We start from the raw sequence: 72,089 nt of genomic DNA on the forward strand, positions 1-72,089 counted from the left end.
CTAGCTACAGCTGCTCTTCACTTGCTAGAGAAAGGCAGTTGTATTCTCAGTGGGCTCTGCACTGGCCACACAAACAACCAGCCTCATCATTTTTGCTGTCTTTCGTTTATGATATGAATAGCTAAGAAAGAAACAGGTCCATGTCTCGCATCAACAGAAAAGAATGTGAAGACGGTAGGGAAAAACATTTTGCTTTTTATTTTAAACTATTCTACAGAGCTACCCATATGCAGGACGGTTGGTGTGTTTTTTCTCAAAGTAATTAAAAAAAAAAAAAAAGAGATGGTCACACAGAGAGTTGCAGTTAACGGCTCGATGTCCAAATGGAGACCAGTGACGAGTGTTCCTCAGGGGTCAGTAATGGGGCCGGTGCTGTTTAATGTCTTTGTCAGTACATGGACAGTGGGATCGGGTGCACCCTCAGCAAGTTTGCTGATGGCACCAAGCTGTGTGGTGTTATGGATACACTGGAGGGAAGGGATGCCATCCAGAGGGACCTTGATGGGCTGGAGAGGTGGGCCTGTGGACCTCATGAAGTTCAACAAGGCCAAGTGCAAGGTCCTGCACATTGATCAGGGCAATCGCAAGCACAAGTACAGGCTGGGTGGAGAATGGATTGAGAGCAGCCCTGAGCAAAAGGACTTGGGAGTGCTGGTGGATGAGAAGCTCAACATGAGCTGACAATGTGCACTGGCAGCCCAGAAAGCCAACCGTGTCCTGGGCTGCATCAAAAGAAGTGTGGCCAGCAGGTCAAGAGACGTGATTCTGCCCCTCTACTCTGCTCTCATAAGACCCCACCTGGAATACTGCCTTCAGCTCTGGAGTTCCCAACACAAGAAGGACATGGAGCTGCTGGAGCGAGTCCAGAGGAGGGCCATGAAGATGATCTGAGGGCTGAAGCACCTCTGCTATGAAGACAGGCTGAGAGAGTTAAGACTGTCCAGCCTGGAGGAGGCTCTGGGTAGACCTTCTGGCAGCGTTCCAGTACCTAAAGGGGGTCTTACAAGAAAGCTGGAGAGGGATTTTTTACAAGGGTCTGAAGTGACAGGACAAGGGGCAATGGCTTTAAACTGAAAGAGGGCAGATTTAGATTAGATATAAGGAAGAACTTCTTCACTCTGAGGATGGTGAGGCACTGGAACAGGTTTCCCAGAGGAGTCGTGGATGTCCCATCCTGGGAAGTGTTCAAGGCCAGGCTGGATCAGGCTTTGAGCAACCCAATTCAGGGGAAGGTGTCCCTGCCCATGGCAGAGGGTTTGGAACTTCATGATCTTTAAGTTCCCTTCCAACCCAAATCATTCCATGATTCTATGAAACTAAAGCAACGTGTATTGGTGGCTCAGGACCAGTGAGCATTAAACCAGGTAACAGTTCCATAACAGAGACAAGTGAATCTCCTAGGTAGTCAGACTTGTTTGAAGAAAATGACAGCATCCACAGCTGACAACGACATAAATTGTCACCGAGGTGATGGGCAAAGCTGGGTTCAAGTATATACATCCATCCTATAGAGATTTCAGCTCTAACGCCTGGGAGGTGATGCACTGTTTACAACTAAGCTATTACAATTGCTCCTGGCAGAGGCTCTGATACACGTATGTGCTTACATATTCTTTTTCTGAATTTGTGTTTCTTAAAAAAGAATTATTTTTTTTTTTTTAATTTAAAAAAGGAAGTTAGAACTCTAAAGAGGAACATGGCTATGTCTAGGTTTCTTAGCAAAGTACTGCCCTCTCTGCTCACAGCTGCCAGCCTGAGAATTTCCCAGCAGGGTGGAAGTGGGGAATCAGCAAAGCCAAAGCAGAGCTCCGCTACCACGACAGCCCCTGAGCACAGCTCCTTCTTCTGCAGCTGCACTCATCAAGTTGCAAGAGAGGATCTCTCCCTGATGGCTGAAGCAGCCTGGCAGAGTGAAGGCTCTTGCCCTCTGTCTGAAACAGCCTGGTTTGACCAGAAATAGCCTGCCAGATGACCGAGGTCTGCCTGGCACAGCGCCTATTGCAGCCGAGCTGGGTGTCGGGGAAACAAGCAGCTGCTTCCCAAGCTGCGGCATCACTGCATTCCATCATCATGCACCCACCGTTTTAGAAAATTTCAGGCCTTCTGGGGAACCAGTGAAATGGAAATGGGTATAATATGTGTGTAAGCTTAACTTGTGGGTTCAGATTAGAGTAGGCCATGACAGATCCATGGTGATCGACCATCACCACCCCGTTGGCTCTTCAGCAGCACACAGAAGCACTGGGCTTCTGAGGGCAGATGCCATACTAGGAGCCAAGGATTGCCGAGGATACATCTCAGAATCCCAGAAACTAGCACAATAGAGAAGACTAAATGAACCTAAGTCCTACAACCAGGAGCAAATGGACAACTTGTCTCACTGATAGTTATACTGCAGCATTCCTAGCAGTGTATAAGACCTGGGATGGACAGTACAGATTGACTAAGAGATGCTACGAAGTAAGCAGTTGTTTGTTCTTCTAGCTGATCTGTGCCACTCATGCTTACTTCTGCATCTGGTCTAATCTTAGTCCTAGAGCTGCTCTTCAACAGTATTTTGTGCAATCATGTGTAAATGAGATCAATCCTCAAGCTACTTTCATTTCTTTTAAGGACTAAGCTCAGGTCCATATTTGTCTGCATTAGTTAGCTCAGTGCTCAAAACCAAGACCTCTGTTGCCTTACTCATAAACACCTTTCAGTGTCTCCTGATAACTAGATTTACCATTAACCTTTAATTGCGATTACAATAGTCAAAACCTTGGGCAAGTTCACCCTGTTCCTTTTTGCTTTTGACCAAGACACTGGGAACATTGCAGCTCTATTTTTAAGGCAATATTCATGCCAGCAGGCTTTAACGTCTGAGTTACACCCTAGGCAACTCGGCTCAGCCAGGCTGGGCGATGGTTATATACAGAAGGATTTTAGTGATCTGATCTGATTAATCCTCACAACTGGACAGGCAGCCACCTTTGTAAGTCAACATTCAAAATGTCCATGCCATAGGAGATTTAATCCTACTAGATCTCCTGCCACCTGCAATCAGAAGAAAATGCAAACTGAGCTTCAAAGTCTTGGCACCCCACTTAAGCACAACTCTCCCTTCTAATGGGAACAAAACATCATCTGGATTCTTGCTCTTCCCTTTCCCTGGTAGAGAGGTGAGCTCCCATGCAGTGTGGTGGATCATAACCTGCTCTCCAGAGGCACAGCATGGCTCATCACTTTTGTCTTTCAAACAAGCCCATGGGTCTGCCTGCTTCAAAATTACCTTCCCTTGTTTTGAGAAACTCCATCTAACCGCAGAGAGCTTGTCTCTGTCCCATCCTCCCACCTTGTCCTGCCTCTCTAACCAGCCTCTTCCTCCTCACCCCCTGCTAGCAAAGCAGTTCCCCTGGTGGCTTCGCATGTCTCAAACCAACTTCCTATGTGCCTCTCTCTTACAGATTCCATTTAATTTATACATACTTGAACATGTACTTGTATATGAAATATGACCTTTTGATTCCTCCAATTACTTTTTATTGCCTCGAGAACTTCCTCATCAATGAACTTTCATGCACCATACATAGAAGTTGCTCTGCAAGATGAAGTTGTACAGTGTATTAGCTGGAGCAAATCACTGTGATGAGTCACACACTATAAATTGCACATATTTATTCTGATCTATTGCCTGTGTTCTTGCGGGAAGTTCTGACACTCGGTACCATCCCGCACCAATGCTCAATCCACTCAGTCTTCATTTTTACTCAGTGAATGCTCCTCTCTCTGTGATGCCATGCAAAGGTTTCGCAGCTAAAACCTCAGTCTGCAAACAGTTTCATGTCTAAATTGTGGTTACCAGTACGTATAAAGCATTGCCACAAAAATAACCAAGCAGCAAGATGAAATGAGGAAACGATCATGTAAAGCAAGCATTTCACCATACAGAGTCTCCTTACAAACAGACATGAAACTATGGATTTCACCAGTTGCAATGAAAGAACATTTTGTTCTGGGACTGCATTTGGGATATGCAAGCTCTGGCAGGAATTATTTAGCTTGAAACGAGTGAAGATAAATTAACAGAGTTTCCATTGAATACGCCAGGACAATTACTTTCAGCCCATTTAAAAATATTCACAGAATGTACTTCAACATAACATCACAAGGACTGACTTGGAAAAAATGGTGCAAGCAGGAGGAAGGCCTGGAGCTCAGGACATGCTAAGTAGATGCACTGCTGAGTTTGGCCTTGCAGGTAGTAACAGGCTACTGCAGCAGAAGTTGTAGCGGGTCCTTACTAATATTTTAATAAAAGGAAAAACATAAAAGTTTTATGACCATTCCTGTTCTGTTTTCTTCTCTTCCCAAACCGATATTTTCTGAGTGGTAAGAGGGCTGGGGGTGGGGGACACAACCCCAAGACTAAGCACTGCTACTGCTGGCGCAGATTTCTGCGCTCAGGATGCTGAGTCAGGGCGTGGGGGAAGCTGCTGCACCAAGCCACCAGCATTTCTGATGTCTCAAGAAAAAGGTTCCTTTATCACGAGTTACAGGAAAGACTACAAACTAGATTAAGTTCTCATTACCAAAAAATCAAAATCAGGTCAAACAATGCATTTGGTGTGAGGCTGAAGGGAGTGTATATTTTTGATCAAGAATAAAAGATGATCTGACAAAATTTAGAGATAAAGAAAAAGCAAATTTTTTTTTGTGACAAAACAGCACGAATGCACTAACATTTAAGAATCTGGTATTTTAAAATCTTTTAAGCCTGTGCAGTTAAATAACAGAAAATCTTACGGAAATAAACCCAGTGCAGTCCTGTTTAAGCAAGTTTAAACCAATGTATTTATTTTGATGTGGCATTAATTCAAGTGCTGAACACGGCCAGGTAAATGCATGACGAAACATCTCTCCTTTTCTGGCCATACACACTATGTTAGAGGCACAATGCTGGGCACAGCACAACAGTGATCTCAGCACATGTGCAATTTAAAAAATAAACATCAGAAAACGTGGAAGAACGCTGTCACTGGCACTGGGATCCTGCTGTGTTTCTGCACTGAGCACAGTACTTTATAAGTCTTTAAAGAAAGCACAAAAACGCAAATGTGTAGATTATAAACAAGGCAGTTTATTGATTTTACATATGTTTTCAAGGCACTTTCATGCTGCAGTTTAGAACTCTACTTGGTAAGAAAGGGCATCCTTCACAAACCCCATCTTCACTAAACAAAACACATAACTTCAAGGGTAAGTGAAACAACCAAAGAATTCAAACCAGATCCTGACCATAAACTATGTATGTTCCTGGAATCACAAAAAGAATCCATAAGTACAAAACATTTTTCTTGGGGATTTTCTAGACTGAGTGTTATTTAGGAAACCAAGGATGAGATTAACCCCAGTAAGTTTTTACCATCTCAAAGCTGGACTTCTAGATAAACCAGTGACTTCAGCTCATCCAGAGTTGACTCCTCTCCCCTATATCACGTATTTATGTCAGGACAAGATGAACTGACCTCTGCCAGAAACTATTCTCTATCGTCCACATGGAAAGCTTACGTTAATGTACTCAGTTTGTTTTTTGTTTTGTTTTTTTTTTTTTACTGGGGATTTAGGGTAGGATATTAAAGCAAAATCCATATGTAATTATCAGTTACAACATCACCTCTGCATTTCATATGAAACACAGTAATCACTGGTACAATATACTTACATCCATGTAAAGTTCTCAACAAAACATGCCATAATATGGCAGGCAGTTTGGCACAGTTGTCTCACAGTAGCATCAACAGAACGCGAAAATGGAACACTAGCACACTTCACTGATGAATTAGACATTTAGGCAGTTTTTATTTAAAACAAAAAACAAACAAACAAACAAACAAAAAAACCCTCAATGCTTTAAAAATTGAGCACAAATACAATGCCACAATGTCTGATCTACTTGAAATGAGTATTTGTTGTCAGCCAAAAGGATTCTGGAAACAGAGAACAAGAGTTCAGCCCGTTATGCTGAAGCCAAAAAAGGCAGCACACGTTCTTCCATCTTTTCTGTATTTTTCATGTACGATCTCTTGCTCAGAGCATGCAAATGCTGAAACTCAAGAACGAACATTCAATTGTGGAGTTCTAATTGCATTGCTGTATTTCTGACTCGGTTGCTGTGATGTCACAGTCTCATCTTTTACCATCAACAGCACTGCAGCAGCCCTATCTTCCATCTCGAGTACACAGCAAGCATCACAACTTTGGGCACCTCTCTCTACAATACATTTAGCAAAATCTCATTAAGCACACATTCCCCTTCCATATTTCTGTTCAGCCTGTCACGAGTCCATAATGCGGATTTTGTCACCAGACACCAACAGCTTTCAGCATTGCAGCATTTTGGTACTGAATCGGAGACGTCTCACTTGGTCTCCTGATAGGCAATGGAGTACGACACCTCTTTTGCTGCTGACAGGAAGATGTCAGCGGTAGGGAAACGCTAGACAAGCTTCTTTAAATGTCAGGAAAGTGTTGGATTGTAACTCCTTACTCCTCCTTGAAGTAAGGCCTTGGAGGAGGTGCAAAGGGATCAAGTTCCTGCTGCTGGCTAGAAGGCATCAGACGCAGGCTGCGGCAATGCTCTGCCAACAGCTGGGCGCTGGAGGAAGCTGCTGTCTGCTTGGTGTCAGCAAAAGAGGTTTCGGGAAACGGCAAGAGACATACAGCTGCACTCCACAAAGGATGCTGGGGTGTTGCTGTGATGGCTGAGAGTTTCTAAAAACGGTCCCAAAGATTTTCTTTAGAAAAGCAGCAAAGGTCTACAACACAGATCTGCAGCGGTCCACCTGGGACGCCTGAACACCCCAGCCTTTTACACTGGCTGCACTGCTTGGATTCAAAACTGCTCATGCTGGCATCAGCGGAAAACGGTGATGACAGAGAAATAAAAACTGTGCATCAGGGTTCAAACACATTTTAGTTGAGCATATAAAGGGTTCATATCTCTAGTGCTCCACTAACTTGACCAGCTGAAGAAGTGGCTTGCTTACTTTCTACTGACAAGTAGTACTCTCCTTGAAACGGGTTCTCAAAAACGCACTGCTCCAAATGCGCCACAATCATGGCTGACCATGGCAGTGATCTCCCCTTAGGCAGGGATGCTCTCAGGGGTGCTCCTTGAGCCAGCCAGGTCTTTTACCAGTGACAGGTCGCTGGATGAACCCAGTGTGAATCCTCCCTGGACGGCAACTGGGCTGCACGCCCGGCAAATCTCCCCTTGAGCAGGTTAAGAGGTATTAGCTGTTTAGCTTAAATAAGCAAGTTTTAAACAGAATAAATCACTCAGAGTTGTAACACTGTGCGACTCAGTGTGCTGTTTGCTCGGCTGTACTTCCCAAGCACGAGCAGGTAGATTTGCTGAAGCTGTAGGGCACGAGCTGAAATTTCCACTCAGATTTACTGAACATGTCCTGCTTAGTCAAAACAGGGCTTCCAGACCCAGCCTAAATCAGAAGATACAGAGGCTTCAAGGCTACAACCATCAACAGCAGCTGCAATCAGACAAGGTAACAACCTGCCTGAAGACAGAGAAGGAATCTGATGAGGAACAAGACCACCCCAGGCCCAAATACTAGACTGAACCGTCGCATGAGGAGTAGGTGCACAGTCTCTAAGGGTGTAATAACCCAGGGATTGTTCGGGTCGGTCCCCTCTCCAGAGACAGCTAGCTCGAGCTGACCCTGCTGCTAAACCACTCTGTTAAACTATTTTTATAAAATCTGATGCCTGAGAGTCTGCTTTGGGAGACCTGGGGTTCGAACTTTGGAGCAAACTAACACTGGACGCCCAAACGGAAGGTAAGTGAATTGGGATAATGCATGATGAAACTCTGAAACCCTAGATAAGTGAACAGGGAATCAGGTGTGCATGCAATCCTTTAGCTATAAACACACAGAATCCCTCAGCCATAAACCACTGACCAAGTCCGGGACTAGGAGTGGATCCAGTCACACCCAGACTCCTCTCTGAGAAGGAGCTTAGAAAGCAAAGGGGGTCCTTTCTGAACCTCATGACTCAATGGGATGGTCTCCCTTACCTTTCTGCATCTCCAGTCCCTGTGCAAATAATTCCAAATTGATTCTAACCCCTTTTCCCTCTGTGTGTTTCCTCCATGTGTTAAGTAATGCAGTGAACCTTGCCATCAAATTCTGTTAAATCACACTTTTATCTAAACACTGCTCCACAACAGGCTCTCCTCATGAGTGAAAACTTCCCATAACTGAAATATAAAAATGACAGAAACACAGCTAATCAACAACAACAACAAAAATAATCCAAACCAAAGTAGTGTGAAAAGAATAGCACCAAGGATGTTGAGGCCCATACACCCGTTCTGTAAAGTGAAAACTGCAGTACCTAGGCTCGAACAAATATGTTATTCTAGTGTTAACTGAGTGCAGTGTTGAGACTGCATCCTGACACTAAGCACAGTGTCTGTTTGTACAGAGAAGCTAACTAGAAGCTGTAACAGTACAAAAATACAAAAATAGATAACAAGTTCAGTGGTTAGTAACAGACTGGTTATGATCATGGCACCGTTCCCTTGAAGACAGTTCGTTCTCTGAAGTCAACAAGAATTTTGCTGCTGTCGTCAGTGAAAGAAAGACTGGACATTAGCAGGAGACTGAACATCACTATAGAGCCTGGATTTCAAAAAATATCCCCTTTAGTGAGAAATTATTGCACATTTTACCACCAGAGCAAAATTAGAGTAGGTAGTTGTTACACAGCGTGTAAGGCACATCTATTAGTGTTCTGGCAGAGGAAGCATAAATCGTGAGACTTCAGAAGGGGTTATGTACTTCCTCGCAGGATTGTTTCTGTCAGTTGCTCCACAATACACGGTAGTATGCAGCAGAGGATTTGATTGTCTTGTCATCTTCTCGAACACCCAGACTCCAAAAGGAGTTGTGCTTGCTTCACTGAAGGCAGAATTCAGCCCTTTGTCAGGAGCAGGAAATTTTGACATGCACTTCCAGACATAACCTAAGCCTAAAGATAATTCAGCAGACAGGCTGACTGACAGATACACAGTTTTTGCTAGGTGGATTAGAGGTCATGGATGCATTTTACCAGTCTGCAGACACTACAGGCTAGAGTTCAGTGTCAAATGAGGAAAAAGAAAAACTAAAGAACAACAACACCTCGCAGTAAGAGTATTTTACCAGAATCCTTGTATACTGTCACTGCTGTATTTATTGTTGCTGAGTTGAATTCTAGATTTACAGTTCAGTGATCCAGATGAACACCTGTCAAAATAATCACAGCTTTGTTTCTTTAGTTCTGCCCTCTGAACAGTCTTCAGGTCAAAATGACATTGTTGAGATTAGCACCTTGGCAATTACTTAAAGAAACCGTTGAAAGTTCCTCAGATAGAAGTAGTGGTTCAGAAAATAATGCAAGACCTTTATAGCAAACTTAGTTCTTGAAAAAAAAGTAATTGTTATTAAAAAAACATAATCAATATAATCAATAATAATTTTCCTGTCACGGAAACTAAAAGATATTGCATACACAGGGTGCACTCAAAAACTACCAGGCCAAATTCTGCACTTTATTAAGTGGGAATTTTCCTGAAGTACCAACCGGAAATCCCATTTTATGGCCACTGTAATCAGTAAGATTTTTATTGTTATTATTTCACAGGTATTTGTGTTTCATCTAACAAGCAGTGCATTGTTTGATGTATAATAAATTAGTGTATTAAAGAACAAATTGTAAGTTCACAATGCATACTCTTTTCCATTCCACATCAATTAGCATGACCAAAACTGGCCATAACTACACCCAGTATTGATTGCGTTTCAAAGTTGGGTTTGTTCTTCGACAATACTGGATCATTTCAGGATCAAGGTTTAACCAGCTGTTTTGCAGAGACCGTTCTACAGTCGGAGAAAGCACTGCAGGAAGTAGCTGTTCATGTCTGACTGCCATGAATGCTGAGGCTGTACTTCTCTCAACCCCCTTCAGGAGAGGAGTCACTGTAACACTGGGTACAGTCAAGCTCCGTTCCAGAGGTCGATCTGGACTACTGAGGACTGCATCTGTTTGACTTTTGACGAGCGGTTTTGTCTTCTCTTTCTTCTGACACATCAGCAAAACACACACAGAAATAACAGCAACAATGAGCAGCACAGATGCCAGGACCAGGGGGATAATGACGTACCAAGGGTTGCTGCTTTCACCTGCTTGCTCTCTGGGACTCCTGGCATTAACCTCAGTTGTGGTCTTAGTCCCCAAAGATCCACTTGTTCCCACTGCCAGATTTAGCAATGGACCTTCCTCATGTAGATTTCCCCAGCGATTCTGCCCTGGCCACATGGTTGGTCCAGTCTTCTGTGGTGCTACTGTAGGCTCTTCATTCTGAGAGGATGCTGATGCCTCATGCTTTGAGGCAGTGTGAATCTTTGAAGTGGTAGTGCTGGTTATCAAAGGCACTTTGGCTGTAAAACCCTGCGCAAGCAGAGGGCTATATGGCACGATGGAATACTGAAAACAGCCGACAGCAGGCTGCACAGCATCTGCCCTGAGTATAAACGTGAACGAGTCATTTAGGAGATCAATGCCCGTCATATTTGTATCTATGTCTAGAAGCACAACACCACTATCAATGTCAGCCTGGGTGAACGTCTGAATATCTTCAAACACTGCATCATTCATGAACCTTTTCTTTACAATCCTTCCATGAGACGGCGGCACTATCACTTCAAATCTAGGATTACTATTTGTCAAATTAGCTAGCTCAGAAGCATCCAGGTCACTACTTCTGAACTTAAAAGCTCCTTGATTTGAAATCTGCATGTCAGGTACAACTTGTACTAAAGGCTTCACTGTGATGTTCAGCACTTGTCCTGTTAGATTGCTTTCTGCAGTGAAAAGCATGAACTCCAGTACTTCTTTGGACGCAGTGAGATTTGTCTGGTGGTAAGACAGCCTTCCTGAACACAAATCTGCCTGCTCAAATTTAGTAACCTGCTCATTTCCCATCATCAGGTGCCCGTATTTGAGCGGCTGAGTTATTTCATACATTATGTTAGTGCTTTTTCCATTTGTGACAGCTGAAAGCTGCACATTAGTAATAGTGACAGATGTCTGGCCCTGTGGAAGTGCAACATTGGTAAGGTTGACCAGGACAAGAGCAACTGGTATGACTTCAAGACTGAATAGTTTGTATAAAGGGCGATGTTTACCATCAGTCACACTGAAATAAAACACTCCAGAAGATGGACTTCCATCCTGAACAAACCAAACTTCACGACTGTCGACATCAGCTTGTGTGAAATCCTTTATAGAGACACTGAGATTGCTTTTCATTGCTAAATAACCATTATTGGGGTTACTAACAACAGTGTATTTGAGCTCAGCTGGGGCGTTATCTAGGTCTTCAACTTTCAGATTCTCTGACCCCAGCACTGACATATCTCCCTGCAGGACTTCCAAGTGCAGCCTTTTAGTTTTCAGTTCTGGAGCTTGATCATTCACTGGAACAACAGTGATATTAAACATCTCCTCTAAAACTTCGCTATTGGGCTTTGTTGCAGACTTGCTCTTTAGGTTTAACCAAACAGCAAAAGTGAAATTGTCATTAAGCGATTCAGAATTATCATGTACATAGACAATTCCAAATTTGTTCAGTATGTATTGGGAGAAGTTAGGTTTTTCTTTGGTAACGTTTCTTTCTCCAACAACAATTATGCCATGTTGGGGTAAAGATACAACCTGATACCAGACTTCATACAAGGAACGCTGTACATCAGGTAGCTTAATCAACAGATTTGATGCATCTAAATTTGTTTTGTTGATTAATGCTCTTCCTCCTTCCTGGACTATGACACCTAGCAGAAAGTAAAAGAGAATCTTAGAAACTATTTCATAGTTGCAACCTTTCAGAAACTAGATATCAAACACTGATGATGCTCAGAAAAGTTTCTCCCTCATGGTACCCTTGATTTCCATGTGTCATGGCTAAAAATACATATTAACACTATTTTTGAAGTACAGTCACATATAAGAGACATGATTTTCTATTGATGCATTCTTTAAGATTAAAGAAATACCTATAGCTAAAGCTTCTCACAGTGTTTTCACATACTGTTACAGTGAAATGGAGAATACCCACTACAGCAGTAGGTAGAATCAAACATAGGTAGTAAACATCATTTTTAAGGACACAATGATGCAATTTTTCAAGCTACTATCTACACTACACTATCTACACTGCACTCTGTGACAAAAGCATTCTGGTCGTCTGTTACCAAAGAGAAAGCAGCCTTTCTTTTCCACATTTGTTCATTGGAACCCTGACAGATCCAAATCAGTTTAGAGCCCAAACAGTATAGCATCTTTACCCGTATTTGCCAGAAGATGACTGTTCCGGTCATGCCTGGTAATTTCATATGAAATGACAATATGGAACACCTGGAGGTCCAGAGCTGATGGTGGAGAGAAGACAGTAAACGTAAAGGAATCTTCTGTACTCCAGCCAGCTGACTCGGCATGTAAGTGCTCATACATGATCACGCCTTCATCCACCTGTTTAGGGTAAAGAAAAGCCATAGGTATAAGAGGAGAATAATTCTAAACACAAAAGTGTAAAGAGACAAAACCAAAAAAGTCTTCAGAACATTGTTCAAGAAAAGCCTTTGCACCTTAGTCCATACACAGTGTATATGTCACCTAAATTGGGATTACTTTACATTTCTCTTTTTCTGAAGATGGACTCTATGTTGCCAGATAAGCATACTTGAAGACAGATGAAACATTACTGGGCATGAATGCTTAGTACAGGCCTTAGGTAAGGAACAGAGATAACAAAACATTGAGAAACTTACCTCATACTAGCAATGGTACTGGCACACAGGAGCTCAGCTGGACTGTATCGTTAGTGAATCAGAGTATCTTATGTCTAGGGTTTTTTCTTTATAAGGATACCAGCATGGCTGGACTCATTGTCATGAAAAAGCATACGAAAGACTGGAGGCTTGAAAAGGACTTTGGTAAGGTGTTTCATGGTGAATAGCAAAAGATAATTGCTAAGAGACTACGGAAACCAGACAGAGGTACAATGACCACTGAAATATACTCTCATTTATAACCGAAGAGCTGATGGGATTACTTAGTGGAAAATTTCTACAACATGGCACGAAGGGGATTCCTACAAGACAGGAAAGAACCTGGCTCGTCCTACACCTGCTTTCACTGACGTTGCAGATCATCATATTCAAGAGAATCCTGTCAGTCCCACCACGAGGATTCAAGTTTCAAAGCAGAATACTGCAGTAAATCTTCAGACACACACAGACTTATACAAGATACAACCACTTATCTCTTTAGGCCCCAAAGCAAAAGGCAGTATTTTCAGACTAGGATTCTTATCAGTTGGAACTATGGTCAAACTTTAAGATCAATACCGTAATACATTGAAACTACAATAGGATACCTAATAACCACAAGAATAGAACACTTATAAATCTCATCCCGTAGATTCAGCATCTGGTCTGCTTGATAATTCATGACTGACCTGGAGAGAAGACAGCTATACCTACTAAATCCTTGGCAGCTTCCCAGGCAACTACTGACCTGGCTTGCATGTGTTAGTTTACAATTACCAAAGAGATCCCTGTCTGAAACGGTGCCGGTTCTAAGTTTACTATTTGTGACATACTCTACACAGCTTGCAAACACTCTGAAGGAACTCATTAGCACACATTCCCACCACATATGCTTGAAAGGTGTGAAAAAAGAAAATAAAAATCCCCTGCTGCTATCATGGATGAAGCACTTTAGCAGTACAGGGTCTGAGCTGTGACTACACAGCATGCTAATCCTGAAACTATTGCAACAGCCCCGACTGCGGTCATTAGGGAAACAGTGCTTTCAGGGTTGGTTTTCTCAGCAGCCTCAAAACCATCCCATCTTATCGTCTAAAAAAGTTCAGACTGATGTGTCTGAACACAGACAGGATTCTGATCCTATATGAACATCTCCAGGTTTATGCTTTCCCTATACTGATCTAATTCTTAACGGCTATTATAGGACAAAACGGACAAAATTGGTAATAAAAGGATGTGTTGGTTCAGGATAACTTGCCAAAGAATGCCTCTAGGACTTTAAGTTGGAGAAAACAATTTTTTTTAACAAGAACAGGCACAATACGCATCCATTAAATTCACTGGTGTTTAGTATCAATCTTAGTAGGTTGTCTTTTTTTTAATTGCACGCCCATGCTAATATCTGGGCTGAGAAGAGAATGGAAATGGTGAGGATTTCTATGTTGACCTCTGTAATGACTATAAATAAAATGAAGACATTGTGGCTTGCTGCAAGATGAAAAAACTTCTAAGATACCACAGAAAGTACTGGCAGAGAAAAAAATTCAAACATCATGTTGAAAACTACTGCATTATTCAAGTGTGCTTAACGTGCACATAATTTTCTTATATTAGCTGAACAACAACTGTCCGTGAAAAAATTTCTTGGAATGCAACAGTAATTTCATTTTTTTTTTTCTTTGGCAACAAAGCAATAAACCACAGGGCATAAGGAAGATTTCAGTGACATAGCGAAAGTGCTAACTACTTTCATAAGCTAGCTGCATAGTACTTTCCAGAAGTGGAAATTTCAAGTTCCACAACACAGAGTAAGTCAATGAAACCCAAAGAACTAAATTAATGCAAAATATTTTCAATTCAAATCAGATTTACAAGCCTCTTACGACCAAACAAATTGAATGTTGTATTCTCCATTATATGGAGAATATACAATATTTTTTTATACAATATTACATTACAAATATGTTTGTAATGTAATACCAATGTCATTTTCTCACTGATATTGAACTTCATGTGGCTGCAACATGCTAGACAGTGAAAGTTCATTTAGGATCCCTTTTCTCTCCCTTACACCTCATTCTCTACCAGAATATGCAGCAAGCTGATTAGCATACTTCAATTCTATCTGCAATAAGTCACTTGGCTCTACTTGTTTGAAGTGAAAATGGCCAATACAAACACCTCTGACAGAGAGGAAAAGAATACATGTTACTGGAGCTCAAATCCTTGCACAATATACAAAGTTCAAAGGAAAGTTAGCCACGCATTACTAAGAACTAAAGCTATAGAGAATAAGCGGCATGTTCTCACATGGCACTGTCTGATAAATATATGTGAAGATCATATCCATAGGCAAAATGAATAAAACTTCAAAACTGTAGCTGAAAGATTTTCTGTCTGACATTCTTATATAAACATGCTTAAACTGCTTCATGCAATGCTTATAAAAATCACAAATTTTAGGAACAGAAGGGAACAGTGTCATTATACAGTTCATCTCCCTCATAATGTAAGACAAAACTCAGCAAATATTGCAACAAGACCGATAACATAACGGGATTAGAACACAGTTTCAAGAGAAACATTCTGTGTTCATCTTGATTTATAAAGGTCAAGTGGAGATTCATTCCACCACAATCCTTGGTCAGGTTGTTTGGAAATTTGATGATAACTAATAAAACTGTCGACCTTTTTCCCAGGTTTTATTGGTCAAGTTTCCATTTCTGGCCAATAGAATTTCTCATTCCTTCCTACACGAAATCAAAGAGTCAATTCTAAAATCTGTAAATGTAGATTAAGACCAAATCTCTTAATTTTTCCTCCAGCAAAGTCAGGAGATTGAGCTCTTTTTATGTCTCCCACTTACATTTTCCGAGAATAGCTTATTGCACACAGAGCACATAGTTATATTCAGAATCTGCACACAGACATAAGTCATCTCTTTTCATTTGCAAAAGAATGTTTTCGATCAAGTTACATGAGCTGCCACATTTTAGTCATTCAAGTATGAGACCCTGCATCACAGTTAAGATTCTTTAAACACTTAATATCGCAGCCAATCAAGTCAATAAATGTCCTCTTGGGGATACTCATGAGGACTGTGTACAGCTGAAACAAATTTCATACTTGGACTTTTCATAGAGCAAAAGGCTATTACTTCTGCCAAAACTAAAGACTTCCAACCTCGGACTGCTGGTTAATGGCATCAGAACAGTTCTTCTTGACAAATACTGTTACAAGCAAAACAGTGGAAATTGCCAAGACTCTGCTAGTATCCAAGCAGAGGGGAACAAAGGCTCCCCTTGGGTTCATTACTAGATGCCAGATATCTAATGACACAGCAAATCTGGGTGATTGCACTGACAGGACACATATGCCTGGTTACTTAACAGATATAAAAGGATCAGACAAAGAACAAGCAACTGAGATGCTCTTTGAAGTAACAACCTACCCCTGAACAGCTATTATAAAGTAAATCCTTACCATAGACTGCGTAAAACTGAGGACTTCCTGAGTGGTATTACCAGAGTTTACTCTTATCAGCCTTCCAAGTTTTGGGGAAGTTACAATCATAAAAGTTATAGTTCTGTTTCCCGCGTTGGTCACATCATTGGTCACTGCTTTCAGATCACATCGTGAAATAGGTTTCCTGGAACCTAAAAAAACGTCAATTATAAGTAATACAGATTTTCAATAGCAGTATTTCCCAAAGGGTAAGTTTTGTATGCACAACTGACCCTCTCACCTAGGTGTTCTACTTGACATTTTAATAACCTTTTATAAGATGGGCAGGTTTACATTTTTTCTAGTTACCTTCTAGTTACAGCTCTTCAACAGCTTTTTCAATCAAAAAGCCCATCAGTGGGATTTACCTGTGTTTTACAGAAATTAAAAAAGTGCAGTTCTCTTCAGCACATGTAATTGCTAAATACTAGCTTCCGCTAAAACAATCCAAAGTAAGGAGTAGTGCATGTATATGAAGCCCTGTTTCTATATAACATGTCTAGAACTGAATTCAAACTCCAGCTGAAGTCACAATTGTTAATGTTTTTGGTAATCCCAGCTGCCCACAGAAGGCAGGGTGATTTGGCAGGGAGAAATCTTAACACAGCAAATTTTCTAGTGAACACACAAACTAAAATCAATTATTAACAGAAGCTCAAACAACACTTTATCGATATAAAAAAATGATTTTCATTAAATTAAATTAAAAAATAAACACTGAATTAAACAAATTAGGAAGAACATTACACAACAGAAACAATGGCCTGAACTGAAATAACGTATTATTAAGATGGACAGAGACTGAAGGGTAAGAAAATCCTTTTGATACATAGCACCGCACTAAGCAGTACCTTCTGGCTTAAATATTATAAAGATTATAAAGAGCTTTCTGGCATTTAGTCAAACCAAGATAATTTTGACATAGCTGTGACAAAACCAAACCTAGTAATTTCCTAAAAGAAAAAAGAAGTTTTATTTGTCGTCTTTTTCATGCATGGTTTCATGGTATACACTCAGCAAACTAAATTTCATGCTTAATGATACTTTTAGAGTATCATGGGGGAATCTATCATTTAGATTTCCATAATCCTATTCCTCCTGTCCTCACTTCTGTCTCCATTGTTACATGTGCTTTTTTTCTTGAGCAACAAGCTTTTATAGGTAGCAATACATAATTTCAGATACTAGCAGTATATATGCTTGAAATCTGAACTATCAATCCATCTTCAATAAAGGATAACATTTGTACAGGAATAACACAAAAATAACATGTTCCTGCTATAATATTCAGATGAAAAATATGGTAAGAAAACTGAAGAATGGGAATATTTTGCAAGCTATTAGTAACATCAGGATTCTGCCTGTTTATATGTTGTTGTACCCTAGTTCAAACCACATCTACTTTGAACAAGAGTTGTTACAATGAAATGAGACCTCTGCCTACATACTGTTTTAGCCTTTTTACCTTCCCATGGCTCTCTATCTCCATACTGCCTTGAAAAGCCAAGTAGCCCCTCAGGTCTAGAAAAATTCTCCCATACTATATCTAATGCAAGAAGTCTCTGTCCTCTTCCTCTCTCTTCTTTTCCCTTTTTCACGTGACAGGCAGAGGGAAGCACAACCTTGTGTTGCGCATACAGCAGATGTGGTCAGGAATGCATAATTAAGAGCAACAGTTAATCTAATCTACCACACGTATCTGCAAACACAGTTGTTTCTCCTCCTACTTACATACATCAGGCCTCATTGCCTTAACAGAGTAAGACAGAGTAACTCTCAAACATGGTCACACTGTAGTGATGGAAGTTATCACTCCAGTTTTTCATAACCATACCAGGTTATCCCACCACCACCACCACAGTGCAGGAATAGGGGGATAGAGGATGCATGCCACAAAGCCCTCGTTCGTTCCTAACAGGCCTGATCTCACTCACTGCACAGCAGAGGCTGAAACACAGCCTAGAGCCACAGTCAATATTAAGTCTCTCACACTTTCCTGTAAAATGAGATCCTCCCCCAAACATAACCTTCTCCTTCACCCACTTATGTCCTGAAACTTGAGAACCTTAGCTCTGCTCTGGTCTGATACCTCAACAGGGAAAGGAAGGTCAACAGATCAGGTGAAGGAAAGAGAAGCGAGAACACTGTTCCCAAACATGGAAGCAGAGAGATTACAAAACCACCCCACCCAAGCACAGGGGAAAGGAACAGATAGGAGAGAAGGACACACAAGGATGGGTGATGCAGAGTAGGGCCAAGCTAATCCATACAAGTAGAATGCAGTAGCACAAGGCCATTATTGGTACCTAATAATTTTGGTATCCATTTTTACCACCTACATTTAAGATTTGGAAAATGCTTTGGCAGGAGCATGCTGCCTATCACTGCTGAACAGTTATGAATCATCTCATCTACTGACTGCTTAGACAGCTCTGCTTCTGGATACAGACAGCTCTGCTTCTGGATACCTACAAGTCAGGATGCCTTTCCTTCTGAAAGAGCAACTCAGCTTATTCCTCCTTTGAGCAATTGCTTCCCTGATGAGAGCAAATCCTCACATTGTAGATATCTAGCATATGCAAGAAAAAACTCATATCTAGCAGTCAATTTACTGAGCATACTGAATAAAATAAATTTCTGTTGAACGGAAAAAAATCCATAAATTGTATAAACAAATCGTATATCCAATACAAAAGAAGACAGCAGTACATGCTCTTATAAAACTGCAGAACAATATGCTTGAGAGAATAGTTTATACCCAGTCACGAAGACACAGCAAATTCTTCATGATATATTCAATTCTTACTTCCCTAGAGAGAAGATCCTTCAAGCTGTCTCTAAATTAACTTTTCCTGCAGTGCTATAAAATATAACAGGACATTGGCTATTGCTTTTATGTGTATTAACACCATCATTGTTGTAATAGTCACTTCACAATGAGCTGCCTGGTTTTGGCTTAAACCACGACATAAGTACAGCTGAAACCCATACAGCTCCAGAACATCTTTTAAAAGCATCATAAAGAGAACAGGTGAAAAAGCTGTAGCATTTTTAAACACCAAAAAGGAAATTTTCTAACTCACACTAAGCGATCTATAGGCGTAGATGAATACAGCTTTGTAGTGCTGAAAGAAATACTGTATTTTGCAAACTGGAGAACCGATAGACAGTCTAGAGGCTTTGCCTTCTATGGAAGTATCAAGCACAATTTTCTTACCGTTATCTTTGGCTTAAGATAGAATTCCTGTAAATCCCGGTGCCTGAGGCAACCTTACACACCAAAACACAGATTAATAAGCTTTCTAAGTGGATTTATGTGAATCCCATTTATATTGACTGAATTAGAAGATCATGCTGCTACAATCTCATTTTTTGTTGCCTAAGTGGCTTTTGTTGCAAGCCTTTGTTTATACAGCTTATATTCAGGAAGTTTAAGAAACTAAAGTGTTCCTCTTCTGCATCAAATTAACAAAACAAGGTACAGCTTTATGGCTATCACCCAGCTGGCTTGTAATTATCTAATTAAGGTTTAGGCCCTGCCTACAAAAGGTGGGCCATTTTCTCCTGGCTGTGGAAGATGCAATGATATCCTTGGAGTTGCAGCCTAGGCTGGTGAGCAATATCTGGTGGCCCTGATGTGATACCCTCATGAGAGACCCTGAAGACCATGACCCTGACTCCCTTGCCGGAGCCCGAGCCAAGAGCCGGAGCGAGAAGTCCTTTGATAAAGAAGGTAAAGCCGCTATCCCAAAAGAGGGAAGTGAGCTGGAGTTGGAATGAATGAATTGGGTCTCTGCTTACCGTAAAGCCTTCCTGAAAACAAACAAAAAAACCCTGTAAAACAAAAAGGGGGAATTATGGCTATCACCCAGCTGGCTTGTAATTATCTAATTAAGGTTTAGGCCCTGCCTACAAAAGGTGGGCCATTTCCTCCTGGCTGTGGAAGATGCAATGACATCCTTGGAGCCGCAGCCTGGGCTGGTGAGCAACACAGCTTAATACCTACAGACCTCTACCAATACTCAGTCTCTCTCTGGCTGTACAGAGCATGTTCAGAGCAAAAAGAAAGTTGCACATACAGAAGTGTGATGCAAGACATTGCTGAGAGAAGACTTAATTTCTCCTTTAGTCCTGAAATTAATGTTAGATTACTAACTCAATGAGGGATTACTCTCACCAATGCAAAGCAGTAAATGTCTCTGGTGAGACTCTCTTAACACATCAGCTCCTGCAGGAGTAGGATTTCATTTGAAAAATACTTAGCTGCCGATCCAACTAGCTCCAAATGCACAAACACGAATCAAAGTGTTTAGTCCCTGATTCATTAGTGAGTCTGTGCTGCTCTCCATAACTCATCTCAAACAATAAGAAAGCAAGCTAGCAATCTGGTGAGCATACATGTGCTATTCAGAATCCAACAGACACAAGCTTCACTCCACTTTTACCATGCAAATTCGCAACCAGCTAAGACACCTCTGAGTATATGAACGTAACATAGAGCTTTTAAGCAAATCTAAATGGAGAATGTTCAGAGTTTAGGTAAGCAGTATTAATTGTTACGCTGTGCTTATATATTTCACTACCAGTTTCTGTGACTTCAGGCACATGCACATATCTAAAATTTTTTAAAGACTATAAAACAATAAAGCCATATGTTGTTTGAGAAAACATAACCATTCTTTTAAAAGTCAGACAGATACATATTCCCAGATACAGTTTCCTATAGTTTAGCCAGCTAGCTATCTGACAAACAACCATATATTATGAAATTTTTTCAAGTAGATGAAATCATTATAATCTTTAAAAGCAGACCTGGAAAGACTCCGAGACCTTTGTTCACTTCAAGGCTAACGACTAGTGTCCGAGCTGTGATGCTAAAAATCTGTCGAGGTGCAAAGTTCAAACCATCTGTTACCTGAAAGTTGAAGCCTCCAGACATTGCTCCTGTAGAAAACAAAAATATAAATTTATTCTTATATTATGCTATTTGTCATCCAAGACATACAAACATACACTGGACGCCTTTTGCACTTGGCTCCAGTGAAATATACCCAAAGCCATTCTGAAGCAATTTTGGATCTTTGTATCTTAATTAGAATTAAATAAATTAAAAATGCAGAGAACACCTTCCCAACGAAGAATTACTGGCTGTTGCTTACACTGAAGGCCAGATATCCTTTAGATGTAAATTAGCAGTGCCCCTTCCTTTCTTTCTTCATTGACCCTAATGGAGCTGAAACCAAGTTAAACTTGGAGGGACAATGACTCCCAGATTTCCTACTCCTTTTATATCTTAGGAGGGACTACAGCACTTAAGCAGTCACATTTTGGCAAAGAAAGCATTTGAGGAGAAAAACAACTAGAATGTTCTTTGATTTATTTACATGTAAAGGACTGAATCAACTCTCAGGTCGTTACCTTTGTCTTTTTGCTCTGCTTCAGCTTTGCTGAAGATCATATGTTGTCACGGCTTAAACTATTTCAGAGGTTATGTGTACTCATAATAAAAGCACATTTTTTTCTTTAATCTTAGGACCTGTATGTACTTTGGCACAAGTGATAGCAAAATACCTCCAGGAGTCTGAGTGGATTCTTGTAAAAATGCATCTCTCAGAACTGACTCACTGAGGTGTATTGAGCTTCCAAAATCTTGCTTTAAGTAGGGGCTCCACGAGTTGTTTAATTAGGTAGAAAGACAGAATGAAAAATTGAAACACTAACCGTTGCAAACTGTTGCTCTTCTACTTACTTTGCCCAATTTAGCGCTGAGATCTTGCTACATGAATATATAACCTGAAAGTGAAAGGCTGCCATGTACTTTCACTTCAAGATCAGCACTCCTTGCCTAACTATAAATTAACATATCAGAAGAATCATGTGTGGGTTCTGAGATTACAGTTAACAACTACCCTAGGCAATGCTCTTATATCCAGCCAGCACTGAAGCAGCTCTGGAAGATAGATCATACTGTTTTTATTTTAAAAGCTTTTACTCTCTGATGTTTCCTCTTGATAAAAATGCACAAGTAGTTGCACATTTTATAAAGGCACTGAGAAGTCTACCTCAGGTTGAGAAAAAAAGGCTTCCTTAACCCCACTTGTTTTTTTGGCTAATGCAGGTCAACTGCCTGATGGGCACAGACATCTTGACATTGGCAGAGTCAGGAACAGAACTAAAGCCTGAAGGGCTGCTTGTGTGGAGTATGTATTACTTTACCACAATTAGTTTTTAAAGGCGTATCTGACCAGAGGTGATAAAAAGAACACCAGAAAGAGGATTGTAAAACCTGCATTGAAAAGACACAGAAGTTTCAGAACCAATAAGAGTTCAATTCAGTACTGCCCTAAGGAAACACTGGCAGGGTTTAAGGACAGACCCCATACTGCGAAAGCGGGATAGGAGCACCCTGGAGAGAAGTGAGGATGGTAAAGGGAAGGAATTCTCATACTGAAAGGGAAGTACAGAAATGGAAAAGTATGTTCTGGTTCTGTGTTTACACTGGTGACAGAACAATTCAGGATTACAGAGGAAACAAACACAAAATTTAAGGGGAAAACAAGAACAAAGAGGAGATTTGCAACTCACAACACAGAACAAGCAGCATAATGTAACTCGCAAGACTGCAAAGATGAAGGGAAAATTTTATGAAGTCTAATGTTAGAGGCATAAAAGCAAAGTACAGTAGTACAAAAGTCCCTGAGGATGGAGAGTCACTGCCATACATAAATGTAAAAGATCTAAAAGACGTAAAAGAGCAGCCAGGGAATGGAAGAGTTTCCTCTGCCAAAAAGATGCTGCGCTTCCCCTTGGAAAGGGCTGAATGATTATGAAGGTAGACGCTAGGCTGTGGAGAACATAGAGTGAGGGTACTTCCCAGGAGGAGCCAAAGAAGGTAGGCAAACCCTAGAAGACTGAAGACGAGGGACAAAGCAGCTGAAGAGAAAAGGGGGAAAAAGCCAAATGACAGCAATCAGCTAAGGAAAGATTCCAGGACGAGGCTGGGAGTGAGAAGATGAGAGTACTGAGTACACTTCTAGCAACAGTCCAAGATGACAGAGGAAAGAAAATCACAGACTGAGAAATGAAAAGAAGCAAAACGTTCAAAGCACTTTCTGAAACAGTGGAGGCCAGGAGGCTGAGCAGATGGCAGAGCCAGAGCAGCTGCAAGAGCTGACATATGACCTGGGCAATTTTACATTTCAAATTTACTGTACCACCTACACTCCCACTTGCTGGAAAATTAAATTTGCTGTTCTTTTTACTTTTATTAATCAAAATTCACTTCCTAAGGCTACAGATGTGCATTTGCTGTTTCTGGAACACAGAGTTCCTCCCTCACACTGAGACTACCACCGTCCCACCACCATGGGGGTTTCTACAAGTCAAAGTCTCCATTAGAACAGTTTAAACAGCTTGGCTTACTTTTGCCATGCTCTTGACCTTTCATTTCCTGACCAAATTATTTGAGCAGGATACTTACAGCTCACCAGCAGCTGCTTGTAAAGCAATTTCAGCAACACACATGCACTCTGCAAGACAGCGCACTGGAAGTCAGAGGACTTTAACCTGCACCAAGCCTCATGAAGACACAGCACAGATCTGGAGTGACTGCTGCACCCAAGGGTGCACTGGAAATAATTCCAGTCTGCCTCAGGGCTGGCAAGAGAGTAGTGCGCCTCTTCCGTGTCCTTCCCCAAAACTGGTTTATTCCTTCTTCAGCACCTCCTTTCTTCTTTCAGCTGAGGTAACATGATAATAGTGCTGGAGCAGGAGAAAAGCAGCTATCACCCTGTAAAAGTCCCAACTCTTCTGCTGGCTGGAACCCAGCTGGAATCTCCATTCCTGCGTCTTGCCAGCACTGCCACTCAAGAATGAATGAAGCTGCTCTGACTTCTTTTGTCATTGCCCACACATTCTCTCAGTAGCAGCAGCACAAATAACCCAATCACTAGCTCTGGCCACTAGCAGAAAAGAGTCAATGGTTAAAGCTAAATTCCTTCACAGCCTGAAAGAGAGGTTGACATCACCCAGATGACCCATAACTTCATTGCCTAGAGCTGCTCAGGAACACAACTACACTGTGGCAGATATCTAAGAGACTGCTGGTCCATGAATAGCTCCGCACTGTAGCAAGACAGAAAGGCTTCAGGAGACTCTCAATCACAATGGTCAAAAAAAAAGGATTTCTTAGCTCTGAAAGGTGCAAGGCAACGTTCCTCTACTGCAAACCTGCATTCAGAAAGAAGGCTGCTACCAACTGAACCACTAATACACTAAGGTTTCTTGGTGAGCACACATTTAAGTAGTCATCAGACCCTTTCCTGTTTAGTTTGTGAGATATCTATCACATAATCAGTGCTCAGAGATTTCTGTGACATTACAAGATCTTCAAAGGATTACAAACGCAAATATACTGAATATCAGCAGTATTTTGGTAACAGAGGTGGTATTTTTGGAACCACATACCATTGTGTACAAATACGAGCTGCCCTTCAATTATATGAGCCTGGGTAAAACTAAGGATGCTCTTGTTTGGAGAAGATTTCAGCGCCAAGAATCCATTGCTAGGTGGAGTAATGGAATATATCAGTTCTGATGGTAAGGAGTCCTTGTCTTCTGCATAGAGGTCATCAATAGTTATTTCTGTGACTGAACCCACCCAGACCTAGAAAAGTAAAAATAAAAAAACACAGTAATAATAAAGAAAATGCATACAAAAAATCAGGGAGGGAAAAACCTTCAAAGCAAAAGAAAGAATAAAAATTTGTGCTGTGCAACACTAGCAGCTATGACAGGTTTCCTCACTGTCCATCCAAATCTCTGATCAGGGACTGGAATAGTTAATTTTGGCAAATCGTTTTCAAAAAACAAGACCACAAAATAATACAAACACGCCCTACACCAGTTTGAGTTTTAGATAGCTGCAGCATGAGCGCTGTATTTGTCAGGCACTATCCAAACTCTTACAAACATAATAAAATTGTATTTTGATAACTCAGTCAAGGAGCTCCTTTCCAACACATACACGAGTATTAGTGTCATGTACTTCACAGCAGGCAAGGCATTCAATACGCTCTACTTTCACCAGCAGAAAAGAAAAACAGCCTGGAGACAGCATAACATCTAGCACAAATGGAACACTTCTTGTAGCTGCATTATTTCCTTCTAACAGCATGCACGAAAGGCCCTTTTTTAGTGCACCAAACAACTCACAGAGGTGCTCAGACCAGTGGGAGATGAAGGAATCAACACCTACAACAGCTGCTTAGCACGTTGCAAGGTCATGCTTCCAGATAAAATAGCTAAAGTATTTGGAAAGATGGTATAAAACCCATTACTTAATTCTAGTAAATCTAAATGCTTTTTTTTTTTTTTTTTTTTTAGCTTAAGATATGCAGAAACTGCAAGATCCTTATTTCAAGCAAAAAGGACTGCTACCTGAGCTTCATCCATACCTCACTGATCGATGCCTTGTTTGGAAACAACAAGCAACAGCCCATTTTACTCTTCATCTTTGCTGTATTTGGAATTACAGACAAAAGTACTAACAAAGAACAATACGTACTTATCTCGACATGAAATTAAATTCCTAAATATTCAATATATCAGTACTAATTCTTTCCATGCAGACTTTATATAGCATACAATCTTAAGAGCCTGAACCTTTAAAAACCTCAGCTTGAGCTTCAAAACATATACCGCATTGTCTCTTCCTGTCCTCCTAGGGTCTTAGTATACTTAACAAATATCTGGTAAGAACATCACACCAAATGGTTGAAGAGAAAACATGATCCTTGACAAAGGGCATTTTACCTCTGCCAAACCAAAAATCAGCAATCATAGATTTTTTCCCCTAAGTACTAGTTTTACTTTTTTAAAAAAACAACGTGGAAGAAAACCTTTTAAAGCCACTGGGGTTTTCATCACAACGTTTCAATAGAGGAAAGATTTCAGACTATACTGAGTCACAAAATCTGTGCTACGGAAAAAGAGATACTAAAATAAAATTATGTGTATTCTAATTAGAAAAAAAAATAAATAAAAAGATGTTGTATTACATTTTATAATAGAAAATATCTTGAAACCAGGAAATATCTATTTTTCTCCTTGAAATATGTATTTCTTTTTAATGTAGTTACTACTATCAAAGCTCAACAAAAGACACCACCTGTGAAAACACAAGATGATAATTAATAGCAAAGGCTGGCACCAAATAGGCACACCAGTGTTACTGGTTTTATACTGAAACCCTTTAACTCATCTCAGTAGCAATCAATTCAGGTTATTCTACACAGAAAATAACAGGTTGCATACAGAATATGCAAAAAATAAGAAAGAACTAACCAAACATGTTATTACGAATGGCTCATTAAAGTCCAAAAGTTTCAAAATGTTTTCTCTTACTAAAGGTAAAAAAGGAGGTTTTTTTCTATAAAAGCCAGTGTTTATTTCTGCTGTTCCAGCACACTAACACACAATGCTTTTTAAAGTACTGTACATGCTGAGGTGCTCCATGACCTGCAATGTGATCCTTGAGAAACAAGATCCAAGAGCTGAAAAGGGCTATAGGAAAGTGGACACTCAGAATACTGTACAAGTGGCTTATTTTCCACATCTGGGATCAGGTCCTCCTTGAAAAGCACGACAAAAACTGCACCTGAACTTCCAGGATGTAACATCATGCTAATTTTGCACGTGCCTAACTAACACAGCCCACAGGCATAGCCCAAAGAAAGGTTCATGACCCTGTCTGTTGGGAAATAATCCATTCTGCTCTACTTACAGCTATCAGCTTATCGGTATCTCCTCGAATGCTACATATCCTACCAGTCACTCTGTATTCGTCGCCATTTTAATACTCCAGTAAGTGAGTGATTTAAAGGAAAAAAAATCAGTGTTAGAATTTGTTTTTTTTAAAAAAAATCTAATGCTAGGAGAATACGGCCCTCTTGTGGCAACAGAAGGATACAGTCATTTCACAGCATCACTATAAATATATTTAAACACATACATAAATGCAGCAAATAATGCCAGGATAGTGATTTTCTTAAAAATGTCCTATTTCTCTTCCCCATTCCCACTCTAGGAAAAAAATAAATGACCATACAACCTGTGGAAATTTTAGGAAATTATACCTAAAATGCTGTATAGTTCCTAAATAAACATATCCCTCACGCACTTACTGTTCTAACGGAAAGGCTTTAAATTAACGTATCTCACACATTATGTTAATGTAAATACTTCAGCATATCATCAATTTGCAGCCAAAAAACCAAAAAGCATCAAACTCCTAAAAACTCCTCTTTCACTTCCTAAAGGAAAATATGAAACCACTTCCAAAATGTTTGGTTGTTTGTCCTCTTGAGAAAAAAGGAAAACGAGAGAGAATGTGGGGCCTCTCCGGAAAGACACGGGTGACCTGGTTACTGAGGACATGGAGAATGTTGAAATATTTTTTTGAAATAACTTTTTTGCCTCAGTCTTCACTGGCAACCACTCGAACCACACCACCCAAATCACAGAGGATACTGGCTGTGTCTGGGGGAGTGAAGAACCACCCAGGGTAGGAGCAGATCAAGTCCAAGAACATCTAGAGAACCTGAAGGTGCGCAAGTCCATGGGACCTGATGAGATACGTCCACGGGTCCTGAAGGAACTGGCGGCTGAAGTTGCTAGGCCACTAGCCATCATATTTGAGAGGTCCTGGCAGTCTGGTGAGGTTTCTACAGATTGGAAAAGGGCGAACACAACCCCCATCTTTAAAAAAGGGACCAAGGACAACCCGGGAAACTACAGACCAGTCAGCCTTACCTCTGTGCCAGGTAAAATCATAGAACAGATTCTCCTGGTAGCTGTACTAAGGCACATAAAAAATAACCAAGTGGTTGGTGACAGTCAACATGGCTTCACTAGGGGCAAGTCGTGCCTGACTAATTTAGTGGCCTTCTACGACAAAGCCACAGCGCTGACTGACACGGGTAAAGCAACGGATGTCATTTTCCTGGACTTGTGCAAGGCGTTTGACACTGTCCACATGACATCCTTGTCTCTAAAAGGGAGAGACACGGATTTGACAGATGGACCACTCGGTGGATAAAGAACTGGCTGGATGGTCACACTCGAAAGAGTTGTGGACAATGGTGCGATGTCTACATGGAGACCAGTGTCAAGCGGTGTCCCTCAGGGGTCTGTTCTGGGTCCAGTGCTGTTCAACATCTTTGTCAGCGACATGGATGACGGCATTGAGTGCACCCTCAGTAAGTTCACCGATGACACCAAGTTGTGTGGTGCCGTGGACTCCCTTGAGGGAAGAGATGCCATACAGAGGGACCTTGATAGGCTTGAGAAATGGGCCAGTGCAAACTGCATGAGCTTCAGCAAGTCAAAATGCAAGGTCCTTCCCCTGGGTCGGGCCAATCCTAGACACAAATACCAACTGGGCACAGAGTGGGTTGAGAGTAGCCCTGAAGAGAAGGATTTGGGGGTGTTTATAGATGAGAAGCTCAACATGACCCGGCAGTGCGCTCATGCAGCCCAGAAGGCCAACTGCATCCTGGGATGTATCAAGAGAAGCGTGGTCAGTAGGTCAAGAGAGGTGATTCTCCCCCTCTACTCTGCTCTTGTGAGACCCCACCTCGAATACCGCGTCCAGTTCTGGTGTCCCCACCATAAGAGAGACATAGATCTGTTGGAGTGTGTTCAGAGAAGGACCACAAAGATGATCCAGGGGCTGGAGCACCTCTGCTACGAGTACAAGTTACACAAGCTGGGATTGTTCAGCCTTGAAAAGAGAAGACTTTGGGGGGACCTAAGAGCTGCCTTCCAATACCTAAAGGGTATGGCTATTGCAACTGTGGCTATTGCCCAGCTGGATTGAATTGATTGATTTCCTAATTAAGGTTTAGGCCCTGCCTACAAAAGGCGGGCCATTTCCTTCTGGCTGTGGAAGATACAATGACATCTTTGGAGCTGCAGCCTAGGCTGATAAGCAACAACTGGTGACCCTGATGTGATACGTCCAAGAGACCCTGAAGACCGTGACTCCCTCACCGGAGCCAGAGTAGCCCAAGCCAGGGCCGGAGCGAGAGTCCTTTGGTAAAGAAGGTAGAGCCGCAAGCCCAAAGGAGGGAAGCGTGCTGCAGTCGGAATGAATGGACTGGGTCTCTGCTCACCGTAAAGCCTTCACCTTCCTTTAAAAACAAAAACTGGTAAAATAATGTCCTAGTTTTAGCTGGGACAGAGTTTTTTAACAGCCAGAAGAGCTCCGTGTTTTGGTTTTACTCAGAGGCTCACTCTGAGAAGAATGTTGATAGCAAGCTGATGTTTGTGGTTGGAAGTGAAATTCCAAGGACTTTTCAGTGTGCCGGAGTGCAGGAACACGGTCGGACAAGGGGGACATGATTCCCCTTGTGATTTGTGGTGGAACTTAAGATTGAGGGCCAAATCGGCCAATTAGTATTCCATATCATGCAGCGCCATGCCCAGTATAAAAGTGAGGGTCAGCCGGGAAGAAGGGCTTTTGCACTTTGGCTCTTTTGCACTTTGGCTCTTTTGTGCTTGCTGCGCTGTTGCTCTGCTGTTTTTCTTTCTTTTTTTCTCTTTCTCCCTCTCTCTCTCTCTCTCTCTCTCTGCCCCTCTCTATTTTGGGGCCTCGCGTTCGTCCGGGATTGCAGCTTCGGGACGAGACGGGCTTCGCATACGAGGGGGTGGTGAGCACCTACACTGTATTAAATCATCTGTATTAAATCATTCTTATCTCAACCCACGGGTTTCCCGTTTGTCCTTTAATTCTCTCCCTCATTCCTGGGGGGTGGGGGAGGGGGAGTGGCTGGCTGTGTGGGGGGGCGGTTCAACCTAACCCACGACAAACAAAAAGGGGGAAATATGGCTATTGCAACTGTGGCAATCGCCCAGATTGCACAGCTGGATTGAATCGACTGATTTCCTAATTACGGTTTAGACCTTGCCTATAAAAGGCGGGCCACTTCTTCCTGGATGTGGAAAATGCAACGACATCCTTGTAGCCGCAGCCCAGGCTGGTGAGCAACAGAAGGGAACATACAGGAAGGCTGGGGAAGGACTTTGTACAAGAGTGTCCACTGATAGGACAAGGGGAAATGGGTTTAAGTTGAAGGAGAACAGATTTAGATTAGATCTTAGGAAGAAATTCTTCAGTATGAAGGTGGTGAGACTTTGGAATAAATTGCCCAGAGAGGTTGTGGATGCCCCCTCCCTGGAAGCGTTCAAGGCCAGGTTGGACAGAGCCCTGAGTAGCGTGGTCTAGTTGAGAGGCGTCTCTGCCCATGACAGGGAGGTTGGATTAGATGATCTCTGAGGTCCCTTCCAGCCTATGCCATTCTATGATAACCTTGATTGTGTTCATAATCTTGATCACAACAGACAAGGTTGGTTGAAGAAGGGATGTTAAGGATGCCTTAGAAGCAAGGGAACTAGAGCTGCAGGACTCATTCAGCATGTGTGCACATGCTCAACAGTTTCTTGCATCTGGCCAGAAGCCCCGTGACAAAGAGCAAAAGTAACTTTCATATATTCACATCAACATCACTGGCCCTGTAACGCAGCTCTTCACAGAAGCTATCTGTCAACAGCAGATGCCAAAAGCTAACCTATTTTTCTATTGTTCAGCAGTTCTTTCTTACTCTTCATATTGAGATCTGCAAAATTTCTGAGGTGCTAAACTTCAGTCAACTCGAATGGCCCTACTGGATCTCAGTTTTCACAGTACCGGTCCCTCATTTTATACTTTCGTACATTTTGTACATTTCCAATCTTTCAAAAGAGATAAAACAGCTACTGCCTTCTTAAAAGCAACACAGTTTATTACTCAACATTCACCACTATCAATGTCCTGGAGGAGCTAGACCATGGGTCCAGCAAGTATCACCCTGCACAAGAATGCCTGGCTCATATCAATATTTAGCAGGACTAAGAAAAACCCATTTCCTCCCACCTACTTGGGATGTCTAAGTTTGCTTTGAAGAAGGATCATTGCAGTGTATTCTTCCCAGTATATAACTCCACTGTCAGCTTTGGTTTAGTCTGCACATGAATCCAACATACATGTGCACATTTGTACCTGCTCGTGACAAAAATAAAGGTTATTTCTCAGCAATAGCTTATGCATGACCAGTAAAAACCACAGGCACAAAGGCAGCATCTTGGTTCTAGGTATGTGCAAACTGCTTCCCCAGAAGACCAACTCTGGCTAAATTAAGCTGTGTTGTCATTGCTCTCGGGAAGCCTAGACTTACAGATATGTTCAAAAAATCCACATGCTGCAGTGCAGTGCACTTGCACAGCCTCAGTTCTGTTAACAGACTGCAGTTCAATGTTAGCAATGCATCAGAAGAGAAATATTGAAAAATTTCCAACTAGACATATATTCCTCTAGTCTGCAACTAGACAAACATTACTGTGTGCTGTGCTGATGTCTGTAGAGTACTACTGTGACTACTTTAACCAGGGAAGGTTTTACTCTGTACCACCCAAATGCTTGTTAAGTGAGCCTGCCCTTCTGCCAGCAGCTTCTGCGCAGGGAAGGGCGTCTCGTGTTGTGGGCATCTGCAGATTATCATGGACTACCTGCTGTCACTGAGAAGCTGCACAACACTACCACTATCACTGCTTAAAAATTATGCCTTTTCTCATATGAAAAGGCTAAATACACAACACAAGGTTTTGATCATCTTTACAGTAATCCATTCTCCCTCTGCAACACACAACTGAAAGATTCAGTTGCATTAAATGCATGTTTTAGGTGTCATCAGTTTGTAAACTGCATCATACAGCACCGGGGTTGACGTAGCCTCAAAATACCCTGCTTACCTTCTTTCAAGCCTACTCCTAAATATCTTGCCTGTCTTGATGCCTCTCAGTTGGTTTACTGTAACCACAGGTTCATTAGCTGACCCATATCCATTTCATTCTGCCTTTCAAAGTCACCTAATTTGTTTTTACTCATCAGACATCAGATTAGAAGCCTTTACACAGTGGGACTTTTTGGTTTACATGGGTATCGTGTCCACAAAAAATTGGTTCTGGTTACTGAGTGTTATTATAACACAAACAAACAACAATCCTACAAATAAAGAAATAAATCTGAAAAAGCTCTGAAATTGAAATGACAGTAGTGACTTTTTTCAAAGACCAAAAGAATTAAAAAGCCAGCTATGGCTATGAAATGCAAAACGTAGCATCAGTCAACAATTTTTGAATTTTCTTCAGGAATTTAGGGGGGACAGAGTTAGAAATAAGTTAGCATGTCCTTTTTTAGCTCACAATATCACACAGTAATAGCTTCAGTGTCTCCACTAATATTTTGACAACCTCTAACAGCCTAGATTTTCACAGATTGCATTGTATTATTCTTATCAGGAACTTTTAAAGAAGGAAGCATTCCTGTTTTGTATCAGAAATACCCAAACACATAGTCAACTCTCTAATGAGATGCCAGTAAGAACGCTGCTCTCTTCTCTTGGCCCGTTCTACTGGGGACTTGGAGAGGAGCACGCAGCAGAATGCATCTCAGCAAGTCTGACCCATAAGTACACTTAATGGCATGAGGCACAGTGTCTGAAGGCTGTGCAGACAACAGTGAGATGTTTTCACCCTCATCATCACTACTCTTGGTACTTTTCTAAGCTACGCTGTTCTTTAACAGCCCTCAAGATGCCCTAGCAAACAACACTAAAACACAACAATGATCCAGGTGCAAGCCATCCCACCCCACAAGTCCAATGTCAGTCCAAAAGACTTCGTGTGTCTTTAAGATTAAAAGAAAGCTGAGTCAGCCTTCTAGACACACTTTATATTAAAACAGCGGAAAATGTTCTTCATGACTACAATCTCCTTAAATGCACATTACCCATGTACTGCCTCCCTTCATTAACACTGATCTATTTACATCCCAGGACCACCATTTATTATACTGATTATCCCACCAAATACAAACCTAATACTCTGTTAATGAAGATGCATTAAATGGTATTATGTTAAAAATAATTTTAACATTTCAAAATGTTGACAAACATACCTGAAGAATTCTGTTAACTTTTATAACAGGAGCTTCATCATTTAGTGCAGTAACTGTTACAAATACAGTTTGGGGCAAGCTTTGTTTCCACAATTCTGTGTTATTTACTATCACAGTAAAATTGTCCATCAGTTTCTCGCTATCATCATGAACATAGTAGATTAATTCTTCTTCCACCTGAAAAATATAACAACCTGAAAACTTAAAGAGGCTAAAAGAAAATGAATACCACATTAAAAACACAAAAATATTCAAGTCTAGTCATGCCCCTCTGTATTTATTGCCTAAAATTTTGGTGACTTCTAAGACTTTATTTATGCTCATATATGATCTGTACTTCTATCTTTATTCTGTCCCCAACAGTAAATTTTACAGCTTATCTGTCCATTCCTCTAGTTAGAATATCTTAACTTGCCAGTCTTGGCATTTCCCTTTCCCTCTGAAGAGAAAACGGAAAATTCAATCTACTATACTTACCACAATGTTTCTTGGAATCTATAGTATCAGCAGATGGCAACTTAGGATACAGTTTTCCTTGTTAGAGCTAAAAGACTGAAAATTAGCTTATTATGCATATACTGGCTCTCTGTGAGCAAAGGCGGGATCTTAAAAAAAATTTTTTTTTTCCCACTTTCCTCCTTGTTCAATCTACACACCATTTCGTCTGGTCTTTTCAAAATGTACCCACGGTAGGTTTCCAGAGCATTAACAACTCTGAGTACAAGTGGCCCATCAGTCTACTGTGATTACAGCACACTAGTCTGTGTGACTAGTGACTCGCAAGGAAGTGATGTGGTTCATCACAAGAATGGGGCACTCTCCTTTCCCGCCCCAATTGACCAGCTAGCAACTGCAGAAAGATCTTCAGTACAAAGCCAAAAAAATAAAGCTCAAATTCATGCATCTTACCACTTCCCACCAAATTGTCCCACCGCAGGCAAAAATTAGCTTTTACGAATAAAAATAATTAATCATGACTACAGCAAAGCAGATCTAAATGCATTACCTGTTTTCTGGTAAATGTGCTTAACTTTATTCCAGGAACACGAGAGTTTTCAATATACCCATGTTTTGGCTGCTCAATTAAAATAAATTCACAGCTGAGTCCTGCAAAGTGTCTACTAGAAATGTTTAGATAGTCTTCCACCAGGGCTTTTGAGCCTCCTTCAATTACTGTGAAGTTCTGTACTTCCAAGGGAATCATTCTGGGGATGATGTCTATAGACATCTCTATTCCACTCACTGTTCGGACACCGTTGGTCACATCCAGAGAAAAACGGTCATCTAGTTGATCAGAAACTGTTTGCACATACTGAACTTTGCCCTCATCAACATCTTGCTGTGTGAAGCTCAAAACTGGTCTTTGGTCAGTACCAAGATAACTTTCTTCCAAGGAAAACTTCCGAATGTATCCATGTACTGGAAGCTGTCTTACTGTGAACACGATCTCAGATGGAGAACTGTTTTCATGAACGACCTTAAATTTAAAAACATACCCCAAAATTATTTGAACAGAAATGGGATAAATCCTTTAGTTCTCTTATGATTTTTTCACTTTTAACCCCTGGATTGTCTGCCTCATTAATGAGCATTCCTTGTTTGAGTTACACAGTGTATCTGTAAATTCCAAACACAATATAGTAATACTTTAAGTAGACTCGTTAAATAGTGTGGCATGGGAGTGTTTGGTAGCTCCAAACTTGTAAATCTTGAAAAGGAACACATTGTGGAATTAACTAACAGTCTAAGCACTGAAGACCCTGCCTGAAATAGGGATTCCAGCAGCACTACTACGTGCTGCCAGAGCCCCCTCGCGATGGTTACTGAAAGGCTACACACCAACAATGGGGAGGAAAACATTAACCAAAGAGAAATGACCTCAGGGTTGTGACTTGACTTTTTAAAATTTTGGATGCAATACTCAGACAGTGTCAATTTGGCTAGCTCCACACTAAATGAAACAAAACTCACTCTTCCTTGGAATTTCCCATCACCTCAACAAAGAAAGCTACATGACCATTAAGTACCAACAATTGTAATAATGAAAACAAATACACAAGTGCAGCATCTCCAAATCTTAACTTTGTCAAGCACCAACATGTAACAAAGACTATGAGCAGTCTTTTTCTTTAACATAACCCATTTCCCTTCTAGAAACTGAAGCTTGCCAGTGTTTGTCTCCCCAGAATTAAGCATCCAGAATGCAGTCATGTTAGTGAAAACCAAAAGGAGTTAAAGAAAAGACAGAGACTAAAGACATTGCAATTGCTGAGAAAGCAGTGAAGAAAATTTGCTGCAAGATTGGAGATATGGACAACACAGTTAACTTACTTGCAGTTTTCCTTTACTGATTTTAACTGGTTTTCCTTCTTCAACTAAGAGACTGTTTTTGTTTACAATCCTTGGTGGCCACTGATGACTTTCCAAATATATGCGAACCTGCACTTCACCATCCAGATGGACATCTCTAGCATGGACTGTAAAGTTAAATGTGTCAATAAGGTTGTTGCTGTCATCATGCTTGTAGGTCACAAACCCGTTTATCAGATCAAGTTGAGTAAAGGAATCCGTCAATAGATTATTTACATATATTCTTCCATATTTCGGAAAAGAGAATATCTCATACGTAATCTCATTATCATTTCTGATGTCTTGGTTTGTAACAGCACTTAGGTTAGCTGTTGTAAGTGTTTTCTCTTCTCCTTTTTGAACCAACATGCCTGTATTATTTGCCAACCTAACATATGGATCAGTGGCACTAACTTCTAGAAGTGAAGAGGTATAATGTTTGCCATCTGTCACAAAGAGCACAAAACGCCCAAAATCTGCACCATGGTGTATAAACAGGACCTGTTCTTGCTCCAGGTCTGCTTGTTTGAATTGGTAGAGTCTGCGCAAAGTATCGTTTGTTAGCACCAAGTCCCCATTGGAAATGCCTCGTCTAGTGTATAGCAACTGTCCATCATCGAAATCAGAATCAGGATCATGATAGCAAAGATCTGCTAAAGTTAATAATCGCTGCCCATTTCTCACTATGTTAAATATCTTATCAATTACACGTACCGGTTTCTCATCATTCTTCAGCTGCACAGAAATGTTGAATCTAATTTCTGCTGACAAAGGTTCTACTTCTGGATCAAAGCTTGCTGACTTTCCTGACTCTTCACTGGAAGCTCTGACAAGAAATTCATCAAATGCTGTCTCGGAATCGTCATGCACATACATAAGGCGCTTATCAGTTATATCTTTGTTAGTGAAAGTGGTGAGATTGTCATTACTCTCGAATGAGCCTGAAAAATTAATGAGTTTTAACTTCCCATGTTTAGGAAACTGTGTAACTCTATATTGGAAAGTTTTATTGTCTGGTGTTTGCACAAACAATTTTGTGCTTGTTATTAACTCTCCTTCACCTTCAGTAACAGTTAGGCCATTGTTCGTCAAAAAAATGTTTCTGACATCTGATTTGATGTAGACTTCAAAGTCATATAAATTGGATTCCAGATACGTTGTAAAAATGAGGAATCTAAATGAATCATGGTTGTCTTCATGGTATTTGCTGATTAATTCATATGCCACCTTTTGATCAGCAATATCTTTCTGGCTAAAGACTGAATCTTTTTTCAAAGGCTGGTCATTAAGCAATATTTGTCCATTCTTCGGTAGAGACAGCAATTTAAAATGAAGCTCATCTTCAGGTATTTCTAGATCCACAATCACAGCAAATAGATTATCTGAATTCAAGTATTTCTTCTTTGATTTTTCAATTTCTAGAGGAACATGTTTCAATAAACTGTACCTTAACCATTTCACTTTGATCGGAAACACGTGCTCTTCACTGATTCTGTTTCCTATGCTGACTCTGAATTTAAATTGGTCGGTAACATTTTCCAGTTGAATTTCTTTAAAGGTGCTACAGTATCTCACACGGCTGCGCTGAACAGAGCGTTGAGAAAAAGAGTTGACTCGCTTCCATTCCCCCCTTGAATGCTGCCTTTGGACTTCTCCGAAGCGGGGTGGCTCCGTGATCTCATACCGTATCTCCACCTCCTGGAGGTTGGCATTTGTTTCAACTGCCAGATGCCTGGGCGTAATCAGAGCTGTAACACCTTGGAGTAGTTTTATTCCTGAGTTGTTGACAACTCTGTAATCCAAAGGAACTGCCATGACACGTAACACAACAGTGTTGCTCACTTTCTCACCATCACTCGCCCTCAGAACAATCCTTGAGTTCTTGACACCTGTGTGGACAAAGAAAATAGTGCCTTCTCTTAAGTCTTCGATAGAAAAAGTAGTAATAGCTTTTCCAGGATGCTTTGAATTTTCTAAAAATCCTGCATCTGCATTCATATTTCCAAGCACTGAAAGACTGAGATCCACAGGATCCGTATCCTCATCTAGAACTTTTATCAGATCACTAGTCAAACGTTTCTTTGAGTTCTCTAACAGAAGAAGCAAGTTTCCCTCAGGAAGTGTGATCTCAGGCGCATCATTTACTGGAGTGACAGTAATGCTAAACACATGCTGCTCATTTCCTTGCAAATACGAAGGCATACTATTCTCACTGCTGGCAGAAATGGAGAAATTAAAATAATCGTAAGTGTCCTCAGAGCCATCGTGGACATAAAGAATCTTCCCTTGCCACACGTCCTGCATAGTGAATGTATTTACCTCCTGTGCCGGTTCAACATCTAGTTTCAAGTCTCCATGAGACGGTGGTTCTTTTATTTCAAAAAGAACTTGTGATTGATGAATCCCTAATTTCTGGAAGTCTAAGTTGACTTTAATATGTTTAGATCCAAGTGAAGCTTGTTCGCCCTCTAGCACAATCAAGTTACTTAGAACTAAAATGTGGCTTTTGTCTTCCTTGCCCACAGAGACAGAGCTTTCAGGGGAAATGGCAAATGTTGGGGCTGCTTTCACAGTAGGGTTCTTTGCCGCCATCTCTAAAGAAAGATTTGTATTAAAAGCGCTCTGTGTTTCACATCCAGCTGAAATGTCCTTTGTTACCAGAACATTCTTCAGTGATTTTTTTTCTGAATTGGCTTTCAGATCTCTTAAGCAACCTTTGAAGGACCCTCCTCTGGCATACTTCCCAGACACTGAAGCTAGCTCTAACTTAATCACTTCTGATCGTGCACTGTCATCTACACCACCTACAAAGAGAGACCCCTGCAGAAGCGGCAGCTTGCTGTGGGGAGGCAACGATTTTTTCACAGTTTCTTCATCCAGTGTCAGCTGCAAATATTCTGCAGTAAATTTCAGTTCAATGTAGTGCCAATGACTATCATTGACAGACTTACGAGAGGAAAGCTGGGATCTACTTTTATGTTTTCCAACATAGGCTTTAATGAATCCATCTTCCATTTCCATTGCAACAAAATCTCCTGCTTGCCCAGGATGATAAAGCAGCAAGCCACGTGCAGCTGAGGTTTGCAAGGTACACTCCAAGACTCCCTCATCATCAACATTCCATGATGGGAAAGAAACATAGGATCTGGAACTGAAGAAACTAACGGGTTCATCTTCACCTGCAAAGAATTCATCACTGCATCCCACTGAAATGTCATGGACATTTTTGAAGCCAGGAGAAGGTCTCAGAGGCATCAGAATGTCCAGCTGATTGAACAACACATCATCAATACATCCTCGGAAATTGGGCAGTGCTCCAACAAGGTAGGGAACGTCAAGTTTACTAGTACCACCTACATAGAATCCATAATCAATATTTAATTCATAGAGAATTCCAGGCATTTTTGCACTAGTTCTATCATGTTTATCAACTACCAATGTGACATTATCACGTTCATGATGTAGTTCAACCAGGTGCCAAGCTAAATCATTCAGCTGAGATCTTTGCTGAGAATGCAGTGCTCGCTCCCCCGCGCCAAAATTAATTCTCAACTGCAAAAGACAAAATTGTAAGCATCAAAATCCAAAGGGGTATTTTTCACAATTATATATTCATATATCATTAATAGATTAATTTTCATATTAAGTACATAATTTACAAAATACAATTGAAAAAACAAAATCCACAAAACTTTGTGTACATTTACTTGCCATCACAAATATGATCTGAATAATTGCAGAAGAGCGAACAGACTCCTCTGCAGTTCTGCTAGGATCAACAACTCCTGAGAATCCAAGTGACAGTGATCTTTCAAAAACTTACCTTGCAGAAAAACTTATTTGGATCCATACATTTTCTGTGATGAACATAATCAAATACAAAATTTTGCCTTTACTGAACCTCATGCTTTTAACACAACAATCTTAAGATCTACAGATCTCAAAGGCTTTTAAAAGGCCAATTTTATTAACTATCATTGTAAGAAATAAATACCATGTTTTGAAATTATCAATTATATCACCATAAGAGAGACATAGATCTGTTGGAGCGTGTTCAGAGGAGGGCCACAAAGATGATCCAGGGGCTGGAGCACCTCTGCTACGAGGACAGGTTGCAGGAGCTGGGATTGTTCAGCCTTGAAAAGAGAAGACTTCAGGCGGACCTAATAGCTGCCTTCCAATACCTGAAGGGAACATACAGGAAGGCTGGGGAGGGACTTTTTACAAGAGTGTCCACTGATAGGACAAGGAGAAATGGGTTTAAATTGAAGAAGAACAAATTTAGATTAGATCTTAGGAAGAAATTCTTCAGTACAAGGGTGTTAAGACTTTGGAATAAATTGCCAAGAGAAGTTGTGGATGCCCCCTCTCTGGAGGTGTTCAAGGCCACAGGACAGAGCCCTGAGTAGCGTGGTCTAGTTGAGAGGCGTCCCTGCCCATGACAGGGAGGTTGGATTCGATGATCTCTGAGGCCCCTTCCAGCCTATGCCATTCTATGATTCTATGATTCTATGATTCTCTCATGTTTTTTAAACATAAACTTTGAGAATTGTTACAGACAATAGTTTGAAGAAAAAACCTAATCAATACAGGCTAAACATATCTTTTCAGTTATAGTTATAAACCATACCCTTAAATTCCCTGAGGATATCTCCATTAAACAATAATCCGTCTTCCCAGCTGCAAGAAAAAGCAGTCCATGTGACTTGCTTGTTCGAAACCGCAACTGTAAGGATGTCTGAGAGGATGTTTCTTCCGTCTTCAACTCCACAAAGCTATCACCATAAAACGATACTGAAAGGAAGGAAAATAATTTAATCACACACAAAAAAAAATCTTCTTATATACAACTAAACATATATTACAAAAAAAAATCTACATTAACTCTCTATATGCTTATTTATATATGAATGAAAACATACCTTAGATATCAAACTCAACAGTCCAAGCAACTGGGTAAGAGACCCATGGCCATACCAGTACGCAAGAGTGAAAACAGCCTAATATTCTACCTTCAACAGCGACAACAAGGAATTGTAAGAACAGTGCAATTATAGTTAAAACCCTCCTTCAAATACTCTTCCATTATTATCTATTTCTTTCAGATGTTTCCCTGAGCTTCTCACAGCTGGTCTATTTTGTAACTGCCAAGGGATTTCTCTCTGAAATACTCCTCTAGTTTCTCTTTGGAAACATCTTCATCTACAATATGACCTTACATCTCAATCAGAGACATCCTGTCATCTCTGACGAGAAGACCCACAGGCCCCTTACCATCCGTATGATTCTTTGATGTGTTCTCATCCATCTTTTGGCCTCTTTAGGAGCGTGGTTGACAGAGTCTCTTAGGAGGCAGTCCTCAGAGGCAAATGATTCCAGGAGGGCTGGACATTATTATTATTGGGGCAATCCCAAGCAAAGTACAGGCTGGGCGGAGAATGGATTGAGAGCAGCAAGGAGGAAAAGGACTTGGGAGTGCTGGTGGATGAGAAGCTCAACATGAGCCGGCAATGTGCACTGGCAGCTCAGAAAGCCAACCGTGTCCTGGGCTGCATCAAAAGAAGTGTGGCCAGCAGATCAAGGGAGGTGATTCTGCCCCTCTACTCTGCTCTCGTGAGACTCCACCTAGAATACTGTGTTCAGCTCTGGAGTCCCCAACACATGAAGGACACGGAGCAGCTGGAGCAAGTCCAGAGGAGGGCCAAAAAGATGATCCGAGGGCTGGAGCACCTCTCCTACAAAGACAGGCTGAGAGAGTTGGGACTGTTCAGCCTGGAGAAGAGAAGGCTCCGGAGTGATCTTATGGCAGCCTTCCAGTACTTAAAGGGGGCCTACAGGAAAGCTGGAGAGGGACTTTTTACAAGGGCATGTAGTGATAAGACAAGGGGCAATGGCTTTACACTGAAAGAGGGGAGATTTTGAGTAGATATAAGGAAGACATTTTTCACTCTGACGGTGGTGAGGCACAGGAACAGGTTGCCCAGAGAAGTTGTGGATGCCCCATCCCTGGAAGTGTTCAAGGCCAGGTTGGATGAGGCTTTGAGCAACCTGGTGTAGTGGAGGGTGTCTCTGCCCATGGCAGGGGGGTTGGAACTAGATGATCTTTGAGGTCCCTTCCAACTCTAACCCTTCTATGATTCTACGATTCTATGATTCTATTCAAGAAGGAAATCTTAGAGGCACAGGAGATGGCTGTCCCCATGTGCCAAAAGACAAGCCAGCAGGGAAGAAACCCTGCCTGGATGAACTGAGAGCTTTGGCTGGAACCCAGGAAAAAAAGGAGTTTATGATCTCTGGAAGAAGGGTCAGGCCACTCAGGAGGACTTCAGGGATGTCATGAGGTTATGTAGGGAGAAAATTAGAAGGGCCAAAGCTCAATTAGAACTTAACCTGGCTAATGCTATAAAGACAATAAAAAATGTTTCTATAAGTACATTAGCAACAACAGGAGGGCTAAGGAGAATCGACATCCTTTATCGGATGTGGGAGGGAAACATAGTGACAAAGGCTTTGGAAAAGAGTGAGGTACTCAATGCTGTCTTTGCCTCAGCCTTTTAACAGTTAGACCAATTGTTCTCTGAGTGCCCAACACCCTGAGCTGGAAGACAGGGACAAGGAGCAGAATGAAACCTCCATAGTCCAAGCAGAAATGATTAGTGAACTGCTACACAACTTGGACATACACAGGTCTATGGGGCCAGATGGGATTCACCCAAAGGTACAGAAGGAGCTGGCAGAAATGCTCCCCAAGCCACTCTTCATCATTTATCAGCAGCGCTGGCTGCAAATGTGACGTCCATCTACAAGAAAGGTCAGAAGGAGAATCTGGGGAACTATAGGCCTGTCAGTCTGATCTCGGTGTCAGAGAAGGTTATGGAGATCATCTTGAGCGCCATCATGGGGTACATACAGGTCAACAAGGTGATTCCACCCAGTGCGCATGGGTTTATGAAAGGCAAGTCCTGCTTGACTAACCTGATCTCCTTCTATGACAAGGTGAGCTGCTTAGTGGATGAGTGGAAAGGCTGTAGATGTTGTCTACCGGGACTTTAGTAAATACTTTGATGCTGCTTCCCATAGCATTCTCCTGGAGAAACTGGCTGCTCGTGGGTCGGCTGGGCATACACTTGGCTGGGTAAAAACTGGCTGGAAGGTCGGGCCCTAAGAGTTGTGGTGAATGGTGTTAAATCCAGTTGGCAGCTGGTCACAAGTGATGTTCCCCAGGGCTCAGTTCTGGGGCCAGTTCTGTTCAATATCTTTATCATTGATCCGGACAAGGGGATGGAGAGCACCCTCAGTAAATTTGCAGGTGACACCAAGTTGGGCGGGAGTGTTAATCTACTTGAGAGTAAGAAGACTCTACAGTGGGATCTGGGCAGGCTGGATTGATGGGCTGAGGTCAACTGTATAAGGTTCAACAAGGTCAAGAGTCGTGTCCTGCACTTGGGTAACAACATCCCCATGCAACACTGGGCTTGGAGAAGAATGGCTGGAAAGCCGCCCAGCAGAAAAGACCTGGAGGTATTGGTCAATAGCTGGCTAGCCAAGCAATTGCTCCCATGTAGCAGGACAAGAGGAAACAGCCTCAAGTTGCACCAGAAAAGGTTTAGATTGAATATCAGGAAAAATGTTTTCAGCAAAAGAGTTGTCAAGCACTGGAACAAGGTGGCCGGGGAAGTGGCTGAGTCACCATCCCTGCAGGTATTTAGAAGACCTGTAGGTGTGGTGCTCAGGGACATGGTGTAGTGGTAGACTTAGCAGTGTTAGATTAATGGTGGGACTCAATGATTTTCAAGATCTCTTTTAACCTAATGTTTCTAAGATTGTTTTTCAGGCTGAAGTGTCCTCTTGTTTCATGTATGCAGCCTCCAAACACTCCTGCTGCCCTGCTGCCCAATCACTCAGTTTTGTACAGGCCTCCTGCAATCCTTCACTCTCTTCTTCCCTCTTTACTGCCTTGAAGAACAGTAACACTAGGAAACTTTCTCATTTGACTACTCACTGCCTTTACTATCCCTGTTATTATTATATTGAACACCACAGATCCCAATACCAAATCCTCAAAAATTCTGCTGGTAACTTCCCTCCTACATTAAAATTTTTAAAAAATCAGTAATTTATCCCTCCTCCTATCTTTAAATCCATTACTTAATATAAAAAGCCCTGCATTCTTATCCAATGGCTGCTAAAAAGCGTTCAATGTCAAACTTTACCAAATGCCTTTTGGGAATATAAAGCTTAGCCACCTTTCCCGCCCCCATCAATAAAACTCCAAGATGTCTGTAAAGCAGAACTTACCTTTACAGAAACCCTACTGATTCCTACCAACTAGATCCTACTTACTTCTGTGACTTTTATCCTCCAGGACTAGATTTTACTAATAAGCCAGGAAACAGGTTAAATATTTATAAGTTTTATATTACAGTAAATTCATATTACAGCAGTGGCTAGGACTGTCATTGTTCTATCTACCATACAGATGGACTATAGGAGATTGTCCCAACTCTATAGTGCTCTAGACCAAATAACACAGGTAAGACAGAGGAGTTCCCTGACCTCCATCTCAGCAAATGAAGCACTGAGATACCATCTTCCTGAAGATCACAGGAAGCATAACCTGGCTGCCTGAAATAAAGTGTCTTCATTAAAAGATTACTCCATTTCCTTCAGCCACTGTAGAAACATCAGAATATCAATGTAATGTTATGGGTACAAGAAAGTTCCACCTCAAGAACTCGACAGACCCTTCCCCTCACCCTGCTGAGACTTCAAGAAGCAGTTACATTTGTTTTGCTAAATTACATCCTAACACCCCTACGGAACTGCAAGGAAGAGATTTCATTATAATTTTACCAGTGAAGTTCCTCAGAAATTAATAAATTAAATCCAAACCTTTCACAGATGTTAACGTCCTGGAAGTTTCATTATGATCACTGTAACATAGGCCCCAAACTTCATTGGTGAATTTCTGAATCAAAACTAATGACTGCTGATGAAACCCAAAAAATAACTTCTAAAGACATCAAATTCTCATTAGAGTCAATATGTGGGGAAAAAACATCAGATTTGGGGGGAAGCAACTGAGCAGAAAGATAAACTCATCCATGGATTACTGAGTGCAATTTAGAGTAATAAGAAATGAAGTTGACAGTCGATATTTTGCAGTGTGCCACTGGGATACAGTTTGGTGTTTATACTAAATATGAATTTCCTGGAAAAGAAAAACTAAACATAAATTAAAGCTTTTGCCTCCCATAAAACACTTCAGAGCCAGAATCCATCACTAAAAGCAGGACAGGAAACTCAACATCAGCCTAGGCCCTGCTCCAGCACTAAAAGAGATCTTGGTGCAAGACCACCTACAGTGCCTTGCTGTGATTTCTGCTTCAGTGCCCATCAAACTGAGAAGTATGTTATCATAGTATAGGAATCAAGTTCCTTTAGAGCAGACACTTTTAGAATTATTTCTAGCTGAAATCATGTTATGAATGACGTCAAAATGAATCTGGTGCCACAGCTTTCCAAAGGGGGACATTTTGTCCTGGACCATCTGATGTCAATCATACCGTTATGGAAGTTGAGAGCAATTCAATCAACAATATCAGCCTTGAAGCTCCCTTGCTAATGGAATTCAGGTGAATTCAGCATAATATAGAGGGAACGATGCCTTTGGATTACCTGGGCAGAAAATCTATTCCGTAACAGCTCTGTGCCTCAAAGGGAAAAGACAGGTGGAAGCAGCTGAGAACAGAGCCAGATCTATGTCAGCTATAATGTTCCTTCATCATAGAATCATAGAATCATAGAATGGCATAGGCTGGAAGGGACCTCAGAGATCATCGAATCCAACCTCCCTGTCATGGGCAGGGACGCCTCTCAACTAGACCAGGCTACTCAGGGCTCTGTCCAACCTGGCCTTGAACACCTCCAGAGAGGGGGCATCCACAACTTGTCTGGGCAATTTATTCCAAAGTCTTAACACTCTCGTACTGAAGAATTTCTTCCTAAAATCTAATCTAAATCTGTTCTCCTTCAACTTAAACCCATTTCCCCTTGTCCTATCAGTGGACACTCTTGTAACAAGTCCCTCCCCAGCCTTCCTGTATGTTCCCTTCAGGTATTGGAAGGCAGCTATTAGGTCCGCCTGAAGTCTTCTCTTTTCAAGGCTGAACAATCCCAGCTCCTGCAACCTGTCCTCGTAGCAGAGGTGCTCCAGCCCCTGGATCATCTTTGCGGTCCTTCTCTGAACACAGTCCAACAGATCTATGTCTCTCTTATGGTGGGGACACCAGAACTGGACGCGGTATTCGAGGTGGGGTCTCACAAGAGCAGAGTAGAGGGGGAGAACCACCTCTCTTGACCTACTGACCACGCTTCTCTTGATACATCCCAGGATGCGATTGGCCTTCTGGGCTACATCCGTTGCTTTACCCGTGTCAACCAGCACTGTGGCTTTGTCGTAGAAGGCCACTAAATTAGTCAGGCATGACTTGCCCCTAGTGAAGCCATGTTGGCTGTCACCAACCACTTGGTTATTTTTTATGTGCCTTAGTACAGCTACCAGGAGAATCTGTTCTATGATTTTACCTGGCACAGAGGTAAGACTGAGTGGTCTGTAGTTTCCCGGGTTGTCCTTGGTCCCTTTTTTGAAGATGGGGGTTATGTTCGCCCTTTTCCAATCTGTAGGAACCTCACCAGACTGCCAGGACCTCTCAAATATGATGGCTAGTGGCCTAGCAACTTCAGCCGCCAGTTCCTTCAGGATCCGTGGATGTATCTCATCAGGTCCCACGGACTTGTGCACCTTCAGGTTCTCTCGGTGTTCTCGGACTTGATCTGCTCCTACCCTGGGTGGTTCTTCACTCCCCCAGACCCAGCCAGCATCCTCTGTGATTTGGGTGGTGTGGTTCAAGTGGTTGCCAGTGAAGACTGAGGCAAAAAAGTTGTTGAAAATTTCAGCCTTCTCCATGTCCTCAGCAACCAGGTCACCCGTATCTTTCCAGAGGGTCCTCACATTCTGTCTCGTTTCTCTTTTTTCTCTCACATACCTATAAAATCCTTTTCTGTTATTTCTAATATCGCTGGCCAGATTTGACTCTGTCAGGGCCTTCGCTTTTCTAACCTGGTCTCTGAGTACACGAGCAACTTCCTTGTACTCATCCCAGGTTACCAGTCCCTGCTTCCATGCTTTGTGTAATCCCCTTTTGTATTTGATGTTAGCCAGGAGTTCTTTGTTTATCCATATAGGTCTCCTGGTATTTTTGCCTGATTTCTTCCTTTTAGGGATGCAATGCCTTTGAACTTGGAGGAGATGATCCTTGAAAGTCAATCAGCAATCTTGGGCTCCCAGTCCTTCCAGGGCTTTATCCCATGGCACACTGCCAAGGAGGTTCCTGAAGCGATGAAAGTCAACTATTCTGAAATCGAGGGCTTCAAGCTTGCTGAGCTTCCTCCTCTTAGCTGCCCTTAGGATCTCAAAGTCCACCATCTCATGGTCACTGCAGCCAAGGCTACCCACGAGTTCAACATTACCTACCAGCCCTTCTCTATTGACAAAAACGAGATCTAACATGGCACCTCTCCTAGTTGGTTCCTCTATCACTTGGATAAGGAAGTTATCGTTAATGCATTCCAGGAATCCCCTGGATTGCTTGTTCCCTGCTGTGTTGTTTTTCCAACTGATATCAGGGTGGTTAAAATCCTGCATGAGGACCAGGGCTTGCGAATGAGCAGCAACTCCTATCTGCCTATGTAGGGCCTCATCCACTTCGTCCTCCTGATTGGGTGGTCTGTAGCACGCTCCCACTGTAAAGTCTCCTACCCTTCCTTTCACCCTGGCCCACAGGCACTCGGTTCTTTCGTCATCACTTGCCAGGTGGAGCTCCATGCATTCTAGCTGTTCGCTGACATAGAGGGCAACACCCCTCCTCGTCTCCCCTGCCTGTCCTGCCTGAACAGTTTATACCCCTCTAGTCCAACACACCAATCGCAGGAGTCATTCCGCCATGTCTCTGTGATGCCGATCAGGTCATAGCGCTGCAGGCCAAAGATACACAAAAGCTCGAAAAAATAGAGGCGTAATCACTTGGGATGTCAATTTAAATATCTGTTCAACCTGAGTTACTGGCTAATTTGTGGTCCTCTTCTCTCTTACTTCCCCCTTAGAGCAAACCCTCTGTTCTGACTAGAAATACCACATTGGGGCTACAAATCCCTCTCTCTTTCCAGCATAGCAGATAACGTTTGTATGGCAAGCACAAGTTTTGAGAAATTTTTTTCAAGTAATTTTACTGAAGATTTCTGACCAGCTCTGTCCACAACGTCTTTCTTAGAAAAAAAAACACAAGAAACCAGGCCCAGGCACAGCAAAAGTCTTCACAATCACAGAGCAAAAGGTTCTTTGCTCATCATCTAGAGGTGGCATTAGCCTGGCATTTTATACTTCTGTTCAGCCTTCATTCTCTAGTGTTAAAAACATCATCAAATTCAACAGCTACACCTTGAATAACTTTTTTCTTGGTTTCTGTACTTAAAGTGCAATGCAGTAAAAGCCTTGTCTCTTCTCTGTGGCCAAAACTATCGACCTCAGAACAGATTTACAAAAAAACAAACAACTCAGATTTGCTACGCAGTTATCACGAGCTATGCACATGCATTCATTAGCAAAATCAAGACTGAAGAGTTAACCGAAAGCCTGTTTCTTTTTCCATTTTTCCTGTCAGTATTTCTCATTTCAGACTACGTTACATATCTTCTCAGCAATGCATATGGATCATAAGGAAAAACAGTAATTTTGGATTCACTATTCCACGCTCACTTTTTAATTGGAAGTAATTTAATGCAGACTTCACGTCCGCTTAACCCCTTTTGGTTTCCACTGTGGACAAGAAACAGCCAAAGCTCCACATATCTCAACCTTTTCCTTCTTTAGATCCCTTCTTCCCAAAGAAAGTCATATGGAAAGGCTTCCCCTACTATGCCTGAACCAGTAACCCAGAAAGTCTTTTATACTGATGTAATCTGCAAAGATTTTGCATTTATGTCAGATGAAAAAGAGAAGAGGGGAATTTTACCAGATCCCTTTCCTGCTCCTAATAGCCACCCTTTTATATGAAAAAATTGAAACACATAATTTGATCTTGAAGCAGAAATGAAAAGTGACGCAGTTCCCATGTAAAAGAGTATTTGGACAACGTTTTTGTCTTCAAAATGTTCAGGAGGTATCAGTGCCAAGGCCCTTTAAAGATAATGCTTTGGCGAGAAAACTATAGTGTAAGGAAAAATAATGCAGGTAACACTTAAAAGAGTAGTCAGGTATCCTGAATCCTTCTGATTTAAACAAAAACATTTGTCTACTTTTAATACCTAATATATTGATTTCCTATTTTCAACACTACAATAAATGTCATAATTAGGCCACAGAATCACTGTTGCTCAGACAAACTGTTCCTATGTAGCCTGCTAATTTTTTGTGAAAACAATTACATCTGACTAGTTTTATGGGGAGGAAGTCATACAATCTATTACACTACCTAGTCATTACAGATAAAATCATGTAAAGGATTAAGTCTAACATCACCCATGTATTTTCAGTCCTTCCAGAACTGCCGTGCCAGGAGGTGGTGTTGGCTTGTTTACTGTCAGCTGCAAAGACAAGAGTCAATTCTGTGCCACAGCAACTCCTCACCTGGACACTAATAGTCCGTATCAGTGAGCTCTACAGGCTGGCTGTATAAAAAGGAATTAAAGAAGGGGATGTGTGGAAACTGCATTCTCTGATTTTGAACCAGTCTGCTGTTGCCATGTGCTGTACTGGTATTTAAGAGCCCAGATACAGAGAAGGTCCTTATCTGCTAGATGTTTGATGCATATCCCTTGCAAGACACTCTAACTGTACAACGTCCCTTCAAGAAAATAAAGTTACTTATCTTTCTATGTGAAAAACGCAAAGTCAAAATGAAGGCTAATTCATCTGTCCTAACAGCACACTCAGGCAAAGTGCAAGAAGCACATACAACTCAGTTGTGACTAGTGAGATACTGGCTTCATCACCTCTAGTATATCTAGAGGAAACACCTGTTTCAGCTATTTGAATGAATAAGCTTCCCATTGTCCAGCTGAGATTTGCACCTTGAAGATTTGTCCCCGGCAGCTCATTCACGAAAGTGTAACAGAAACAGCAATCAACCAGCACAGGTAGGTCAGATAAATATTAATCTTCCAGATGACAGTGATTTTCTACCTGTCATCTGACAAATTCAGGCATGTTGTTGACTCTCTACTATTTTGGATGTGCAGCCTGTTCCTCCTTGTGGTTGCTGAAAAAGGTATGACCTCTCCTTTGGTAGAGCAGACCTTTTCACACTAATATTAGACTACTAAGCACATTCTGTGAGAGCTTATTCAGGGCTGTAGAGAAACCAAAGCGGTATAACTTTGTCCCTCCTCTCCACCCTTCTCTCTTATGAGCAGTTGTTTTTCATACTGACACATTTGTTTTGTACTACCAAGTCTTTTAGGGTGCGTCAGTGAGAGGTGGAGGGATTGTGCAACCTAGAGATAAGGGCAGGTTTCTACATAGTAAAAATACTTCCAGGCTATATAAAAGTACAGCTTGAAGCCTCATGAAGTGCCCTCATGCACTAGACACTAGACAAACAATGAGAGACGTCCTGAGTCCCAAATAGCTTCTGCTGTAACTAAGATAAAATACAAAGGTCCCAACGATGAAGACGCAGGTCCCAATTTTGTTCCCCTAAACCACAGGAAAAACAGCACGCAACCTCCAACAGAAATATAATAGGAAGACTCTCCCTTGGGATAGATTTGAGTGATGGAAACAAGTGTTCAGAGTCTGTTAATAGCAAATATAAATAAGCTGTTGTGATATTAATAACTTTCAAAAGTCTTGTTTACTCTGATTGTACAGCACAAGTGGAGACAGATTAAAAAGGGAGAAAAAGAGTACCAAATTCCAGGTACCTAATGTAATGAGCTTTTAACAGCCCTCTGCCAGAAAAAAGGCAGCATGCAATGTTCATATATATATTTGCAATTATTGCACAGGCTCACATTCTGCAGGATAAACATGCTTAGAGCTGTCCCACCGAATCAAACCATTTCTCTAGCTCCTTCCAGCTAACAGAGCTTTATATGACAACACTTCATCCATTGCACCACCAGAAGAGCTGCCAGTCCTCTCAAAAGTGAATTCCCTAGTGTGGTCTACAAATACTGACTTTACTCCTACAAAAGCTTTAGCATGTTTCAGTTTTGTGCTGAGGAATTCAGCTGGAATCATTTATCAGAACAACTGAGCCAAAGCGATTCTTTCACATGCTGCAAGTGTCTGTTCCAAAACTTTGGGATTTGTACGTTTATTTCGTTGTCTAGTTGTATTTCCTCCTTTCACCTTGAACCTGCCAGTAAGATGTTTGAAACCACTGACTATAGGAGAATCCTAACTTCAGAGTATTACAAAACATTTTGGAGAAATAGATATTGGGTTCTAGAACTCGCACAGAACTACTTTAAAAGTGATTAATTTATACTAAAGCTTCTGAAATAAAGTTCTCCAAGTGGTATGAAAAAGAAGCTATGAGGATAGGATACAAAGAATTAATTATACGAAGCTGTCCTAACTGAAAAGTAATTCTTTCAGGAAAAATATATTACATGGCTAACAATTTGATGGAACTTTGGAAAGGTCTGTACATACTTTATAGCACATCAGTGATAAAAATCACTATATAATGGAAATAGTAAAAGAAATTACCATAGGTTTCAGGGAGTTGTCAGGAGCTGCATATTCTACAAATAATGATGATTGGTTCTGGTGATTCAAAGCTCAAGTAAACTAGAAGTTATAAAATTTGACAGCGATTACTTTCTTAAAATAATTTCTTATCTGCTTTTTTGCTTCTGAACAGCAGTGAAGAATCAGATTGGCAGCTGATTTTTCTCAAGTTTCTGACTGAAATCTGACCTCATGTTAGAAAACCTTACAGTTTGTGTGATTGTTCATTAAAACTAGACTGAATGGGCTTTAAAGTACTAACTAGAACTACACGAGCATGATGAAACGAAGACTGCTCTTATACAGGTGTAATCTGATGCTGATGATAGTCCTGTCTTTTACAATGAATCTCAATGTCTCTTCCTTTTGCAGGGGGAGGAAAAAGTCAACATCCCTTCAATCTGATTCAGCAGCAGTTACTAATAACCACCTGGGGAAAAAAAAACTTCCAAAAAATATATCTTCATAAATAAAAATGCACTCATAACTTCTTCATTTCCTCTTACATCTAGATGAAACCATATTTTGCATGCTCCCTTTTTAAACTCAGCGCTTGCAGCATCACAGATACGATCAACTGGTGAGACTGAAAAGCACTACCAATACCACAGAATATCTTAGGTAGTATGGTTTGTTTACAAATGTTACACTAACCAGAACACAGCACTGACACTTCACAAAACAGGGGTTTCAGTAATAAAGATTTGTTACAAGGACAAAGAGCAGAAATAACACAGCAGAATGCCAGAAAGAAAACAAAGAACCAAAACAGGACACTTCATAATGAAAAAATACTACCTCCATCTCTGTCCTTTTATCTAACACGGTAGCAGATGACATTAACAGCACATAAGAGGCACGCGAAAAATGAAGTGGAAAAGGGAGCTGCCAGATTCCCTGGGAATGCCCTTTAAGGTGTGGTGCCATGGACACTCTTGAGGGAAGAGATGCCATACAGAGGGACCTTGATAGGCTTGAGAAACAGGCCAGTACAAACTGCATGAGCTTCAACAAGTCAAAATGCAAGGTCCTTCACCTGGGTTGGGCCAATCCTAGGCACAAATACAAACTGGGCACAGAATGGGTTGAGAGTAGCCCTGAAGAGAAGGATTTGGGGGTGTTTATAGATGAGAAGCTCAACATGAGCCGGCAGTGCGCTCATGCGGCCCAGAAGGCCAACTGCATCCTGGGATGTATCAAGAGAAGTGTGGTCAGCAGGTCAAGAGAGGTGATTCTCCCCCTCTACTCTACTCTGCTCTTGTGAGACCCCACCTCGAATACCGCGTCCAGTTCTGGTGTCCCCATCATAAGAGAGACATAGATCTGTTGGAGCATGTTCAGAGGAGGGCCACAAAGATGATCCAGGGGCTGGAGCACCTCTGCTACGAGGACAGGTTGCAGGAGCTGGGATTGTTCAGCCTTGAAAAGAGAAGACTTTGGAGGGACCTAAGAGCTGCCTTCCAATACCTGAAGGGAACTTACAGGAAGGCTGGGGAGGGACTTTTTACAAGAGTGTCCACTGATAGGACAAGGGGAAATGGGTTTAAGTTGAAGGAGAACAAATTTAGATTAGATCTTAGGAAGAAATTCTTCAGTACGAGAGTGGTAAGACTTTGGAATAAATTGCCCAGAGAAGTTGTGGATGCCCCCTCTCTGGAGGTGTTCAAGGCCAAGTTGGACAGAGCCCTGAGTAGCCTGGTCTAGTTGAGAGGCGTCCCTGCCCATGACAGGGAGGTTGGATTAGATGATCTCTAAGGTCCCTTCCAGCCTATGCCATTCTATGATTCTATGATTCAAAAGCGAGTTTTCAGGGTTGATTCACACTTTCTCACTTGTCACACTGTAGGACTGACAGTGAGATTTTGTGGGTAAATCAAATGCTATAAAGGTCTGCAAGCCTCTTACACTCACCTAAAATGTACACAGTGAGAGACGTCCCTGGGCTGCATCTACAAATGCTTTACACACCAGACTGTTTAAAAGTCTCTTCCAACCCAAAACATTCTATGATTCTATGATTTCCAGATAAAAAATAGTCCTGTAGTTAAAGCACTGAACATCATAGGAACAGAGCTGATGTTAATTTCTGGTTCACAGAAACACACTGAAGAGTTGGGAAAACCACAACATCTAATTTCAGTTCACTGCCTATAAGGAGCTGTTAAGTGTTTTTTTTTGCCTTCCAGCCTTCAACTGTTTTTCCATTTTACTCTAAGATTTTTGGGAGCAGGTACTCTCTATCTCCAGGTATGGCTATAGCTATAGCAGCAGCTGAAGTAAGAGAGAAAAGCTGGAATTTAACAAGCTCTCCTGATAGTGATACCAGTTCGCACGGCCCATCAGAGTTCATCTTGAGGGCAGCTCAGCCAGAGCATCCTGCCTATGGCACCTAGGTCAGCAGAAGCAGCAGGCTGCGTTGCTGACGCCGCTACCTTGCAGCTTGAGAATGAACCCTCTTGCTTTGGCCTTGCCTTGCACTGCCTGCAACGCCAGGGACTGAGGATGCTACTGCAGCAGCCAGGCATACAGTGCTTTATCAGCTTCACATTTTCAAAGCAGTACTGCTTACTTCAACCATCCTGATATCTGTTGGAAGGACAACACAGCAGGGCATAGGCAATCCAGGAGGTTCTTGGAATGCATGGATGATAACTTCCTTCTCCAAGCGGCAGAGGAACCAACGAGGAGAGGTGATTGCTGGACCTTGTTCTCACCAACAATGAAGGGCTGGTGGGGAACATGACGCTCAAGGACAGCCTTGGCAGTAGCCATCATGAAATGGTAGAATTCAAGATACTTAGAGAAGCAAGGAGGGTGCACAGCAGGCTCACTACCCTGGATTTCAGGAGAGCAGACTTTGGCCTCTTCAGGGATCTCCTTGCTAGAGTACAATGGGACAAGGCCCTGGAGGGAAGAGGGGCACAAGAAAGCTCGTTAATATTCAAGGATCACCTCCTCCAAGCTCAGGAGCGGTGCATCCCAACAAAGAGAAAGTCAGGTAGGAACACCAGGAGGCCTGCATGGATGAACAAAGAGCTCCTGGACCAACTTGGACACAAAAAGAAGGCCTATAGGGGGTGGAAGCAAGGACAGGTAGCCTGGGAAGAACACAGAGCGATTGTCCGAGCAACCAGAGATCAGGTTAGGAAAGCTAAAGTCCTGATAGAGTTAAATCTGGCCAGGGACATCAAGGGTAACAAGAAAAACTTCTATAGATATGTCAGCGATAAAAAGAGATCTAGGGAAGATGTAGGCCCTCTCTGGAAGGAAACGGGGGACCTGGCTACCCGGGATATGGAGAAGGCTGAGGTACCCAATGACTTCTTTGCCTCAGTCTTCACTGGCAAGAGCTCCAGCGGCACAGCCCAAGTCACAGAAGGCAAAGGCAGAGACTGGGAGAATGAAGAACCTCCCACTGTAGGAGAAGATCAGGTTTGAGACCATCTAAAGAACCTGAAGGTGGACAAGTCCATGGGACCAGACGAGGCGCATCCGCGGATCCTGAGGGAACTGGCAGATGAAGTTGCTAAGCTGCTATCCATCATATTTCAGAAGTCGTGGCAATATGGTGAAGTTCCCAATGACTGGAAAAAGGGAAACATAGCCCCCATCTTTAAAAATGGGAAAAAAGAAGACCCAGGGAACTACAGGCCAGTCAGTCTCACCTCTGTGCCTGACAAGATTATGGAGCAGATCCTCTGGCGACTATGCTAAGGCACATAGAAAATAAGGAGGTGATTGGTGACAGCCAACATAGCTTCACTAAGGGCAAATCCTCCCTGACTAATTTGGTGGCCTTCCATGACGAGGTTACAGCATTGATGGATAGGGGAAGAGCAACTGACATCATCCACCTGGACTTATCCAAAGCATTTGATACTGTCCCACACGACATCCTTGTCTCTAAAGCGGAAAGACATGGTTTTGATGGATGGACCACTTGGTGGATAAGGAATTGGCTGGATGGTCGCACTCAAAGAGTTGTGGTCAATGGTTCAATGTCCACGTGGAGGCCTGCGATGAGTGGTGCTCCTCGGGGGTCAGTACTGGAAACAGTGCTATTTAACATCTTTGTTGGAGACATGGAGAGTGGGATCGAGTGCACCCTCAGCAAGTTTGCAGATGACACCAAGTTGTGTGGTGTTGTGGACACGCTGGAGGGAAGGGATGCCATCCAGAGGGACCTTGACAGGCTGGAGAGGTGGGCTTGTGTGAACCTCATGAAGTTCAACAAGGCCAAGTGCAAGGTCCTGCACGTGGGTTGGGGCAATCCCAAGCACAAGTACAAGCTGGGCGGAGAATGGATTAAGAGCAGCAAGGAGGAAAAGGACTTGGGAGTGCTGGTGGATGAGAAGCTCAACATGAGCCAGCAATGTGCACTGGCAGCCCAGAAAGCCAACCATATCCTGGGCTGCATCAAAAGAAGTGTGGCCAGCAGATCAAGGGAGGTGATTCTGCCCCTCTACTCTGCTCTCGTGAGACTCCACCTAGAATACTGTGTTCAGCTCTGGAGTCCCCAACACATGAAGGACATGGAGCTACTGGAGCGAGTCCAGAGGAGGACCACGAAAATGATTCAAGGGCTGGAGCACCTCTGATATGAAGACAGGCTGAGAGAGTTGGGGCTGTTCAGCCTGGAGAAGAGAAGGCTCCGGGGTGATCTTACAGCAGCTTTCCAGTACCTAAAGGCGACCTACAGGAAAGCTGGAGAGGGACTTTTTACAAGGGCGTGTAGTGATAGGACAAGGGGCAATGGATTTAAACTGAAAGAGAGGAGATTTAGATTAGATATAAGAAAGAAATTTTTTACACTGAGGGTGGTGAAGCACTGGAATAGGTTGCCCAGAGAAGTTGTGGATGCCCCATCCCTGGAAGTGTTCAAGGCCAGGTTGGATTGGGGCTTTGGGCAACCTGGTGTAGTGGAGGATTTCTCTGCCCATGGCAGGGGAGTTGGAACTAGACGATATTTGAGGTCCCTTCCCTAACCATTCTATGATTCTATGATTCTACTGGTTAGCCTAACGTTACTGCCAGCAAAATCAATGACAAAACCCTTCCTCATGACATTTAAGACAACGCTACTATTGCTAGAGAAATTTCAATGGCGATTAGGTCTCCTTGACATCCTTGATAGCTCTGAGACATCTCTACAAGCAATAAAATTTCCCCCCCTACCCTGCATGCAGGCTTTTTGATCACAAAACCAGTGAGAACACCAAGTAGAGCTCCACGCATTGAAATTCTCTTATGGAAAGACCAGAGAGGCGTATTGCACATGTAATATCTAAAAGTAATCCTGTAAGAAAAACTACCACTTCAGCCTTCATTAGTGACTGAAGAACTGAACACTATTTCATAAAGTTACAATCAAATATTAGGAGTTCATCTTCAACTAGTCTTGTCATCTAGTGAAAACAGCCACCATACAACCACAGAAACCAACATGACACTCAGTATTTCTAAAGAAAGGGAGTTATGGCAATTGGTTCATGTCACATGGGATTCCAAAGAGCACGAAGTAGCACGCTTCTGCAAATGCCTTTATTTTTAAAAGGTATTTAAACAATAAACTTGATTATCTGACTATAATTTACTTGAAGATATATCACAAGAAGAAAAAGAAATTTCCGGTTGAAGTTTTTGGCTGTCCCAATGGTTTTGGTGACTGCCCAAGACCTGCACCTTAATATGCATCACCATGGGGAGAGCTTGCAGGCCCTTGGCATCTCTGAAAAGCCAGGCACCAGACAGCTGAGTCTAGATGCCGAAACACATATCCCTGCAGTTGCCAGCTGATACTTAACGTCAGGACTCCTCGTTCATATGCACGCCGAAGGAGGGGAAGGAATCACAGGGTACACTCTTGCAAATGCCTTAGTGCTTTCCTCACGACATATTACAGTTATGACAGTATTAAAAAAGAAAGAAAAAAAAAAAAAAAAGAGGGTTTCATCCACGTTGCTTGGGTTTTGTTTGTTTGGTTTTATTATCAAGCCTAACTATAGAGAATGGGCAACTCCGCTCCGCGAGGGAAAACGGGCACCAAGAGAGGCTCGAGCCCGGGCGGACACGCTCGGTCTTCATGTCAAAGACAGGGGACACCGACACCTTCGCAAAACCGCCGCTGTCCCGGCCACCCGTGAGGCCGCCGTCAGCGGAGCCGGCCGAGAGCGCCACGGCACCGGCGCTCCGAGCGGCCCGCCAGCCACCCGGCTCCGCCGCGCAGCCCGGCGCCTCCTGCCCCACGCCGAGGGGCTGCGGCTGCTGCCGGGCCTGACCCGCCGCGCCGCCCTCCGCCGCGCCGCCCCTTCCCCCGCCCGGCGCAGGTGCTTCCCGGCCCGCCACAGCGGCGCCCCGCGGCAGCCCTACCTGCGGCGGCCGGCCGGCCCGCGGCCAGCAGCAGCGCCAGCAGCGGCACAGCGGCGGCCACGCCGGACTCCCGCCCGCCCGCCATGCCGCTGCCGCCCGCGGCGGGGCCGGAGCCGCGGCCCGGCCGCGCACCACGGGCAATGGAGCGCGGCCCTGGGGAGCGGCGGGAGCGTCTCGCCGCGCCGGCCCCGCTGGCGGCTCCCGCGGGGGCCTCCGGCCCGGCGCTCCCCGCCCGCTGCCCGGGGACGGCCTCTTCCCTCCCTCCCTCCCTCCCTCCTCACGGCGCAGCTGCTCCCGCGTCCCGCCCCCCGCTCCAGCAACACCGGCTTGGGGCGGCAGCCGGCGCAGCGAGCCTCTCCGCAGCCCCGGGCCGCCCCTCGGGACGCCCAGCGCGCTCCGGCGGCTGCCCGCTCCGCGGTGGGTCCTTCCCGGGCAGCAGGAGGCCCGGGGGCCCGCCAGGCCTCGTACGCGGTGGTCGCGGCGTGCGGCCAGGCTGGGCTGCTCGGGGCTTTCGTGTTCACAGCTCGGAAACGCGCCAGGGCCGAGGCGCTGCGTTTCCCTCCTCATCGCTGATGTCCCGTGCTCGGGAAGCACAAGGTTTCCGTTTAGAAAATGTTTTAAAGAGCACGCTTGAACCACTCGTGTGTAAGGCACTTATCGTGCTTAATTCAAATACGCAGACATGCCTTCAGTTGCGTACATCATCGGTGCCAGGAACAGCCTTGCAGCCATGAAATTTTCTCTGATGTTATCAGCTGGCAGGGTGCATTGCAATGTGTCTCAACAGGTCGGTGTTTTTTTTTTTAACTTGTTACTCCCTTACACATAGGACTGGAATTCGTGACCTGAAATCCGACACTAAGCAAGCAAAGTAAGCAACCAAGATAATATTCCAAAACTGCAGAAAGAAGAAAAACGGTGATGGCATGAATCTCTTTTCTGGGTCAGACGTCTGGTTCTTGTCTTCCTTTGAGGTTTGCAGTCATCATTTAGTCTAGATTTTCCTTAGCAATTTCTGGCAGGCTTTGCTGTCTTTACGTTTTTAGAATAATGTACATGGTAGGAGAGGGGATCCATGTCCAGAGGGAAATCACAGGGAGGATCTTCACCCAGATAGCGCTAAACGGCTTTGTTAAAGAGCTCAATGTCAGAGGCCTAATAAACTTCATTCTCTTCAGACTGACACTTGAAGATTTGTGAAAACCTGGAGAAGGGATTGTAAAAAAGCATCAGTCTAAGATGTGAACAAGAAGGGCAAAAAAAGAATTTAACGTGGAAGAACGATTGGTAATATGAGGCTGGAAAAGCAGACCTCCAGCTGTGCAGCAGGGACACTCTGTGCCGCAGCAGGGAAGCGTGGGGAGAAATTTTGCCTTTGCACCATTCGCGTGTTGCACAGGTCTGACAATGTTACCCCCACCTAGGAGTATTTGGCTTCCCTAACCCTATGCAGAGAAGTTTGCCATGAGAGTCCTCGGATATACCTCAAAAGAGACAGCATCTCTTGCACTGTAGGCCTTGGGAAGTAGTATTCAAAACCACATTAGTAAGAAAACTGCAGCAGGATGCTTGGATGAGAGGCAGGAGGGAGGTAGATGAGGGTATACCCTACACACGAGGTGTTTTGAGGCTAATTACAGAGGTAGTGGGACAGAGAGTGTGAAAGCTCCAGTGTTACATGCAGGGCTGGTGAGGCCACATGCTGGACGATGTGCAAGCAGGGACACTTCTGTGCTGGACCAGATCACCAGCTGGAGGTCTGAGTTCAGAGAACAGGAAAACAAATGAGTGATGCAGCTGGGGGTATCACACTGGATACTGAGCTACCAAACTTTTGTGAAAAAGAATGAGACCTTTTCTTAAATACCTTGTGACTCATAGCATAGGATGAAATTTGGGAATATGGAGCATTTATTTCAGTGTATTTGAAACTTCAAATCTGTCCACATCATAGCTACAGTGATACAGCCACAAAAAATGTAATCGGTCATTTAATATGTTTTGTGTAACTCTAGTGAGTAACTCAGCAGTCACTGAACTTCTATTTTCCTTAAACAAAGTAATTTTTTTTTAGTATGCTCATTTCAAAATTAGCTTCCTTCCAAAGAAAGTCAATTGACTCTGACACAGGAGAAGGAACTGACAGAACTGAGATTGTTCAGCTCGGAGAAGAGAATGCTCAGGGGGATGTCATCAGTGTGTATGAATAGGTGATGGGAGCATGTGTAGAAAAGAGAGCAGGACTTCTTAGAGGTATCCAGTGGAAGGACAAGAGCTAATAGACACAAACTGAAACACGGGAAATTTAATTCAAACACAGCAATGTTCCACACACTGAGGGTGGTCAAGCACTGGAACACGTTGAACAGACAGGCTGTGGGGTCTCCATCCTTGTTGATATTCAGAACTTGACAGGACACAGCCCTGAGCAACCTACTCTAGGTAATCATACTTTGAGCAGAGGGGTCGGACTGGACAATCTTCAGAGGTGCCTTCCCACCTCAACCGTTCTGAGATGCTGTGGCTCGGACAGAAATCACCATGGTCATTGAAAACAAACATTAAAAAAAACAAACATAGGTCCTGCACGTGGGTCAGGGCAATCCCAAGCACAAGTACAGGCTGGACGGAGAATGGATTGAGAGCAGCACAGAGGAAAAGGACTTGGGGGTGCTGGTGGATGAGAAGCTCAACATGAGCCGGCAATGTGCGCTGGCAGCTCAGAAAGCCAACCGTATCCTGGACTGCATCCAAAGAAGTGTGGCCAGCAGGTAGAGGGAGGTGATTCTGCCCCTCTACTCTGCTCTTGTGAGACTCCACCTAGAATACTGTGTTCAGCTCTGGAGTCCCCAACACATGAAGGACATGGAGCTGCTGGAGCGAGTCCAGAGGAGGGCCACGAAGATGATCCGAGGACTGGAGCACCTCTGCTATGAAGACAGGCTGAGAGAGTTGGGGCTGTTGAGCGTGGAGAAGAGAAGGCTCCGGGGTGATCTTATAGCAGCCTTCCATTACTTAAAGGGGACCTAGAGGAAAGCTGGAGAGGGACTTTTTCCAAGGACGTGTAGTGATAAGACAAGGGGCAATGGCTTTAAGCTGAAAGAAGGGAGATTTACATTACATATAAGGAAGAAATTTTTTACATTGAGGGTGGTGAAGCACTGGAACAGGTTGCCCAGACAAGTTGTGGATGCCCCATCCCTGGAAGTGTTCAAGGCCAGGTTGGATGAGGCTTTGAGCAACCTGGTGTAGTGGAGGGTGTCCCTGCCCATGGCAGGGAGGATTGGAACTAGATGATCTTTGAGGTCCCTTCCAACCCGAACCATTCTATGATTCTATGATTAAGAGACTTCTGAAAATAGAAAGGCCATGTTTTCAGAAAGGTCTAAATAGGCCTATAGCTTTAAGCCATGTTTTCTTAAGTCATGCAAGAATTTCCAGCCCTGGGTCCTATTTGCTTTCAGCAGGACTTAGATTTCTTAAGAAATGTAAATCTGAATTTTTCTTTTTTTCTGCAGTTCCTGGGGGGGAGAGATTTGGATTTTTTTATCTTCTTTAGCTGCTATTACTCAAGGATTTCTTATGTCCTGAAAGCATCACAGGACTTGTTTCCTAAACAAAAAAATCCTGGTCATGCAGTCAGACAGGCAGAAATCCAGTATGTAAACTGTTTTGGTTTGTGTTCTTTCTTCGTCCACACAGGATGGTTCCTGTGTGCCAGCTGCATATCCAGTTGTTGACCTCAGTGCTGAGAACTTCTGTGGAAATGTGAAAAATCATTCAGCTTGTTGACAACTTTTTCCCTTTTAATGATGGAGATCTGCTTGTTTGCATCTGACAGCCTACCTGTCTGTTAGTTAAAGCAGAATGCATGATGTTACTGACCACTGTAACACAACAGCTTCTTCATATTGGATTTGGCAGGAGAAAGCTTTCACTGAGAAGAATGGAGTTTCATGTGGTTTAGAGATTAGTTTCTATTATAGAATCATAGAATCATAGAATGGTTAGGGTTGGAAGGGACCTCAAAGACCATCCAACCCCCCTGCCATGGGCAGGGAAACCCTCCACTACACCAGGTTGCCCAAAGCCTCATCCAACCTGGCCTTGAACACTTCCAGGGATGGGGCAACTACAACTTCTCTGGGCAACCTGCTCCAGTGCCTCACCACCCTCAGAGCGAAAAATTTCTTCCTTATATCTAATATATTCAGTTTTCAACCAGCAATGCTCTTTGCACATTGCTGCTGCAGCCAAGACTTCCTCAGGATTCCCATAGGCTTTCAACCAATTAAAACTTAACATAACAAAACAAAACAAAACAAAACTCTCTACATGTTTTGAGACAACTTCTTTCGCATTTCTTTGATTTTGGCTAAATTATACTGCAATTACTATTGTGGATGAGTAATCAACACTCAAAAGACATAATTCTGATGGGAAAGATTGAACATTGGCTGCAAGCAGTCAGGAGAGGTCCTGTGTTAATAATGTAAAGATCTCCAGTTAAACAGGAGAAATGAATGGTCTTTAGATAAAGCAGTAGTAATCCAATATTGATTATATTAAAATGGCATTTTAAGTTGACAGTTTTAATTTAACACTGTATCAGATGGCAAATATTCAGCTTGGATTTCCTGAGTGGAGCGGCAGTGGAGCGGACCAAAGCTTCTTAACATCTCGAATACAAATGAGAAGTTACGAATGTGTGCTCTGTAGTCTTTCTCAAAAGCAAAGACAGACCTGCGGTGGTCCATACAGATCCCCAAAGAGCCTGGCTGTAACGACACTAGAGGGAGTCCTAAGGCTGCAAGAAAATCTTTTTCCTGTAACAATTTCTCGAGTAAATGGTGCCTTACAAGAGATAATGTAGTGAAATAGAGCTTCTGTGGAAAATGAAGGAGCTAGTCAATTCAGATGGGATCAAACAGTATTCAGGTTCTAAATTCCAAGTTTTCCAACAATTCATTAAGCAAGCCAAGTGAATTTTAAAAAGGACATTGTTAACAAGGACTTTTTTTTTTTTTATAAAGAGGATATTTAAAATCAGCATTCAAAATGGAGTAAAAGGATCTCTTATGTATTGTTCTCATAATTTAAATTACAAGGGCCCTGCTCTGCAAAATCTATGTGCTTCCCGTGATCCTCAATCAAAGACTTAAAAGGTAAACCATGTTCCTTAGTTTTCAAGTTCAACAACTGAATTTTTACTGCAGTCAATGGCAGCTGTCAATGCACAATGCCTTGAAGTTTAGGCTACATATTTGCAATAAAATAGGTTTCCCAAAAGTGCATAGGTGTACCCCACAAGTTACCGAGGGATGCTGGTTCGCGCATGTTCTTAAACACCTTAACAGTTTTGAAAATTGTAGGTATCTGAAAGAGAAATTAGCATACACTCTGGACTGGCAGTCCTCAGTAGCTCAGAATGATAGCTCGTCCTATGCCACAGGGACAGGGAATACAGCTTGTGCTGGGGGGGGATTATAACGTGCAAGCCTGAAGCAAGGCAAGGCTGTCAGATCTGAATGAAGGAGGAGGATGGCATTGGCATTCATTAGTGATCTAAATGCCTCCTTTCTTCACCTTGGTGGCCCATGCCACAAACCGCAACCTCTTAGCCTGCTTCAGGTATTCATCATACAAACCCTGTCCCTTCCTTGATATCACAGAATGAGTGCTCAGCTCTTGCTCCTCTTCTGACGTTGGGCAAGCTCTATCAGAGAGCTCTGAGATTGCATTGAGGAAGAGATCATCCAGGAAACTAAAATCTTCCTCTTTTTCAGCCATAGTGTCACAGCCTGGGGGACTCAGCACAGGAAGCTGCAGCTGCTACTAGGAGGAAGAGGTCTGACTGTTGGAGGACACAGAGAAGAAATTGATGGGATGACAGTGGTGGGTAGCGGTGCCTTTTACCTGCACAGCAACAGCGTGCATTTGAGAAGAATTTGTTAAGTGATAGTCCTTACTGGGCTGCTCATGTGGCCAGCCCAATGGAGATCCCCAGTGTAGTAATGTTACCAAGGCAAGAGGAAAATCACAGCCATGTAGACAGGCCAGATACTGCATTTTCTTCCTGCAGCTATCCATGAAGTGAAGGCTTAGGCATGCTCCTCCTCCTCTTTTTTTCCCTGTAGGTGGTAAGGCCCATTACATCAGTTTGTGGCTGTGCACGTATCAACAGGCTGTGCGATGAAGATTCTGCTGTCCTTATTTGCTGTACTCATGTTCATGCCTGAATTATCATGGTGGACCACTTACACTGATAAAGGCTGCTCTTTCTGCTAAAGCAACACAGTTTTAGAAAAGACATGCCATGAAGAAGCATGAGTATATGTTATGATGCTGCCATGGTGTAGACTCTGCCTTATTCCTTATGGGATACGTGCTGGCAAGCACAGGATGCTCTCCATGTCATCTCTCCTAGTCACAGAACAACCTCTCGTCATTTCTTAGCAACATAATTCCTTAATTTACAGAATATAATAATGCATATATTAGTTTGCATAGTATGTTGTTGAAATCAAACTATGATTATTAAAATGAATGTGGGAAGTGCACCGAACAATGCACTAGCTTTAGCTTGTATTATTTTTCTTGTTTGTTCAGTTTCAGTATGTGGAGATGTGTTTCTTTACCCCAGGTATTTACTGACATACATAGAATCATAGAATCATAGAATCATAGAATGGTTAGGGCTGGAAGGGACCTTCAAAGGTCATCGAGTCCAACCCCCCTGCAACAAACAGGGATATCTCCAACTAGATCAGGTTGCTCAGGGCCTCGTCCAACCTGGCCTTGAATGTCTCCAGGGATGGAGCATCCACCACCTCTCTGGGCAACCTGTTCCAGTGTTCTACAACTCTCATGGTAAAAAATTTTTTCCTAATATCCAACCTGAATCTACCTCCCTCTATTTTAAAACCATTACCCCTTGTCCTATCACAACAGGCCCTCCTGAACAGCCTCTCCCCATCTTTCTTGTAGGCCCCCTTGAGGTACTGGAAGACCGCTATCAGGTCACCCCGGAGCCTCCTCTTCTCCAGGCTGAACAGCCCCAACTCTTTCAGCCTGTCCTCATAGGAAAGGTGCTCCAGCCCTCTTATCATCTTCGTGGCCCTCCTCTGGACCCTCTCCAACTGGTCCATGTCCTTCTTGTGTTGGGGGCTCCAGAACTGGACGCAATACTCCAAGTGAGGTCTCACGAGGGCAGAGTAGAGGGGGAGAATCACCTCTCTCGACCTGCTGGCCACGCTCCTCTTGATGCAGCCCAAGATGCGGTTGGCTTTCTGGGCCGCAAGAGCACATTGCCGGCTCATATTGAGCTTCTCGTCCACCAGTACTCCCAAGTCCTTCTCCTCAGGGCTGCTCTCGATCCATTCTCCGCCCAGTCTGTATTTGTGCCTGGGATTGCCATGACCCAGATGTAGGACCTTGCACTTGGCCTGGTTGAACTTCATGAGGTTGGCACAGGCCCACCTCTCCACCCTGTCGAGGTCCCTCTGGATGGCATCCCTCCCTCCAGCGTGTCGACGGCACCACACAGCTTGGTGTCATCAGCGAACTTGCTGAGGGTGCACTCCGTGCCACTGTCCACGTCACCGACAAAGATGTTGAAGAGGGCCGGGCCCAACACATATGCAGAAGTCTGAACTGTCACACTGGCCTTAGAAGAAATTTTCGTTTGCCCCCAGGTTCGGTGTTAAGTGTTGCAGTTTAGTGTCCTCTCTTTGGCAAATCCATGTCCAAGTCTCAGGTTGATTCTTTCAAGAGAACTTATTTAAAGTTTCCAACTCCAGAAGCTTCCTCATAGATAATCTCTTAGAACTGGGAGTTTGAACCAGGTCTTCACCCCTATCTACCAAAGCAGAAAAACTGGCAGTCAGCCAAAAGTCCAGCAAAGATAAAACAGAAACACAACTACAGCAAAACTATGCAAGTTATCTTAGCACAGGGAGGAGACTAGAATTCGGCTTTCGTACAGGTCAAAGGAGGCAGAGGAACTCAAAGAGATGGTGCTAAAGTAAATGCTTATCGTGACCCTGGCTTCAGCACACTGAAAGAGAAATCAGCTTCCCAGAGGGAGCTTCGCTTCCACGGCAGTGGCACGTGATGTCCCTCAAGACGTTTACAGAATTTAAGTTCATAGGTTTTGGTGAAAAACATCATCCCGTTCTGTGACATGACTGATTTAGAGACTGGGGATCAGACACTGAAACAGCACATTTACAAGCAACGTGTGTCAGAATGCTGAACAAAGCAGTGAAATAGAAAAAAAGCCTCCATGCAGTTTGAGTTTTGTTTTTCTGAAGTACTTTTCTTCACTGATTTGTGCAGTTTTACTAATCCTTTTTAGCTTCAGCAGGCTTTTTATACCACTCCTGCTGATCAGTAACTTCATGATTGTTGTTTGTAACTCAATCCGCTTTGGTAAGACCCTAATTCTCTGGGAAAATCATTTGTATTCATCCATACTGATCTGTTTTTCTCATTTGCCTGCGTGCAAACGGTTCAGATTCTTCCAATAACAGTAATACATCTTTCTTTCACCAAATGAATCCTGGATTAGTGAGAACTGTCCTCGGTGTCATTGTTGTTATTCTGGTTGAGCATATGGTGCTTTTTCATGTGCTACCTTCAGCACCACTAGAAGTGAGTGATGTCTTTACAGCCCTCTTGCTCTCATACTCACATGGCTCTCATTCCTACTGCCCACATTAAAAGATGCATTTGCGAATGCATTTTGTACAGTTTTGCTTTTGAGATTACTTTCAAATTGCAGCTGTAGTAAATTCACACTTTGCTGAAAGCTGCCTGTTCCTGTAAACCGATACTCTCTGCTGATAGTCGCTTTTACATCTGGATTGAGTGTCTGTCTTGCATCGTTCTTACACAGGTGCTACTGCGCTTGCTAAATTATCTCTGGCTCTTGCTAGCTATTTTCACAGTCTTCATGATTTTGACTGTTTTCATCTTATTGAAGCACTTGCATTAGAAGTAATGGAGGCCTCTCTTTTTTCTGTTGGCTCTGGGTGCATAACACCGGATGGAACGGACCACCTGAATCATTAAATTCCCCCTGCTGGCTACTGCAGACATTACCTCATAAAATAATTACTGTTATTCATTTCTTGAAGTCTATCTTAAGAACACTCAGATGGCTTTGTCTCATCGCTGTCCTGTACCCGATTCCTCCTTTTAAAAACTGCCCCCGAATGTGATTATTTGAATGGTTTGGAACCTTCTGATTTTCAGCTGAAGTTCCTAATGGGCAGCTGATATATCGCTTGTGCCAACATGGACTTTGAATCTAAACAGTTACCAAACCCTTAGTGCTGAGTCTTTTCCTCAGCGTATTTCTAGATGGCACTTTTTCCCCTCAGCCTTGGTTGAACAAGCCTAGCTTGTCTATCTCGCCTCCTCTCACAAATAAGGTTCTCCACACCCTTACTGTTCTTTTCAGCCTTCTCTTGCTCCCTTTCTGGTTTGAAACCATTTTCAGAAACACAGGTGACCAGAACAATATGAATACAATAATAATACATGATACAGAATATGAGAATAATACATGATACAGAATACAAGAAAGGCATTGTCTCACACCTTCCTCTTTTTCCTTCAGAAAGTCCATCTCTGCCTTAGTCCATGGACAAAATTGTCAAATCTGAGGGAGACCCTTTACATGGCAACATGGCAAAGGAGGGGCCACTACAACAACTGCCCAAGAACACAAGTTGGCCATCATCATGCTGCTCTCCACAGGCCCAGCTTTCTCTCCTTGTGCTGTCTGATAGTGACCTGTCGGCAATGGCTCAGAGCAATGGGAACTGCTGACTGGCACCTATGCTTCCCCACACCAGAGGTGTGGAGCACAGCTGGGATTACTGTGGGCCGTGTGCCACAGCAGGATTTATCGCACCTTTCATGGCAACCTGGAGCCCGTGGAGTACACGGTGTATTATGTTCACTATTACAGCTTTTTATTCCTTAGAATTTGGACAGTGTGGATTTCACAATCCTTTTAGAAGCTGCATCAGTTTGTTTCTCTCATATCTAAGCACATTGCCTCGTTGCACAAGCACAAGTACAGGCTGGGCAGAGAATGGATTGAGAGCAGCCCTGAGGAAAAAGACTTGGAAGTGCTGGTGGATGAGAAGCTCAACATGAGCCGGGAATGTGCGCTGGCAGCCCAGAAAGCCAACCGTGTCCTGGGCTGTATCAAAAGGAGCGTGGCCAGCAGGTCGAGGGAGGTGATTCTGCCCCTCTACTCTGCTCTTGTGAGACCCCACCTAGAGTACTGCATTCAGCTCTGGAGTGCCCAACACAAGAAGAACATGAAGCTGCTGGAGTGAGTCCGGAGGAGGGCCAAAAAGATGATCCAAGGGCTGGAGCACCTCTCCTACAAAGACAGGCTGAGCGAGTTGGGGCTGTTCAGCCTGGAGAAGAGAAGGCTCCGGGGTGATCTTATGGCAGCCTTCCAGTACTTAAAGGGGGCCTACAGGAAAGCTGGAGAGGGACTTTTTGCAAGGGCATGTGGGCTGCATCAAGAGGAGCGTGGCCAGCAGGTCAAGGGAGGTGATTCTCCCCCTCTACTCTGCCCTCGTGAGACCTCACTTGGAGTATTGCGTCCAGTTCTGGAGTCCCCAACATAAGAAGGACATGGACCAGTTGGAGAGGGTCCAGAGGAGGGCCACGAAGATGATAAGAGGGCTGGAGCACCTTTCCTATGAGGACAGGCTGAAGGAGTTGGGGCTGTTCAGCCTGGAGAAGAGGAGGCTCCGGGGTGACCTTATAGCGGTCTTCCAGTACCTCAAGGGGGCCTACAAGAAAGATGGGGAGAGGCTGTTCAGGAGGGCTAGTTGTGATAGGACAAGGGGTAATGGTTTTAAAATAGAGGGAGGTAGATTCAGGTTGGATATTAGGAAAAAATTTTTACTATGAGAGTTGTAGAACACTGGAACAGGTTACCCAGAGAGGTGGTGGATGCTCCATCCCTGGAGACGTTCAAGGCCCGGTTGGATGAGGCCCTGAGCAACCTGATCTAGTTGGAGATATCCCTGTTCCTTGCAGGGGGGTTGGACTAGATGACCTTTGAAGGTCCCTTCCAGCCCTAACGATTCTATGATTCTATGATTCTATGTAATGACAGGACAAGGGGCAATGACTTTAAACTGAAAGAGGGCAGATTTAGATTAGATATAAGGAAGAACTTCACTCTGAGGGTGGTGAAGCACTGGAACAGGTTGCCCCGAGAAGTTGTGGATGCCCCATCCCTGGAGATGTTCAAGGCCAAGTTGGATGAGACTTTGGGCAACCTGATCTAGTGGAAGGTGTCCCTGCCCATGGCAGGGGTGTTGGAACTAGATGATCTTGAAAGCTCCTTCCAACCCTAACCATTCTATGATTCTAAGATTGCAGCTTTTTCTTGAAGACTCTCTGCTAGTTCTCTGTCGCTTCATCATTATGATTTATTTGCCTGGGGCAACAGAAGTGCTGTACTTCTCACTGTGTAGGCAGTTCAGAAACAAGCACGACCCAGTGGGATAGGAAATAGGTCTGATGAATATTGAGGAAAGAGTGAAATGGTAGGCTGAGATGAAGTAGTGAGCTGGGCTGTAAAAGGCGCATTATGTAGAACTGCCTCTAGGTTTTGAATACTTTGGTGATGTAACCTGTAATGGCTAATAGGGTTAATGTTTTATTTATCTTGTTGGTTTTGCCACAGAGTTTGGAAGAATTGCATTTTAAGGCTAGGCTGTTGGATTGGCAGTCAGTCTTGAGAGCAATGCAAGAAGTGAGAGGACCTGGGAAAGTAGAGGAGGGATTTTGAGTGAAGAAAATATCAAAAAGACCATCAAAGCTAGTGTCCTTGATGTAACAGATGCCACAAAATCAGGATGTATGGCCTTGAATGGAAAGCTAATAATAGTACTAACCTGAAGGCCTACTAACACCAGCAAAAGCATTTGGATTGAGCTTGACAGGGCTGGGATTTGATCAAAGAAGTTTTAATATAGTACACATAGAAACATGGAGACATGACAGGTCTGAGGCACTTTGGTCACTGGTAAAAGCTGATTCCTAATGGCAACAATTTTTGCAGGCTGAGGGAACAAGTCATAGAATTGTTTAGAATCTTTTAGGTTGAAAAAGACCATTGAGATCATCGAGTCCAACCATTAATCTAACACTGCCAAGTCCACCACTAAAACATGTCCCTAAGAACCACATCAACACGTCTTTTAAATACCTCCAGGGATGGTGACTCAGTCGCTTCCCTAGGCACCCTGTTCCAATGCTTGATAACCCTTTTGGTGAAGAGATTTTTCCTAATATCTAAACTAAACCTCCCCTGGCACAACTTGAGGCTATTTCCTCTTGTCCTGTCACTTGTCCCTTGGCAGAAGAGACTGGCCTCCACCTCACTACAACCTCCTTTCAGGTAGTTGTAGAGAGTGATACGGTTCTCCTGAGCCTCCTTTTCTCCAGCCTAAACAGCACTAGTTCCCTCAGCCACTCCTCAGAAGACTTGTGCACCAGACCTTTCACCAGCTTCATTACCCTTCTTTGGACACGCTCCAGCACCTCAGTGTCTTTCTTGTAGTGAGGATCTCAAAACTAAACATAGCATTTGAATAGCGATCTCACCAGTGCTGAGTACAGGGGGAAACTCTTCTCTAGTTCTGTTGGCCACACTATTTCTGATGCAAGCCAGAATGCTGTTGGCTACCTGGGCTCACTGCAGGCACATATACAGCCAGCCATCAACCAACATCCCCAAGTCCTTTTGCGCTGAGCAGCTTTCCAGTCATTCTTCCCCAAGCCCATAGCATTGCATGGGGATGTTGTGACAGGACATGACTTTTGGCCTTGTTGGACCTCATACAGTTGGCCTCAGCCCATCAATCCAGCCTGTCCAGATCCCTCTGTCGAACCTTCCTACCCCCAAGCAGTTCAACACTCCTGCCCAACTTGGTGTTGTCTGCAAACTTACTGAGGGTGCACTTGATCCCCTTGTCCAGATCATTGATAAAGGCACTAAGTAGAACTGACCTCTATACTGAGCCTGAGGAACACCACTTATGACTGAACACCAACTGGATTTAACTGGGCCCAGCCATCCAGCCAGTTTTTCACTCAGCAAAGTGTACACCTGTCCAACGCACGAGCAGCCAGTTTCTCCAGGAGAATGCTGTGGGAAACGGTGTCAAAGGCCTTACTAAAGTCTAGGTAGACTACATCCACAGCCTTTCTTGCATCCATTAAGGGAGTCACCTTGTCACATAAGGAGATCAGGTTAGTCAAGTGGGACTGACCTTTCTGACCCATGCTGACTGGGCCTGATCACCTGGTTGTCCTGTATGTGCCACGTGATGGCATTCAAGATGGTCAGCTCCATAACCTTCCATGGCACTGAGGTCAGACTGACAGGCCTGTAGTTCCTCGGATTCTCCTTCTGACCCTTCTTGTAGATAAGCATTACATTTGCTAATCTCCAACTGGGACTTCCCTGGTTAGCCAGGACTGCTGATAGATGATGAAGAGTGGCTTGGGAAGCACTTCCACAAGCTCCTTCAGTACCTTTGGGTGGATCCCATCTGGCCCCATAGACCTGTGTATGTTCAAGTGGTGTAGCAGATCACTAACCATTTCTGCTTGGACTATGGGGACTTCATTCTGCTCTTCGTCCCTGTCTTCCAGCTCGGGGGACTGGATACCTGCTGAACAACTGGTCTTATGGGTAAGACTAAGGACATGAAGGCATTGAGTATCTCAGCCTATTCCTCATCCTTTGTCACTGTGTTTCCCTCCCACATCCAATAAAGGATGGAGATTCTCCTTAGCTCTCCTGTTGTTGCTAATGTACTTATAGAAACATTTTTTATTGTCTTTATGGCATTAGCCAGATTAAGTTCTAATTGAGCTTTGGCCCTTCTAATTTTCTCCCTACATAACCTCATGACATCCTTGATGTCCTCCTGAGTGTCCTGACCTTTCTTACAGAGATCATAAACTCTCCTTTTTTTTCTGGGTTTCAGCTAAAGCTCTCTTTTCAGCCAGGCTGATCTTCTTCTCCACCGACTTGTCTTTCAGCACATAGGGATGGCCTGCTCCTGCACCTTTAGGATTCCCTTTTGAATAATGTCCA

At 43.0% G+C, this 72,089-nt stretch overlaps 1 protein-coding gene across 1 annotated transcript; it reads right to left on the reverse strand.

The window, feature by feature from the left end:
* Positions 1–9,819: 9,819 nt before the first annotated feature.
* Positions 9,820–58,507, reverse strand: LOC104382096 (chondroitin sulfate proteoglycan 4-like). Its single transcript, XM_086629290.1, has 11 exons — positions 57,641–58,507; positions 40,661–40,775; positions 40,406–40,569; positions 35,758–39,327; positions 34,433–34,903; positions 33,427–33,603; positions 24,840–25,038; positions 21,186–21,317; positions 16,353–16,525; positions 12,387–12,570; positions 9,820–11,873 (listed from the first exon to the last, which is right to left on the reverse strand). The coding sequence occupies exons 1-11, from the start codon at positions 58,505–58,507 to the stop codon at positions 9,820–9,822; spliced, it is 8,106 nt and encodes a 2,701-aa protein (XP_086485416.1).
* Positions 58,508–72,089: the final 13,582 nt, after the last annotated feature.

This window comes from Tauraco erythrolophus, chromosome Z, assembly GCF_009769465.1.
Source record: "Tauraco erythrolophus isolate bTauEry1 chromosome Z, bTauEry1.pri, whole genome shotgun sequence".
NCBI lineage: Eukaryota > Metazoa > Chordata > Aves > Musophagiformes > Musophagidae > Tauraco > Tauraco erythrolophus.

Coding starts and splice junctions, on each gene's coding strand:
- LOC104382096 (XM_086629290.1), bottom strand. CDS start 58,507: ATGAGGAGGGAAACGCAGCGCCTCGGCCCTGGCGCGTTTCCGAGCTGT. Junction 40,570..40,660: donor TATAAATAAGCATATAGAGA/GTTAATGTAGAT, acceptor CCTTCCTTTCAG/TATCGTTTTATGGTGATAGC. Junction 16,526..21,185: donor AGGTCTCGGAGTCTTTCCAG/GTCTGCTTTTAA, acceptor ACGTTTTTTTAG/GTTCCAGGAAACCTATTTCA.